This window comes from Hippopotamus amphibius, chromosome 4 (assembly GCF_030028045.1).
Source record: "Hippopotamus amphibius kiboko isolate mHipAmp2 chromosome 4, mHipAmp2.hap2, whole genome shotgun sequence".
NCBI classification, from domain to species: domain Eukaryota; kingdom Metazoa; phylum Chordata; class Mammalia; order Artiodactyla; family Hippopotamidae; genus Hippopotamus; species Hippopotamus amphibius.
Window position 1 is genome coordinate 175,596,505 of NC_080189.1, and position 72,089 is coordinate 175,668,593.

The window sequence follows — 72,089 nt, forward strand, 5'->3', positions numbered from 1 at the left end:
GTCTTCTTTATATGAAAACTCTCAAGAACAATTTTGCTTTTACTTCAGAACTGGGAGTAGCTATGTTATCCCTGAAAAAAACAAAACTGGTTTTTATCTTATGGACTTAGGGAATTGAGTAACTGGTCATGAATCCTTTGATACCAAAATGATCCAAAATTTTTTTCCTACCCTTAGAAAGAGCTGACTCTTACAGCACTGTCAGGCATGGTTCTTAACACTTTTCATAATCACCAATTCATGTAATCCTCACATTACTATACATGTATTAACTAATACAATGTCCCCAATGCAGTAAGAATATTTTTTTTCAGATGAGGAAATCTAGGGACAATCAACTTGCCTAAGGTCACAGATGCAGTAAGTGGCAGAACTGGGATTAATACCCAGGCAGTCTGGCTCCTTGGTTCAAGCTCTTTATTTGTGCTCTACTGTCTCTTACAGTAAGTACAAAGGTCAACGTTTATATTAACTTTACTTTTGGCTTTATCTCATTTTCCCTAGTAAGGGCATAACTTGGAGATATGAGGAGTTTGGTTCCAGACCACCACAATAAAGCAAATATAGAGCTAAAACGAGTCACAAGAATTTTTGGGTTTCCCACTACACATAAGTGTTAGGTTTAGGGACTTCCCTGGTGTCGCAGTGGTTAAGAAGCTGCCTGCCAATGCAGAGTACACGGGTTTGAGCCCTGGTCCGGTAAGATCCCACATGCCACGGAACAACTAAGCCCATGTGCCACAACTACTGAAGCCCGCGTGCCTAGAGCCCGTGCTCCACAACAAGAGAAGCCCGCGCCCCGCAACAAAGAGTAGCCCCCGCTCACCGCAACTAGAGAAAGCCTGGGTACAACAAGGAAGACCCAACGCAGACCCCAAAAAATAATAATACATTTATTTTAAAAATTAGGTTTACACTATACTATAGTCTATTTGCAATGTGCAATAACATTGCGTCTAAAAACACCATGTACATACCTTAATTGAAAAACACTTAAAAAAATGCTAAGCAACATCTGACAATGCAGGGTTGCCACACACCTTCAGTTTGTAAAAAAAAATGCATTATCTGTGAAGCACGACAAAATGAGATATGCCTATATTACCTTTTCTTCAACCCAATGTTTTCTGCTTAACTTCCAAAAAGAAAATTATATATGGTGTGTATTTTTGTAAGTCCCTCTGAATTCATGCTGGAAAAACATAGATTAGACATTAAAAAAAAATTCTACTTAGTTCCTACGGCAATTTATATGTATTGATCAAAAAGTGTCGACTTAACCTACAAAACCCAGTTCTGCATGGATGGAGAAACTGAACTCCCTGAGGTCTGAAACCTCATCTTAATGACATATACGCCCTACAAATCAAGCACAAATACTGCTTTTATTAAAAATTAAGTTCTTAAAAAGTGTGTATTTTGTGAAATGGTCGGCTCCAGAGGGTTTGAGACTTAGAAAAGAGCAAGGTTAGCTTCCAATCCTGAATAACGAGGAAGACAGAACTCTGAAACTTGGACGAATCGGAGATGCTCGCGGAGAAGCAGCCCCTTCCCTGCTGCAGCCTAGGAACCGTGAACCCGGCCAATTTCCCCTCCGGTCCGGCAACACCTAAAGATGTTTTCCAATTAAGACCCCCTCAGAGTACCCTTTCCCAAAGACACCAGGCGGGAACCGTGAGCGCAGCCGTCCACCTCCAAGCAACATCTATTTCCTTCCATTTCCCTGTCTCCTTCTCCCAGAAGCCTCGGGAAGCCCCGCCGCTCCAGGCCACCCCCAACCCCACGGACACACGGCCGCCGAGGGCTTTCCTGGAGGTGCACCCTCTCCACCTGCACAAAGACGACTCTCGCCGTCCTGACCGCCCTGGCACCCCCGACCCACCTGCGGCCTCGGAGGCAACAACGACCCCACGACCTAGGGCAGCAGCGAGCCCGGCCTCCGGCGCCGGCGGAAGCTGCGGCCTCGGGACCCACCATTCGTCGCGCCCGCTCGAAGAGAGGGGTGGATCCTAGGAATCATACCTCGTCTTCCTTTCCCTCCTTGACTCTTCTCATATTTTTATTTTAGCTTCAACACATTACAAATTCTTTAAAAATAAAACTTCGGCCCCAGGTGACGAGATTCGGCGTAAGCGCCGCCTCCTTCCTCCAGCTTTGTCCCCCCTCACCCCCGAAGATGGTATCACCCTGGGTCTCCCCGCCTCTGCGCGTCGCCTCCAGTTTCAAAATGGCGGCCGCCACTGAGGGGCTTCTGCTGGCTGATCGTCACCGGCGCCGCTGAGCCAGCGTCGGCTTTTCTCGCTCTTGAACCTGGATTCGACTAGGGGTTGGGAAGGGCAGTGGACGGCGTTGGGGGAGGACTGACGAGGCAAGTGGGGGCGGAAGAAAGCAGTGTGCCTTTGGATGGGGGAAGGGGCGTCTCGGCCCTCGGGGAGAGCCTGGCTCCAGCTCCGACTCCCACCCGATCTCCGCCGCAGACGTGCCTCCAGGGTTTCGGGTGCGACCGTCCTGGTCGTTCCTGGCGGAAGTGTTCAGCGAGGGAAAGAGAGTGACTGCTCCGTGGGTCTAAAGCTCCCGGTCTTTTGTGGCAGCTCCTACGATTCACTCCCATGCTCTCCTTCCCTCCTTTTTGCTGTTTCCCTCCGCCCTTTCGGTCTCTCGGCGCTGGAGGAGTTAACCCGACGCCAGCTTAGGCTCCTTAGCCTCGTGGCTACCTTGTTCTCAGCCTCCTTCTCGGGGTCTTCGTCGTCTCGGGCTGAGAGACCACGAGACTACCGGGCACAAAGTAGGCGTTCTTTTTTAGTGAATCGACTCCAGAGATCTTTAAGACGTTACCAAGCTTTATTAAAACAGCCTCGCCCCCCCCCCCCCCCCCCGGTCCCCTACCCCCACCCCTCGCATCACCTTTGAGCGTTTCCACCTTCATCACTCTATTTGCATGCTCTTGAGTAAACAGGAGGTCAGGATAATTTTAACTCCGGCAAGTCTGGCTTCCTGTGACTGGGCGAACCTGCGTTATCAATTGCTCGTGCCCTAATTTTTTTATTTTAAAACCCCTTTGATCCTGTTATGAAAGCAATGCTCTGCCCGAAACTGACAAGGAGGAGACTTTTCTCACTTGAGCTCCAGGGCTAACCCAGACTTTCGTTTTCCCTTAGACTTCGCATGGTTCCCCTTAGTTGTCATCAAACATGCACGATCGTTGTTGAGAGAGCAAGTAACTGATAGGTAATTAAGGTGAAATGGTATCGGTCAGAAATCACTGCCCGGAAGGAATTTGTGATATGGTGCGGGTTCATTCCTTTCAGTACACATTTATATTGCTTTGAGCGCTGTGCTTGGTATTGGAGGTAAAAAGATTCACTTTTACTCTTCCGTGCATTTAATACCCATTCGACATATATTCTTTGTGTCCAGTTGTGCTAGCTAAAAATAAATAACATTGCCTGGAGACACCAGAATAGCTTTATAAAGGAATAAGTTTTGAGCTGGGTCATGAAAGGTCAAAAGGAATGTACTAAGCTCAGGAGAAGGTCATCCCTGATGCAGTACAGGGATGCAGAGACTTGAGAAGTTTTGGCATGCTTAGGGAGAGTGGGAGAATGAATGCACTTCAGCATTGCAGTGTAAGGGTGGTTGGTGAAGAAAGAGGGAGACTGAAGTAAATTTGTGACGGACCTTGCTTTCCAAGGAAGATATTTAGATTTTATTCAGTATTTAGCCGGAAGTCAATGACTATTTGCACAAGGAAGGGGCTTGAGGATATTTGTTTTTTTAAGGTGGTCTCTCTGATAACTGTGTGGAAGATCAACTTGGAACAGGAAAACTACATGAGAGGAAATTGCAGTCATTCAGGTAAGGTAATGAATGCCTCCTTTGAGGCAGGATAGTAAAGGATGTCAGACATTTCTGAAATGTCAAATAGGATTCAGTTGGTGGCAGCCAGTTTGGTGGTATGAGGGTGACTTCACAGTTTTTAGTCTGGGAGACTAAGTGGTTGGTGATACCATTAAAATCAAGTCTAAGACATGTACATAAAAATCATATGGTGCCAACTTGCAGTTGAGGAGTGGCAAAGCCCAATTCTCTACAGTCCAAAGCATTGATTTTAGAGTCTAGATCTGTGCTGTTACAGTAGCCACTAGCTACATGTCACAGTCGCACACTTGAAATTGTGGTTAGTTTGAATTGAGATGTGCTGTAATTATAAAATATACACTATATTTTGAAGGCTTGGTACCAAAAATCAATTGTTTCTTTTTTAAAAATAATTAATTAATTTATTGGCTTCGTTGGGTCTTTGTTGCTGCACACAGGCTTTCTCTAGTTGCAGAAAGCGGGGGCTACTCTTCGTTGTGGTGTGTGGGTTTCTCACTGAGGTGGCTTCTCTTGTTGCTGAGCACGGGCTCTAGGTGCGCAGGCTTCAGTAGTTGTGGCTTGAGGGCTCTAGAGTGCAGGCTCAGTAGTTGTGCATGGGCTTAGTTGCTCCACAGCATATGGAATACTCCCGGACCAGGGGTCGAACCCGTGTCCCCTGCATTGACAGGTGCATTCTTAACCACTGCGCCACCAGGGACATCCCAATAATGTCTTAATAATAATTACATGTTGAGATGATATTTTGGATATATTGGGTTAAATAAAATAAAAGTAGTTTCACCTGTGAAACTTCAGTGTGGCTATGAAAAAAATTTTTAATTACATTTGTGGCTTGAATGATATTTTTGTTGGACAGAGCTGTTCTAGTCTAGACTAACCATAGAGGAATTAGTGAGGAGGTGGGATTTGAGCTGGGCCTTAAGATGATGAGAGTCGACAGTGCTGTCAGGGCAGCTTGCTGGCACCCTCCATTGCCAGTTAAGGCATTCAGGTTTTGTTTTTTCCAACAGTAGGAGGCCTTAAGAGATTTCTGAGCAAGGGATCCTATGTGCAGGGGTGTTTCGGGAGATTAATCTGGTAGTAAGGTTTAGGTTGAGTTGAAGGAAGGAAAGCCTGGAGGCAAAGAACCAGAAGCCCACGTGTAAGGTACAGGTTTATGTATTGGCCCTGTATTAAGGTACTTGCATTAGGTATGGAAAGAGAGTGATAAATGTACCAAGTATTCTAAGGGGGAAATAATCAGGAGTTGGTAACAGTCTGTTCAAGAAGTAAAGGAAGGAATCAAACATGTAGAGTTTCAAGCCTTGGTTACTTAGATAACAACCAATGAATTCATGTCATAGAGTTATAAGGTGCATTTGAGGCTAAAGAAATTTAGTCTCAAAAGAGAACCAGCAAAGTTGAAAGGAGGAAGTGTGCCGCTAAATACTCTCCTTTTGTATCTCACTGCTTTCTCTGTCTTTATCTAATCAATCATATACTCCAGCCAGTTTTTCTAAAATACATAACTACTTGTATCACATCATCTTAGTTGGTAAGTGACCTTAAAATGTCTCTCTGTTGCCTGTTCTCCTTTCAACAATTAGAACTAGGTCCAGAGTTTCCAGGGCCTTTCATTAGCTGGCCCTTTTCTGTTCCTTAGCGCTTTTCTTTCATTTTTTGCTTATATGATAGTGTGCCAGGCTAGTTTTGTCACTGATACTCTCTAAGTTTTTGTTTTGTGCCGTTGATCATCCCCTGTTTTGAATACCTTTTTTCTGTCTCTTTCTACCCTCGGCCTAACCAATCCTGAGCAAATAATTTACGATCCCACCTCTTTTCTGATTCTCAATAACATAAGCTAATGTCAGTTTTTTAAATCTTATTTCCTAAGCCACGTATTTCAGCGCCTGATTAGAACCAATTTGGTATATTATTTACTTTTGTCTTTTATTATCTTAGTCCTTTTTTTTTTAATGTAAGTTTCAGCTTCCTAAAATTATGAGAAGTTTATTTTTTTGAAAAAGGACCATATAGGGACTTCCTAGCAGCTCAGTGGTTACGACTCTGTACTTCCAATGAAGGGGGTGTGGGTTCGAGCCCTGGTCAGGGAACTAAGATCCAACGTGCTGCGTGGCACGGCCAAAAAGAAAAAGGACCATATATTCTACTTGCTGCTGGTCTTCACCTTAGGGCAAGGCATAGAAGTTAAATACCATAATTAAAAACCAAAATAAATCATGATACCACATTTCATGAGAATCTTATCTCTTTATTTTTTAGATTTATAAAGAACTATTCCTTTGAATTCATAGTGTTTCATCCTATATACGACTGAGATACCAGTAAGTAAAGACTGTCTAATAAAGATACAACTTTATTATATTACAAGCAATCGTAATAAAAATATCTTTTCATCTGTTGAAGTCTGGGTGTGTCTGCAAAAAAGTTTTACTGTGAACTCATTCAGTTCTATCTGCAAGATACTTCGTATTTTCACCTCCTAATCTAGAGAAAGTGGGGTGGGCGGGGATAAGGTAGATTTGAGTAGGAGAAGAGTTTCTTTTAGGCTGTTAATATGATTGTGGTACAGGGAGCTTTTTGGCAGGGAGATTCAACTCCTATCCAAAACTGTATTTACAAACATTTTTCATCAAATAGAAAATTAGTTTCTTTGTATTTCTCATGCCTTACAAATAGGAACACACTAAGTCAATATATTTTTAATTTTAACTTGTTTCAGTAACTATTTGTTAAACAGCCACTATGTGTAAGACGTGCTAATTAGTAAGGATACAAAAATAGATCAAACCTAGTCCTGCATTCAGAGAGCTCTCCCAAGCCAGAGGAAATGCATGTAAATAGGTAGCTTTTAATGGTGTAGTAACAGCGCTAAGCTCTCTTAATACTAGCCATCTTCATTTAAGAAACATTTATTGCCCACCACTATGTGTTAGGCACTGTGGGGTGTTGGAATATAATTATGATCAAAATAGACAAAGTCTCTATTTTGATGGAGTCCTTATTCTGGTGTGGGGATTAAGAGGAGAGAAGGGGATGGACAAAGTGAGTAAATAAACAGCAAACACAGGTGGGCACTAAGTGTTTTGAGGGAAAAAGAAGGAAAATACATGTTATAGGATGTAACTGAGGTGGGGGTGGCCTTTAGGGTGGTCAGAAAATGTCTCTGAGGGAATAAATTTGAGGCAGGGAAAATAATAACTCAAAGTAGTTAGAGATCTTGGTGACAGTGAAAATAGAAGGAAATGTTTGAGAAATTATTATACTTGAGAAATACAATGGAAGTGAAAAGGCAGAACTTACTGATGGAGTGGATGTGAGAAACAAGGAGGGAATCAAGGATGATGCCCTCAGAGGCCAGATGATCTTAAAGCTGTGGAATTGGGTAAGATTACCTAAAGAGAAAAAAGTCTTGCTGGAAAGCACTGCCTCATTTGGAGGTTGAGGGGAGGAAAAAGAATTAAGGAGAGTGATATAAGGAAAACCAGGAGAGGGCTGACAGGAGCAGAGAAAGGTGTTTCTGGGAGGATGGAGCAGTTAATTTTGTCGATTGCTGCTACGATTTCCAGTTGGGACCACAAAAATGTCTAGTGGCTTCAGTTGTAGAGGCTTGATGAAAGCGCTTCTAGAGATGGTAGAGAAAGATGTCAGATTCACTAGTGTGAATGGGAGATGAGAAAGTGGAGATGCATCTGTGGACAATTATTGAGAAATTTTGCTGTGAAAAGGGAGTGTAGGAATGATGAAGCAGTTGCAGGGGATTGTAGGATTACGAGAGGGTTCTTTTACGTTGGGAAATTCTAGAGTATCTTTGTATGCTAATAGGAATGGTACCTCAGTGATACGTTGATGATGCAGGAGAAGGAGGGGATGACTGAAGAAGTTATGTTCTTTAGAAGAGAAACGAGAGTGGGATTCAGAGCACACACGGGATTGGCCTTGGTTGAGAGCTGGGCTCTTTGTTTCATACTATAGGAGACACAACAGTATACATGCAGATAGGTTAATAGATAAGGTATTTGGAAAATGAGGAGTTACTCTCTGATTACTTTCATTTTCTAATTGAGGAGTGAGGGGAGATTATCAACAGAGAGTAGGGTGGAGGGAACAGTGTGTGATGCTTGAGAAGAGGAGATGTGAAATGATGGTCTCAGAGATGGAAAGTCAACCTACTAAGAAAAATCAGATTGATAGGTAGGACATAGTGCCTGTTTGAGATCTTTGGCCATGATTTTAAAGAGCAGATAGCATAGTTTTGTGATTGTTTTTCCCCCCTCTGGCAACATTGAGCTGGGATAGACAAAGTGAATGATTGGAATCAGTGAGGGTTGGGATTTTTTCAGGCTCATACAAAGGACTAGAGCAGCAAGATACTTTAGAGTGTTTGCAAAGTAATCATGATGGATCAGGGATCTTCGGTAAGACATGAGTGGAGACAGAAGGGGGTCCTGACAGTGAAAAAGTAGTCAGTGGATTAGAGATACCAGTGAGGCTAACGGATTTTTGCAGTGGGATTTCTAGAGTAAGGAAGGTGGGAGTAAGAGAGGGAGATAGATGAAGGTAAAATTTTCAAAGTGCTGCAGCTTATTGGTCATGATAAGGTCATGGTTGTGACTGTGGTGGTGGGTAGGTGGAGTGAGACAAAGATTATTGGAGTTGAGGAAGTCAAGGAACTAAGAGGGTCAGTATTGAAGCCACTCAGAGGAAGACTGAGTCAGGAACTAAAGTTCTCAATGAGTGAGGTCAGGTTAATTGATGCCAGCAGTGAGGAAGAAAAGGAAAAGCTCACAGCGAGCCGGCTGGGCAGCATGAACTTCAGTGGAACTGGAGTATTTTGAGGAGGAAGGAGAAGACGTGGGTTGGAAGCTGCAGTGAGGAGCAGGGAGCACATCCTGCTTTTGAGGTCAGGGAGTACAAGAGGAAAAAAACCTCTTGAGAAGGCTGCAGAAGAAACAAAGTCATTTGAGAAAAACTAGGTTTCTGTGAAGATTTGCAGGTGAGGAGAACGTTCAGAGAAGAGGTTGAAGTTCCAGGTGAGTGTAATGGTTCCAGAGGGCATGCTGAAAGGATTTGGGAGGGAGAAGAGGTAGCAGATTGGGTCCAACTAGATGTACACATCAGTGATGATGGATAAACTAGGAGTGTTGGAGCAGGGATTGAACCCGTGTCCCCTGCGTTGGCAGGCAGATTCTTAACCGCTGCACCACCAGGGAAGCCTGCTAATGAATGTTTTTAATAACCTGTGTTTAATAGCACACAATTCTAGGTCCTAAATTCTTATAGATGTGTTCATGTTGTATCTTCTTGAAATACATAGTAGGCATCCCAACTATATTCTATCAGATATGTGTTGAGCACCTACTATGTGTCAGGTTCTCTTTTAGTAATTGCAAACATAAGGTACTACCTCTCTCTTTCAGTTGCTCACATTCCAGTGTAAGAGTTCTTAACATTAAACTCCCTGAAAAATGTGTGAATTTCTACATGTGTACGCGCCTTTTTGTTTTTTTGAGGACTGAGGGGAGAAGGAAAGGTCCATAGCTCTTTATCAGATTCTCAAGGGGGTCCCTTTATTTAAGGACAGCTGGTCTAGTAGTAGAGAAAGACATGTAAACTAATAACTGTAGTGCATTGTGATCACTGCCATCACAGAGCAAAATAAAGGCGGAACAAATTCACCGTGAAGAAGTTCACTAATTTAATATACGTTTATTTATGGGGAAACTTGGTAGTCTCCATTCTAGGTAATGTACACATTAATTTGAAATCTTCCAACATCCTTTTTATGTATATATTAATACTCATGATTTATAGACTAGGATACATAAGTGAGGAAAAGTTAATTAACCTGCCCAGAACCATATAGGAGTAGATTCAAATACAGGTCTGTCCAATTCCAAAATCTACTGCTTTTCATTAAACCACACTGGAGAGCCACTGAAGACACTGAAGCAGGAGTATGTAAGATTATGTTTGTGGAAATAGGTCTTTAAAATGACTTTTATGTTTAACTGTTTTTCTTTTGAAAGAATCTTTTGGATTGTTGTTATTGGACCAAAAGAAATGACATCTATTATCAAATTAACTACCCTTTCTGGGGTCCAAGAAGAGTCTGCTCTTTGCTATCTTCTCCAAGTCGATGAGTTCAGATTTCTATTGGACTGTGGCTGGGATGAGCACTTTTCTATGGATATTATAGATTCCCTGAGGAAGTAAGTTACTGTTAATATTTCTACACTTTTAGTAAATCAACTTCTGTTTTCTACGCTGTAAATACCATCTTGATGTTGCATAATGTTTACTTTTTTGCTCTAATTTTGTTGATAGTAAAATGTTTAGTTTTAGTTATGCCGAAGAGCCAAATAATGACTTTTTAATTTGTGTAGTTTTGATTGACTCATAAGCCATGTTTATTGAAATTCAGCAAAATCTTAAATTGTTACATAGCTGACTGGATCTCAGTAGAAACTTTTGCACCCTAATTTTAGAAAAGAGCAAGATTAAGTTGATAAGAATTTCAAGAGAGGAAAAACCTTCCTTGTAGAAGTTCTGAAGTCAGATCGCATTAGCTTATTTTCTATTATCTTTTGATGCTAGACATTTGAGAATTGGTGCTTAGAATAAAGACCATGAGATACAAAAGAATACTAACCCATCAACGGAAAGTTGTCATTATATTAGCGGTATTGTACTAATTAGGGAAGGAACAAGGACTTAAACATTTAAAAGAAAACTTGGAACTTGTAGGAAAAATTTTTTAAATTTCTTTTGTTGATGAGAACATATTATTCATTGACTCACTGAAGTTTTACTATCATGAACATACTGTTAGTCACCATGCTAAAAAGCTGAGACAAAACCCCATAATATGTGGCCTTTTTCATATCCTTTCTTTAACAATTTCTTAAATTCTAAGCTGAGTTCTTGAACTTAATAGTGTACAAGATAGCCAGTTGAGATCAGCTTACGTGTGGTGGCTACTATTTCCCTTTCTTTTTCCTTTTTTAAAAAAATGTGTCTAGACATGATATATCTACATGCAACTTATACCATAATTTTGATCTCTGTGTAGGACGGGGATAGTAATAATTGAAATTCATAGGTAACATAATTGTAGCTCTTAGTTTTGCTCTTTTACCCCAGCATAGCTTCAGTTCAGAATACTGAGAGGAATCAGAACTGGCAAATTAAAAATTTTGAGTATCCTGCCTTTATCCTGGGGAACAAGACTGAGAGAGAGTCATTTTGATTGTGTTCTAGGCATGTTCACCAGATCGATGCGGTACTGTTGTCTCACCCCGATCCTCTCCATCTTGGTGCCCTCCCTTATGCTGTCGGAAAGTTGGGTCTGAACTGTGCTATCTATGCAACCATTCCTGTTTATAAAATGGGACAGATGTTCATGTATGACCTTTATCAGGTAATTCAAGCAATTAAAAATTTTTTAACACTCCTGCAGTGATCATTTTTTTTTTGTTTGTTTTTTTTTTTTTCTTCTTCTTTTTTTGCAGTGATCATTTTTAACCTTTTATTTGTGTTGTTCTTTTAGTCCCGACACAATACAGAAGATTTTACACTCTTTACACTAGATGATGTGGATGCAGCCTTTGATAAAATACAGCAGTTAAAATTCTCTCAGATTGTGAATTTGAAAGGTAAAACATGTTTCCAGTAGCAAATAATTGGACTCATGGGGTTAAAACTACTGAAAAGTACAAGGGGAATTTGTAGTAAAAATTATAGGCACTATTGTCTGAAGAATAAAAAATTAGCATTTTTTTCATAGGCAAGTGTGAACTTTCCTGAAGTCATTTGAATTTTAAAATATTGCAGACTAAATTCTAACAAAATGTAACAGTTCAGGCCTTTTCACATTTAATTTGCGAAAGACTTACTTAGTGTTTACTGTATATAGCACACAAAGGTGATGTGGCCAGCTTCTCTTCCTAAGAGCTCACAGTTAGGTTGAGGAGATAAAGTAGCTCCGATGACTAATTGTAGTGATTGAAGTAAATGAAGTGCTGTGGCAGCACAGATTAGAACAGGACTGAATTCTAGAATTGAACATTAAAAAAAAGTTTGTCATCTGATTAGGTCAGGAAGTCATATGTTAAGTATACATTATATTAAAACATTTTCATAAATATGAACCCATAAATGTGAAAAAAACGGCACAAAAATGGACTCTGAGGATTAGCCAGGAAGTAACAATGATCTCAGCAGTTTTGCTTGTACGTAAGTTTTCTATAAATACATTCTTTACCATAATGAGATTTGAATTGTCGATTTAGAGGTTAGTGAAGATGGAAACACCTGATAATTATGTACACAGAAATATTAAAATTTTTTAGTTCATACTGTTATTAAATAGTAATGGCAATCTCTAGCCTTCTATGTATCAGCACAAATATATCTGCAAGAATATATAATAAAATGACAAGAGTGCCTCCATGAAGGTATGGGGCAGCTGGGGGACAGTAGGGTGAGACTTGCATTGCACTGTATGCCTTTTTACTTTTGAATTTTGTATCATTGCATATTTTACTTACTTAAAAATAGCTAATAAAGAAATAGCCTTTCTTTAGGGTTGCAAAAAGAAATCTGAGTATTGTCATTATCTGTTGATATAGGTAAAGGACATGGCTTGTCTATCACACCTCTGCCCGCTGGTCATATGATAGGTGGAACAATATGGAAAATAGTCAAAGATGGAGAAGAAGAAATTGTTTATGCAGTTGACTTCAACCACAAGAGGGAGATGTAGGTATATCAAGACAAAAGCTAATGGAAATGCAATTGGTATTTCATTCTTTGGAGGGAAAATTAGACTCAAAGTTATTTTTTTAACTAGAAATCTAGAGCAATTTAAAAGCATCAAATAGTGAATGTTTTCAAAGTTACTTAAATTATTTGCATTGTAAGGGAAAAAGTTTGGTATGAGATAAAAGACATTGTTTTGAAATTTACATGCAAATATCCACTCTATAAAACAGATATCTCTCTGGAGATGTTGCAAAGGAGATTAATTTTTGTACATCAAATTATATTTTATATGTTCTTGACCTGCTATTTAGAGGAACTTTGTGGGTGCGGTTTTTTTGTTTTGTTTTGTTTTTGATAAAATCATTAATACCATCTAATATAACTATAAAGTCAGACTCCTTTTACAAGGGGACACAGTAGTCTAATTTTAAAACTTCATTTTGTACTCAAAGCATTTCTATAAAATTGTTTTGGCTTTTGAAATTTCTGTACATTAAGTACATAGCTATTTTGTATTAGATTACAGTATCCTCAAGATCTTTTGTATCTTATATTAAGAAATATTTAAGACTAATAAGTTGAATTTTAGGCCCTTGTAATCACAGGTTAATGAGGAAAGATGGGTATTTGAGTGAATGGTATTCAAACATTTGGGGAAAAAAACTCAGTTTGTGTCTTTTTTTTAACCACATGATAAAATAAATTTCATGTGGATTAGAATTAAATAGAAAATGAAACAATATTGGTGAGTCTGATCTCTTGATTTGGAAGAGACTTTGTAAGCAGAAAGGCAATGGACCAAGTTACAACAGAAGACTCTGTTAGATTTGATTACATATAGGTTTAAAATGTCTGAAACAATAAAATAAATTAAAAGACCTATAAACTAGGGAAAATATTTACTTCAAGTTGACCAAAGACTTATTTATAAGACCATCAATCAAAAAGATACCAGTTGCAAAATGGACAGAAGTTATAAAGAAAGAGAAAATTTAAATGATAATGATTTTTTTAAATTAAATACCATTAAAGTTGCTTTTAAATGGTAGTATTCTTCTGGGAAATATTTAGTGAGTTGGTCATTCTTTCTGGTTGAACCTTTCTGGAAAAGGGAGAGCGTTCTGAAAAAGGTTAAGCCTTTCTGGAAAGCCATTTAGCAATATTGTATATTCTAGTAAATACATTTCTAGGAATGTGTCCTGAAGAAAAATTAGAAATGCAGTTGAAGCTTTTTTGCAAAAGTTTTCTTTGAGAGATTATTTATAATGGCAAAAAAAAGTAACCTAAAAATCAGTAAAGGGAAATGACCAAATAAATATTGTACAATCACAATAGAAAGCTTTTATAATTGTTAAAAATTAGATTTAGAAAATGATTTTAATATCATGGGAGAAAACTAGGATATAGAACTGAGTATATAACCATATACCTGGGATATCACCTTTGTAAAACACATGCACATATATATGCATAGAAAAATTTATTTATGTACTTAGAAGGATATACACCAAAATATTATATCAATTATCTTTTGAGTGGTGGTACTCTGGAAAAGCTTGATTTTCCTTTTTGAATTTACCAGATTTTTTTTTATCAATCTACTTTTATAATTAGAAAAGGAAAAAAACCTTATAAAAGAAGTTAATTCTTAGGTAAGAAAATCTATTGTTTATTTGAAGTGATATGAAGTATCCTCTTCTTCACCTTCGTTATAGCCACTTAAATGGATGTTCCCTGGAAATGCTAAGCAGACCCTCCCTACTTATCACAGATTCATTTAATGCTACGTATGTGCAGCCCAGGAGAAAACAAAGAGACGAGCAACTTCTGAGTATGTATTGCGTACTGTCCTTTCTACAGAGCTGTGGAAGTGCAGGGTACTATGAATTACTGTTTGTTCTGTTCTGTTTGACATTTTTCTTGTCATCAGAGATTGGCTACCTCTAGTATTTTTGAAAAAATATTATGTGACCATATCAATATTTTTACAAAAAGATGCTTTAGTTGGCTTGAATTTAACATCTGTAGGATAGGTATAAAGATTGGTTTCTTCCTGCCATTCAGCACGTAGCTAGCTCTCCCTGGTGTCACTGGTGTATGTCTAGGGAACATTCAAATATATAAAGATCTCAGACAAGTCTACTAGAAAAATATTTACACTCTGAAGGAAAAATGAACAAAAGGAGGTAAATGAGGGTGCAAATAGTCTGCTGATTTTGGTGTTTGGGTGTTTTATGCTCTAATCTAGTAGTCTTGGATCTAGAGATGCATCTGGGCCATCTCTGGTTGCTTCTGCTTTGGCTTGAGCCCTATTACCTTATATTCTCTTTTTTGTAAGCTTCATGGGAGTTCATCAGGGAAAATTGGGTTCCATGTTCAACATGTTTGAAACCACTGCCTTCATTCATCTACTTAAAAAGTATGACATATAGTATGTTACTCTAACTTTAAGAAGGTTTTCAATTCTCGGCATTTTTTTATTGTTTGTTTTTGCTAGAGTTTGAGTTGACTAAATATTTCCAAGCAGACTTTCATCTAGAACGTCTTTTCTTGGAAGAGGGAATATTATTTATCTTTAGTTCTGTAGGCACACATACATATAAAACATGTATGTATTAATCTAAAGTATAAACGTGTGTACATAAATTTGGGAATTGTATTTAATAATGAAGTTCACTGAGGTAGGCAGGTGAGACCAGAGTGACCTGGAAACCCAAGGCTGATTGCGTTTGGCCTATTCACCCAGTTTTCTCAGTATACTCTACAAATGTCATTTTCTGTGTGTACTGTGGGTGAAACGGGTCGGAAACCACCGATTTATAATTTTTCAATGAAAAAAATTTAGAGTTAATGGCATTGTTATAAACTATAGTCTATAAGTAAACACATGGAGATAAAGTTATCTCTAATTTTATAGCAAAGTATTGTTATGTTCTATAAGGATTTTACTTTCTTGTCTCTAGCAAATGTCCTGGAAACACTTCGAGGTGATGGAAATGTATTAATAGCAGTGGACACTGCAGGCAGAGTTTTGGAACTTGCTCAACTCCTTGATCAGATTTGGAGAACTAAAGATGCAGGATTGGGTGTTTACTCGCTGGCACTCTTAAATAATGTCAGTTATAATGTGGTGGAGTTTTCTAAGTCCCAGGTTTGTTTTCATGTTATCATTTGTAATAAAGAAGTTTGCTACAGAGATTTGGCTTATGGAAAACAATGTCTTAATTGCCCTTTAGGTTTTCTTTTTGTGTTGAGGTTGATGATGATGATGTTGATGATAAAAACTGAAAATCAGCCACTTACTGTTCTGTACACTTTACATGTATTATTTCATTTAATCCTTATATAGCCTATGAAGTAGGTTCTATTTTTGTCCCCATTTTACAGATTCGGCAAGTTGCTTCTCTAATGCTTAGTATCACAATCTGTAAAATGAGGGCAAAAATAGAACCTACCTCATAGGACGTATTGAATAAATGTTAGAATCCATTTTCCTCTTCCTTTTGAATAAGCTCTTAAAGTAGCAGTCTCTGGGGTAAGGTATACATTCAGAACTTATATACAGCTTTCTAAATAAGATTTAAGGTGACATAACTGAAACATAATGCAAAATTAGATTTTTTAAAAATTTTATTTATTTATTATTTTTGGGGGGGTACACCAAGTTCAGTCATCTGTTTTTATACACATATCCCCATATTCCCTCCCTCCCTCGACTTCCCCCCACCCTCCCCATCCCAGTCCTCTAGGGCATCATCCATCGTCGAGTTGAACTCCCTTTGTTATACAGCAACTTCCCACTGGCTATCTATTTTACAGTTGGTAGCATATATATGTCTGTGCTACAGTTAAGGATGAACATTGGGCTGGGAAGCTCTGATGGGGGATAGAAGTAGACAATAAGCTGCTTGTCAACATGGTACAAATTTAAGCAACCATTGGTGGGAAAAAGACTTTAAAACAAGATAGAAATTGAACTCCTTGACTACTGTAGAATATATTGAAGTTAAAATATAGTATTTTCTAATTATTGTCACCTTTCCCCCTCATATTAGGTAGAATGGATGAGTGATAAATTGATGAGATGTTTTGAAGACAAAAGAAATAATCCATTTCAGTTTCGTCATCTCTCTCTCTGTCATGGTCTTTCTGACCTGGCTCGAGTACCTAGCCCTAAAGTGGTACTTGCCAGCCAGCCCGACCTGGAATGTGGATTTTCAAGGGATCTCTTTATTCAGTGGTGCCAGGACCCTAAAAACTCGATCATCCTAACTTACAGAACTACTCCTGGGACTTTAGCACGTTTCCTAATTGATAACCCTTCTGAAAAAGTTACAGAAATAGAGGTAAGTGCTCGTATGTGAACCTTATCCTAAAATTGTTTGGATATATACATGATATTTATAACAGTCAGTGACCAAAAATAAAACTTGAAGTTGTTTCAGGATTTTTATCAGACTAACAGTAGAGAGGCTTTAATAGCACACATTTCAGAGCTGCTTAATTGGAAATTCTCAATATTGAACCCTTCCATGATACCCTCTGGAACCGTATCTAGAGAGTGTGCATATATGCTCTATTCTCATTCGCTCTTTGAAAAGTTCCTTTCACATCCTTCCCATAATTGAAATCTGGCTATTTCCTAATGATTTCTTTTTCCTGTAGCCTTCTCTTTCATGTTTCGTATACTTTGAGTGCAGTAGGTATCCTTGTTCTGTGTTGCAGCTTTCAAGCCATTTCTTTTCCCTCTGTAGTTAATGCTGTCTTACTTGAAAATAAACTGACTCCTCCTTGTTTCAGACACTTACTGATCTCTTGGTCATTCTCTGTCATTCATAAGTGACTTTAGACCCTGGCGCACAGTCTTCCTGTCCACTCGTATGCCAGACTCCATTCTTGATGACTTTGGCCTCTATGTGTAGGATTTATCTAGTTCCTTTGCCCTCTCAGTTCTTTGACACCTTTTCTTTTCTTTTTCTTTTTTTTCTTTTCTCTCCTTTTCTCTTCTCTTCTCTTCTTTTTCAATATTTATTTATTTATTTGGCTGCGCTGAGTCTTAGTTGTGGCATGCGAGATATTTGTTGTGGCATGCATGTGGGATCTAGTTCCCTGACCAGGGATCGAACCCAGGCCCCCTGCATTGGGAGCACGGAGTCTTAACCAGTGGACTGCCAGGGAAGTCTTGACACCTTATTTCTTTTCTTTCTTTTTCTTTTTTTTTAACTCATTTATCTACTTTTAGACTGTGCTTTTACTTTTTTTTTTTTTAAGATTTATTTATTATTTTATTTATTTATTTATTTTTGGCTGCATTGGGTCTTCATTGCTGCGTGTGGGCTTTCTCTAGTTGTGGCGAGGTGGGGCTACTCTTCATTGCAGTGCCAGGGCTTCTCATTGTGGTAGCTTCTCTTGTTGTGGAGTGTGGGCTTTAGTAGTTGTGGCTTACAGGCTCTGTAGCGCAGGCTCAGTAGTTGTGGCACACGGGCTTAGTTGCTCCGAGGCATGTGGGATCTCCCTGGCCCAGGGATCAAACCCGTGTCCCCTGCATTGGCAGGTGGATTCTTAACCACTGCGTCACCAGGAAAGTCCCCCGACACCTGATTTCTTAATGATCTTTTCCTCCACTCCACCTCAGCTGTCCCTTCCCATGATCGTGCTGTCCACTCTCGTGATCATACCTTTAGCCTTGTTATGATTGCCAGATCTCTCCCTGAAGCATCCCGCTCTGGTCTCATAACTGACTTTCTCTAGTACTCTCATGCCAAGAATTCTTTGGTCCCATCGGGACTTTCAATTCATGAACCTTACCACTTCTACTAATCATCGTCGCTCCATCTTCTGGTCAATGGTCCAGCATTATTTTGCAGACACCTTTATCTTATTTATTTATATGAAGTGTAGTGTGATTTACGATGCAGGTATACAGCAAAGTGATTCAGTTATGCACATGTACATGTATATAGACTTTCTCAGATTCTTTTCCATTACAGGTTGTTACAAGATATTCAGATACCTATTACTCTTTCACTCTTCTTTCTGTTTATTGTACTTGCCTGGCAGAGCCCTGATTCTAGTTAAACCATTTGCTTAGTCCATGCCTATACCCAAGCAACCTGATGTTACTGCAGTTAAACACACGCTGTGTGGACAGGTTTCCCTTCACATTTTTGACGTCACATCTCAGAAGGGTACCCAACATCAGAACTCAGCAATCTGTGGGATATCCTTTTCCCATTCTTCAGTAAGACAATTCATACCTTCTTTCTCCTCAGATATCCTACAGCCCATCTCAGCCCTCACCTGTAGCACATAACCTTGTTTCAAACTTAACTAAGAAGTAGAAGCAGTCAGACAAGTTCTCTTACCTTCTCATCACTCAATAGCCTAACTTGTCCTGCATCTGCATTTACTGCTTTATCTCCTGTTACAGGAGCAACAGTAGCCAAATGACCATGATGCCAGAGGATCATTTTGCTTAATGACGAACCCATTAAATCTATCAATTTTTCAAAACTAATATTTGTAAAGTTTATAGCAATTGATACCGAATGGTTAATATTAATAGCTGCCAATGGTTAATATCACTTGTGCACAGTTTTAGATGACTACTTTTCATTTTGTCTTTTATAGCAGTGATTTTTTAAGATTTATTTTATGATTTATTTATTTATTTAATTTCGGCTGCACTAGGTCTTCATTGCTGCACGTGGGCTTTCTCTAGTTGTGGCGAGCGGGGGCTACTCTTCGTTGTGGTGTTCATGTTTCTCATTGCGGTGGCTTCTCTTGTTGCGGAGCACAGGCTCTTGGTGTGCGGGCTTCAGTAGTTGAAGCTCGTGGGCTCAGTAGTTGTGACTCACGGGCTTAGTTGCTCCTCGGTATGTGGGACCTTCCCAGCCCACGGATCAAACCCGTGTCCCCTGCATTGGCAGGAGGATTCTTAACCACTGTGCCACCAGGGAAGCCCTATAGCGGTGATTTTAAGGAATGTTTAATTTGTGAAAAGCTGCATGGTAAGCGTATTTTAGTCTTTAACTCTGCTTAAGAAAAGCATAAATAGTAACTAAAATCTGATATACATCCACTATAAAAACAGAATTGTTGAGGATGGATTCAGAGCACACGTACCAAAGTAAAATGCATGCTATCTTTGGGGCTATTAAAAGCTTAGAAATACAAAGTTAAAAGAAAATACGAAATTAAAACATTTGAAACAGTTTCATCAGATATGAAAGACTGAATTTGAAAATATTAATTACTAGAAATACAATGAAGGCTGGAATGTCACCTGAGGAATTAATAAAAGACTATTAAAAGTGGTTGAAGTTTGAAAAAAAATAGAAAATGACATTCAGAGCTGAAACTTGAAAATATTTTAGGTTTTTCATTTTTTAATAAGTAATACTTATGTCTAGGGTTCTTTGCGCTCTCATCTCATTAGGGATATTTCTTCTGTAGTCATTCTTTTCCTCTTCATTATCTATCCCCTTTTCCCTCTACTTGGTCACATCCAAAATAATTTTACTATTCCTCCTCCCCTATTCCCAAACTTGTTCTTATCTGTCTTCCTCATCTCATGGAATAGCAGCACTTTCCACATATTTACTCAAGCCCTAAATATAGAAACTTTAAAAATGTTCATTGAGGTATAATATATACTGAAAAGTTTACATATTGTAAGTGTACAGCGTGATGAATTTTCACAGCTTGAACACAGCTGTCTAGCTTATACCCAGATCAAGAAAGAGACTATTACCAGTACCCCAGACGCTCCCTTCCTTATCCTTCGTATCCTTCCAAGGTTAACCACTATCCAGACTTCTAATGCACAGATTATTAAAATTTATTTTCAATTCCTTACATTTCTCTCACTACCCATATCCAGTCCAGCCACAAGTCCTATTGACTTGACCTCCAGATATATCCTAAATCTGTCTACTTTTCTCCAGCCACACTCCCATCATCCTAGCCCATGCTAACTGGTCTTGCCTGGACTGTGTAATAGTTTCCTGATTGGTTGCACTATTTTTACTTTTATACTCCCTTAATCCTTTCTTCTTATAGCGGCCAAAGAAATATCTTTCCCTTTTCCTCTGTCTCTGTCTGTCTCTGTCTCTCTCTCACACATGTTATTGTGGTAAAACCACACAACGTTAAATTTATCATCTGAACCATTTTTAAGGGTCCAGCACAACAGCGTTAACTGTATCAACATTGGTGTACAACAGAGCTCTAGAACTTTTCATCTTGCAAAACTGAAGCTCTATACCCATTGAACAACTCCTGAAGGCATCTTTTAAGAATTCATCATTTCATGTCACTCCCTTGCTTAAACCCTCAGGTGGCTTCCTTCTACTCTTTGACTAAAATCTGGACTCCTTACCCGGGCTTTCGTGATCCCACTGATGTGATCTCCACCCACTTTTCTGACCATATCTCATTTCTATACTTTCTTTATGCTACACTGCTTCACTGCATCAGGGTCTCCTTCTGCGTCTGATGTTCCTTCCCAAGCTTTGCACTTGGTCACTCCTTGTCACTCAAGTCTCACTTTAAAGGTCACCTCCTCAAGTAGGCCTTCTCTGACTACCACTCTGCTACTCAGTGAGTTGCCATCCCATCACATGACTTTATTTTTCCTAGCTCTCATTACTATCTGGTATTTTCCTTGTTTGTCTTCCTTTTCCCACTACCAACTAGAATACAAGTTCCATGAGAAAGGGATCTTGTTTTTTAATATCTCTAGCACCCAAAACAGTGCTTGGTACGTTAAAGGTCCTCAGTAAATGTGTTGGTTGAATTCATGAATGACCAAATGAGTCAATATGCAATAAACCAGATTTCTGATCATGTTAGATAAGAGTTTTCTATGTATGGTATTTTTTCATCTGCATTTTTTGAGTCAAATCTTACTCATTTAAAAAAGAGTAAAAACAGTAAATGAATAAGGATTAATGAACTGGAATAGATTTGATTAGGAAAAAGGAATAACTTGGAGGTAATACAGTGATGGACTAGGAAGAAAAGTATCTTATGGTTGATTATTCTAGAAATCTGTTTTTGAATATAGCCATTAATTTTAGATATCTTAAATGAGAAATAAGATGGAGAGTAAAATTTATTATAGCAATAGACATAAACTAAATTATGGGGTAGATGTTCTGTCAAAGTTTATCTGTGGTTAAGACAGACATCTGTGTAAATTGCTGAGAGTGTGTACTACAGGAAAATAATGACACTTTTGTAAATTGAACTTATTTCCAAGTAAGCTGCCAGGCAAATGTGGGATGCCAGATGTAACATGTAAATCACTCTTTCAGCCTGTATAGTAGAATCATTTGATCTTGGTTTAATTCTTTTTTGTTACTTTTTATTTTAAAATAATTTCAAAGTTAACAGAAAAAGTTGTAAAAAGGGTATACCCAGGTTTCCCAATTGTCAATATTTTATTGCATTTGCCTTATGACTTTTTTTATATATTTAGACATAGCATTAGATATTTTTTTGAAAGTAAGCTGCAGGTATTCCATCATTACCTCTAAACACAGCTGTGTGTATTACCTAGAAACAAGGACACTCTCCTGCGAAACTATAGTATGTCCAATGAAATAAGGAAATAAATACTGATACCATACTGCCATTTCATCCACTGACCCCCCTCTTGACTTCTGCTGATTGCTCCAGCAGTGTCCTTTATAATTACCCTTTCCTTTTTTGTTCAGAATCCCATCCAGGATTACACATTACATTTAGTTGTCATGACTTGACATTTTTGAAGCATGTATGTTCTAGATTTTTTTCTTCTATTCACATACAAATATCTATATGATTTTTTAAAAAAAGAAATGGGGCCAAGTTATCCACATATTTTTGAACAATGAAACTATTCGTAGATACAGATTTACCTTATTCAATCCTTGGTATAATAAACGTTCAAATGTTTCTGAATAAGTGGATGAGTTCTTTTTTAGTAATTCTTTAATAATACATTATGTATGTGTGCTTTAATTATTTAATCCAGTGATTCCCAAAAGTATGGTGCAAGGACTCCTGGGGGCTACCTGAGACCCTTTCATGGATTCTACAAACTGTTTTTCATGATAATATTAAGATGCTATTTGTCCTTTACTGTGTCTATGTTTATATTGACGAGTGAAAGCAACGGTGGGTAAAGTGCTGCTGCCTTAGCATAAATCAGGGCAGTGGCTCTAAACTGTATTAATCACTGTATTTTTCATCACCACACACTTGTAGTTCAAAAAAAAAAAAGTCAGTTTCACTTAAGCATGTCCTTGATGAAGCAGTAAAAGTTATTAACTTTATTAAATCCTTTTAGTAAAAAGTTTTTTGTTTTTTTGTTTTTTTTAATTATTTTATTTTATTTTTTTGGGGGTACACCAGGTTCAATCAACTGTTTTTATACACATATCCCCATATTCCCTCCCTTCCTTGACGCCCCCCCCCCTCGAGTCCCCCCCACCCTCCCTGCCCCAGTCCTCTAAGGCATCTTCCCTCCTCGAGTTGGACTCCCTTTGTTATACAACAACTTCCCACTGACTATTTTACAGTTGGTAGTATATATATGTCTGTGCTACTCTCTCGCTTCTTCTCAGTTTCCCCTTCACCCCCCGCCCCCTCCCATACCTCAAGTTCTCCAGTCCATTCTCTGTATCTGCATCCTTGTTCTTGTCACTGAGTTCATCAGTACCATTTTTAGATTCCGTATATGTGAGTTAGCATACAATATTTGTCCTTCTCTTTCTGACTGACTTCACTCTGTATGACAGATTGTAGTTCTATCCAGCTCATTACATATAGCTCCATCTCATCCCTTTTTATAGCTGAGTAATATTCCATTGTATATATATGCCACATCTTCTGTATCCATTCATTTGTTGATGGGCATTTAGGTTGTTTCCATGTCCTGGCTATTGTAAAGAGTGCTGAAATAAACATTATGGTACATGTTTCTTTTGGGATTATGGTTTTCTTTGGGTATATGCCCAGGAGTGGGATGACTGGATCATATGGTAGTTCTATTTGTAGTTTTTTAAGGAACCTCCAAATTGTTTTCCATAGTGGCTGTACCAACTTACAGTCCCACCAACAGTGCAGGAGAGTTCCCTTTTCTCCACACCCTCTCCAACATTTGTTGTTTCCAGACTTTGTGATGATGGCCATTCTGATTGGTGTGAGGTGATACCTCATTGTGGCTTTGACTTGCATTTCTCTGATGATGAGTGATGTTGAGCATCTTTTCATGTGTGTGTTGGCCATCTGTATGTCTTCTTTGGAGAAATGTCTATTTAGGTCTTCTGCCCATTTGTGGATTGGGTTATTTGCTTTTTTGGTATGAAGCTGCCTGAGCTGCTTGTATATTTTGGAGGTTAATCCTTTGTCCGTTGTTTCATAGGCAATTATTTTTTCCCATTCTGAGGGTTGCCTTTTAGTCTTGTTTATGGTTTCTTTTGCTGTGCAAAAGCTTTTAAGTTTCATGAGGTCCCATTCATTTATTCTTGATTTTATTTCCATGATTCTAGGAGGTGGGTCAAAAAGGATGTTGCTTTGATGTATGTCAAAGAGTGTTCTGCCTATGTTTTCCTCTAGGAGTTTTATAGTGTCTGGCCTTACATGTAGGTCTTTAATCCATTTGGAGTTTATTTTTGTGTATGGTGTTAGGAAGTGTTCTAATTTCATTCTTTTACATGTTGCTGTCCAATTTTCCCAGCACCACTTATTGAAGAGGCTGTCTTTTTTCCACTGTATACTCGTGCCTCCTTTGTCAAAGATAAGGTGCCCATATGTGTTTGGGCAAAAGTTTTTTTTTTTTTTTTTTTTTTTTGATAATCTGGGTGCCAAGATGGGAAGTATACGCAAGCACCTGTGTTACATACTAAAGTACGATGTTTATCTTGAAGAAAATAACTTGTGTAATTGTTTGAGTTGTTGAATTAAACTAGCTACTTTTTTTCCTGGAACACCGTTTTTACTTGAAGTAATGACATGATTATTCAGATTTGGATATTTGGCAAATATTTTCCCAGAAATGAATAATTGAGCTTGTGACTCTAAGGAGAACAACTGACAGCATTTCTTGCCTCAGTCTGATAAAATTGAAACTTTCAAATGAAAATTAGAATTTTGGAAAACTTATGCCCTGTCACTGTGAGATTGACAACTTAAAAGACTTTTCTGATGAGATTGGTGGTGATATATGCAAGTGTGATTTTTAAAAATATTGTCAATATTTGTAAGATCTGTGTAACTTAGTGAACTAGTATTTTCCAAATAACTAATGCATAAAGTTGCAAAATAATGTACAAGTAAAAAATCCAGTCAAATTGTAAGATAAATCAGTAAATTTTAATGTAACAGAGTACAGAAGTTATTGATATGCTTACAGATTCCACATTACAGCTAACCTTTAAGAAACTACCACTTTTTGAGTTTAATGTAGTATCAGAGAAGAATATTCATGAAAAGGCTATATAAAATTTTTTTCCAACTGTTCATCTGTGTGAGGCTGAATTTTCCTCATATACTTCAAACAAAGCAATATATTGCAAGAGATTGAATGCAGAAGCAGATATGAGAATCCAGCTGTCTTCTATTGAGCTAGATTATTAGACTTGCAAAAATGTAAAAGAATGCCATACTTCTTAGTAATTTTTTTTTTTTTGCTTTGGAAATTGATTATCTTTTGTAAAAAAAAATGATGTTAATGTTAACATATAATGAATGGTTTTATTACTTTTTAATGATGAGATAAATATTTTTAAAATCTCTCAGTTTTAATTTCTGATGTGATAAATATTAATAAATATAACCTACAAAACCCAGAAATTCTTTGGGGTTCTTACTAATTTTTAATAGTCTAGGGACTTCCCTGGTGGCCCAGTGGTTAAGAATCTGCCTGCCAATGCAGGGGACACGGGTTCAATCCCTGGTCCAGGAAGATCCTACATGCACCACAACGAAGAGTAGCCCCTGCTCGCCACAACTGGAGAAAGCCCGCTCACAGTAACGAAGACCCAGTGCAGCCAAAATAAATAAATAAATAAATTAATTAATTAAACAAAGAGTCTAAAAGAGATCAAAAAGTTTGAGAACTACTGATTTAATCTTTTCCATGTTGATGGATTTTAAGGTTGTGTCCAGTTTTTTACTATTACAAACATTGCTGCCATGGCTTTTTTTTTCCTTCATGTTTGTGTGATCATTTCAGTAGGATAAATTCCTAGAAGTAGAAATGCTGTGTTAAATGAGAAGCACATTTTAGGTTTTGAATGTTGACAGATTGCCGTCTAACATAGTTGTGCTTATTTTCCCATAGTGGATGAAAGTACCCTTTCCCCGTTAGTAATTAGCATTGGCAACTTTATGAATTAAAAGATGGTATTACATTTAAAAATTTTTGCATTTTTCAAAAATCATTAGTAAAATTAGATATCTTTAAAAAATATCTATTTATCTATTTATTTATTTATCTGTTTATTTATTTATTTATTTCTTGGCTGCATTGGGTCTTCATTGCTGCTCATGGGCTTTTCTCTAGCTGTGGCAAGGGCAGGCTACACTTCGTTGCAGTGCCTGGGCTTCTCACTTCAGTGACCTCTTTTGTAATGGAGCACGGGCTCTAGATGCACAGGCTTCAGTAGTTGTGGCTCTCTGGCTCTAGAGCACAGGTGCAGTAGTTGTGGTGCATGGGCTTAGTTGCTCCAAGGCATGTGGGATCTTCCTGGACCAGGGATTGAACCCATGTCCCCTGCACTGGCAAGCAGATTCCCATGGTTATTAGTTGTTTTCCTTATTTTATAAATTGCTTGTATATCATTTTGTCCTTTTTTGATGTGTTGATTATCTTTTTCTTAACTGATTTGGAAGAGCTCTTAGGAAAAAGTAGCTTCTGATAGTCAAATAGTGCTGCAAATAATTTTCTCAGTTTCTTGTAATTTCATGAGATTTAAAATGTCAGAGTTTTTTTTGGTTTTTTTTTTCCTGTCACCGTTTTTATTCACCTTTTCTTTTGGGTTTTATGTCATGGGTAGGCCTCATCTACTTCAAATTATAAAACTACCTTTTTGTATTTTCTTTTCCTGATTGGTGATTTTTAACCAGTTTGATTTAAATTAAACCCCTCCTACAGCTCAATTTTAGTACTAATCTAAATAGGATCTGTAATTGCACATAATGGAAACGTGAATAATTTCAGAGGAAAATTTAGTTTAAAGAAGATGAATCAATTTAGAGATTTGATGTATCTCACACCCCACTGCCCTAACCGCCTGATATTGATATTTCCTTTCATCTGCTATTTTTCTGTAGTTGAGGAAACGTGTGAAACTTGAAGGGAAAGAACTTGAAGAATACTTGGAAAAAGAGAAACTAAAGAAAGAAGCTGCTAAAAAACTTGAGCAGTCAAAAGAGTGAGTTGTTTTCAGACAGATTAGGAGTTTATATAAGTAATTTGAGAACTTATTTCTAGACAAAAACATTTAATTGAAAATATTTAAATTCTCTTTTGACTCTGTTACTTCTGTTACATCTTTCCAGTGGTGCCTAGAACACTAAATTCTTTCAGTGCTAATCTTAATACATGTTTATTAAGTGGCAGTTAATGTTATATTTCACAAAATATAAATCCAGTAATATCATTATCATTGAATTAATAGTGAATGTTAATTTAATAATAATTTCTAAATATTAATTAAAAATCTCTTGAGGACTTTGTGACCTGTATCTTTTCCCAAACCCCCTTAGAGCAGACATAGATTCCAGTGATGAGAGTGACGTTGAGGAAGACATTGACCAGCCATCAGCTCATAAGACTAAGCATGACCTGATGATGAAAGGTGAAGGTAGTCGTAAAGGAAGTTTCTTCAAACAGGCGAAAAAGTCTTATCCTATGTTTCCTGCCCCAGAAGAAAGAATTAAATGGGATGAATATGGAGAAATTATCAAGTATGTGAGCAAAACAAGCTTTCCTTTCTTACAGGTTGCAGGTAGTAACCGTGTTACCATTTGAGCTCAATGAATTTGGTCTTTCTGGTCATCAGGTACTTAGTTCCTGAGTCTCTCAGCTTGTAGTTTGAAATGTAAAAATAGAAAGGTTGAGGAACATCTAGAGAGTGAATATTAAAGGAAAATGGTGTTTCACATACTTAGGTATGTAAAATGTTTAAAAAGATGATCAGAACTCTTTCCCTCCTCCCCGTGTGAAAAGAGGGTAAGGGACGTGCACTGGAGAAAGACAGGATAGGAAGAACTTTTGATGGCTAGGGTTGTGTTAAGTTTGGGAAATGGGTTATGTCTCAAGCAGTGTTGCACACATATTTTAGTTACAGGAAGAATAGGAGATAGCATGAGTGGAACTGTGGAAAATCTACAAAATCTATACCACTATTAGAAATACAACTGAAATCTCACGTATACAACTGAAATCTCACGTTCTAATCACAGATTTGAAAATGCTGCTATCCTGAATAAAGATCAGTAAATTTCAAATGCCTTAGCACAATGCACAACGTCTTTCACAATTTGGTTTCTCCCTACTTTTCTATTATATTTCTCTCTGTTTCTGTTACGTTAGTGTGTGTTCTCCACTCTGGTGGTACCAGCCTTCTCTAGTTTGCTCCTGCTCAGCTTTTTCGTGTCATGCCTTTACACATGTTTTTCCTTCAGCCTTGTTCTACCTTCCCATCCCAGGCTTTCAGGCTGCTGAATCTGGGCTCACAAACTACTGGAAAACTTTCCTTTTTCTCCCCTGCCACCCCAACACAGTTAGTTCCCTCTCTTTTACTTTCTTTGCTCTCCAGTAATGCTGCCTTGAGCATATGGTCTTATGTCATCCTTGGATTTAATTAGGAAAATTCTCCTGTTTACTTGGCCCTCTAAAATAGTAGGGAGAAAAACTAACAGTCTGAACAGTATTGGTGAGTTTGCTTTTACCATCCCACTTCATTAGTGATCAGTCTGTTAAGCATATGGACAGTGCTCTTTAGCTTCAGTTTGCTTATCTGAAAAGTAGGGGTAAGAATAAAATGAGGTTGTGCTTTTAAGTCACTTGGCATAGAACCGAACTCATAGTAAATACACTTTAAGTGGTTGCTGCTACAGTTGTTCTGTGGATTACAGTTGGAGATACTGGACTCCTGCAGCAATCTAGGTGTTAGGTGACAGGGGCCTGGATTCTCAGAGAGGAATCTGAGGGGATTTGCGGGTAGGGCATGATATATATAGAGATTAGAGAGAATGTTAAAAAAAAGAGTTTGCTTTTTAATTTTAACTTAGAACTCTCTTCTGATTTTGGAAAATAGATGTGCTAGTAGTTTGTTGAAATAACGATGAATGCTTTTGAGGGAGCTAATGATTTTGTATCTCGGTCTTCTCTGTAATGTGTAAAAATGGAGAGTCATCTGCTCAGGCAGGGAAGGAATAATGGGAACCAAGGAAACCAAAGGAGATCTGCGATTTATAAGGATTTGAAATTGACAAGAGACACCACAGAAATTGAGAAAAAGAATTACTGAAACAAGTGCAGGGCCAGGTTGCAATAGTACTTATGATAGCCACTAAGGTCTTCTAATGGCCTGTCTAGGTAGGGCCTTTTCACCCACTCACATGGTGTAATATAAGTGTACTCTTTAATGGTCATGAAGAAAATAATATATGCACTCATCTGATAATTGATATTGTAAAGTTGCATTGGCTTTGGATCAAATGTATATTTGAATCTTGAGATATGTGAGGAGGCTAAAAATTCTGCCATCTACTAATTAGTTGTATATGTTAAGTAATATTAGCTTGTTTGTTACTACTTCTAATTAGAGACTTATTATTTAGACCAGAGGATTTCTTAGTGCCAGAACTTCAAGCTACTGAAGAAGAAAAAAGCAAATTAGAGTCTGGCCTGACAAATGGAGATGAACCCATGGATCAGGATTTATCTGATGTTCCTACTAAGTGTATTTCTACAACAGAATCTATTGAAATAAAGTAAGTGCTTTTGTTGCATTTTGAAAATAGATTATGAGGTAAAATTTCAAGCTCTTGAATTACATAATTTACATTGTTTCAAAAGTGAGATTTCCGAATATCCTGTGGTTTGTGCTTTTAAATTTTAATTTTTTTTCTTGTGAAGTATGGTTATTTTTTCCCTTCATTAATAATATTTGAATGAATAAGTGAACTGGTAGTGAGGGAGGGTTAAAACTTTTTATTTTTTTTTTTAAAGATTTATTTATTTATTTATTCTGGCTGCACTGGATCTTTGTTGCTGCATGAGGGCTTTCTCTAATTGTGGCGAGTGGGGGCTACTCTTCACTGTGGTGCGCAGGCTTCTCATTGTGTTGGCCTCTCCTGCTGCGTAGCATGGGCTCCAGGCATGTGGGCTTCAGCGGCTGCAGCACGTGGGCTCAGGAGCTGTGGCACGTGGGCTCCCGAGCACAAGCTCAGCAGTTGTGGCACATGGGATCCTCCAGGCTCAGGGATTGAACCCGTGTCCCCTGCATTGGCAGGCGGACTCCCAACCACTGCGCCACCAGGAAAGTCCCACACTGTGTCTTAAAAATACCATTGTGAACCTTTTTTTCCCCTTTCTGTTTAGTGCAGTTAACACCAGCAAATGATCATTTTGGAATATATATTTTTTTAAGTTATCAGAGAACAAAGTGGCTTATTTGTCTAGTGGTATCATTTAGTACACATTCTTGGGTATAGCTAAGAGCTCAGTAATCATTAACAATATAACACGTGTATATTTCTCAAATCCTTATTCTACATATTGATGCGTTTCTTTCCTGATGGTAAAAGCCATTAAAAACCTAATTTTAGAATTAACTTACCAGAAAAGTAAGCTTGAATGATCATCTAATTACAGAGCCAGAGTTACTTACATAGACTATGAAGGACGCTCCGATGGGGATTCCATTAAAAAAATCATCAATCAGATGAAACCACGACAGTTGATCATTGTCCATGGACCACCAGAGGCCAGTCAGGATCTTGCAGAGTGCTGCCGTGCATTTGGTGGGAAAGATATTAAAGTGTACATGCCAAAGCTGCATGAAACAGTCGATGCCACTAGTGAAACTCATATCTACCAGGTAAGTATGCCGGCATTTGAGCCACATAGAAGTAAGTACCTTTTGTTGCAGATTAAGACAGATTAGGAATATAGTGGTGAGTGAAACAAATGTGGTCCCTTGTCCTAGCAGATTTTATGGTCTGTGGGGCTTATTACAAGGAAACAGCATATATCACACTGTCATACCTCTGATAGAGGAAGTACAGGATGCTATGAGAATATAAAGAGGTGAGACGCCAACCCAAATTTGGGAGGTTTAGAAACAGTTTCCCAGAGGTAGTGGTAACTAGGCTGAATCCTAACGGATTTTATTTAGATGGGTTGTCAAGGTGGTATGTAGAGTGGTAAAGAGAGAGAGAAAAAGTATTCCAGGCAGAGGGAACCACATTTGTGAAAGTATAGAGGTGAGGGGAATGGTAAGTGTTCAGGAATTCAGAAGGTTTCTAAAAATTCACAAATGTTAAGGTTTATTCCTAATTGAAAAAAAAAATGGAGACAGGTACAGAAAACAGGAATGGCACAGAGGAGAGCTTGATTAACTCATGTCTGGTAGTGGGAAATGGTGTCAGTTAAGGCAGGAATGATGTTTGTATTTGTATTCCACAAATGGATTGGAATTCACCAGGCAGAAACGTCATTCTGGGCAGAACCAGAGGAAGCAGCTTTCCAAGAACATGGAGGTGTGAAACTACGTGATATAGTGTGGAAACCCTAAGCCATTCAGTGCTCTTGAAGTAGCATCGAATCCTAGGGGAATGAGACTTATCAGTGGTTCTCAGCCTCGGTTACACATCTGGAGAGCTGTGAGGGAGTCAAGGGGGCTCAATGTTCCGGCCTTAGTCTCACCAGTTATATTAGAATCACTGGAGGTGGGTCCCTGGCATTAATATTAAAAAAGCAAAACAAAAACAAAAACGTTGCCGTGTGGTCCCAATGTTCAGTCAAGGTTAAGAACCTTTACTTAGGAAAGTAGACAGGAGCCCTAATAATGTTACAGGCCATTAGGTCATTACTGGTTATGGTAAAGATCAGATGAGTGAAAGATCTGCAGATTTTATTACACAGTACTAGAGTTAGAAAATGATAATAATAGGTCATATTTAATTGTTAAGTTACACTCTGTGGGTTTTATTTCTCTCCCTCCCCTTTGCATCATATCTAGGTGAGATTAAAAGATTCACTTGTTAGTTCCCTTCAGTTTTGTAAGGCAAAAGATGCTGAATTAGCTTGGATAGATGGTGTCTTAGACATGAGAGTTTCCAAAGTGGACACTGGAGTTATTTTAGAAGAAGGAGAACTAAAGGATGATGGAGAAGACTCAGAAATGCAAGTGGATGCTCCTTCAGATTCTAGCTCAATAGCACAGCAGAAGGCCATGAAAAGTCTGTTTGGAGACGATGAGAAAGAAACAGGTGAAGAAAGTGAAATCATTCCTACTTTGGAACCCTTACCACCTCATGAGGTAAAAAGCATGTGCTGCTTCTCTCCCTCCCTTAATTTGTCGTCCTTTGAATTTTTTTTATAACGTTTTTAACCATTTAAAATATGTCATATATAGGCTCATTTTGGAGTTTTAAGAAAACTACTCAAGCTATATATCTGTGTGCGTGCGTTTGTGTCCTATATGGCTAGAGAATGAAAACGATAGTAAGGAAACCTTTAGTAAATCTTCACATAAGATACATACATGTTTCGTGTTCTGTTTTTCCAATATGGGTTTTTAAATATTAAGTTTGATGATGGTGAGGGTCACCTACCTGCCTGCCGTCAGGATATTTATAATTCTCTAAGAACATACTCCCGTGCTCCATTTTTATATGTTGTCGATTCAATTTAACCACTTTTAGTTTTGATATAGTTAGAAATCTTTTATTTAGTATAGGTATAGTTTTAGTCTAATATTTTATTTTCATGTTCTCAAGAGATATCTAGTTGACTGGCAGAACTTTCAGGTAATTAATTTACAACAATATTAAAACTATATTATGAGAGTCTTACACGACTCTCAAATGGTGTCTTTAGCCCTTCTGTGCAATGAAGAACAAAGAGATGGCCTCTGTCATTGGATTCCCTTCTAGTACAACTCTTGAAATTGTGGGGAGGAATTAGGAACTTTCTTCTCTCTGTGCTAAAGCTGGCATTCTTCAAAGCAACTTCAAAGTGGCAGCATCAGGTTGAACCGCTTGCCTTTCTGATTCGAAAACCCACGAGGGAGGAAGGAAAGTGGAAGTGGGGTCAGGGAGAATTATCCTCTGAACTGTATACAAAGGACTGGGATCTGGAAAATGAATTTTTGGTTCAGTTTTGCCTACTGGCACTCTGGTTGACCCCTTTAGGCAAGTGGGTGAGTGAAGAGCATAACATTATCAAACGTCTTTCTGTTATTATGAGGCATGACTAATGAAATGATTGTGAAACATTCAGAAAATGTGAAGGGCTTTGTAATGTTAAATAATGAGGTAAAATTCAGAATAACAACTTGGAATGTGATTTAGTCTTGAAATGATCTGTCAAAGGAATTCAGGGGATAATAGAAAATATGTTAGAGATGATGTGTTATTTCACTTTATTCAGTACAACTAGGTGTCTGGTGTTTTATTTGAAGTTCTTCTTTCCCCTTTAACCTTATGTAAGGTTCCTGGACATCAGTCAGTTTTTATGAACGAGCCAAGACTGTCGGACTTCAAACAAGTTCTTTTACGGGAAGGGATCCAAGCTGAATTTGTAGGAGGTGTACTTGTTTGCAACAATCAAGTAGCAGTCCGTAGAGTAAGTGCGTTTTCACTAAGGGCTGAATTGAACAAATGCTTCTGATGTTTTGTTATTTTGAATTCTGTAATTTTTGATTGAAGTAATTTTACAAACTGGAGATCAGTACTGTATATTCATAATGGTGACCTTGAAGGCTTTTAAAAGTGACTCTCAAAAATGCGATATGTAATTTTATTGTAAATTTTTGTTATTTGAATCCTTTGACATTTGTATCTATGTAAAATTCATGACTTGAAAATTAAATCCATATTCTGTGAATCAGAGCAATCCATTTCCTAATCAATCATAAAGTAATCTAGTTAATATATTTTGGTTATTATGTCTGCCTATTAGTGGATAGAAAATGTACTAACAAACTTATTATTATTATTTTTTTACTTGGTTTCTAGACGGAAACTGGACGCATTGGATTAGAAGGCTGCCTTTGTCAAGATTTTTATAGGATAAGAGACCTTTTATATGAACAGTATGCCATTGTGTAAAGGACATGATGTCAAGAAGTATCTGTTTGACCTTTCTAAGAAAAAAGGATTCTTATTCTAAGCTTTTGCTTTTTCATTTTGTAACATTCAAAAAGAATCTGCCAGAGAAACTTAACATGCATTAGATTTTTAAGAATGTAAATAGAAACCATATTGCTAATGCTCAAGTGAGCATGCTACCTTTTGGCTTTCAGAGTGATAGAGATCCTTACAAATGTGCAGGCCCTGGAGTTGAAGGTGATTGGCTTCCTTTACAGACCCCTTATTCTAGAAGGGCTTTTTACTTGAATAAAACAATGCAACTTAGCAAACCAGTTCATGGCCTTAGAGAAACATGTTTGCATGAATTCTTGCAAACTGTTTCTTACATTTTCTGGAATGAAAAGTGAGAATTTATTTTAAAAAGATGCTGTAAAAAAAACCTGATAAAACAGTTTTTTGAGGCCTATGTATTTAAAAAACAGAGAGTGTGTGTTGTAACTCCTGAGTTCCTATATGCAGTTTTCTTCACATGGAGCTTAACTGCTCCATGCCTACGTTTCCTAGTGATTCACTCTGCCGTGAGATGGTACACATTTGGTTCAGAAACCAGTTTTTATTTCTCCCATTTCTCGTTTTATCAAGATTTTGTTGTTGTTGTTCAGTTTGAATCATAACAGCATCATTTGAATATACAGAATTCAGAAAATCTCCTTGATATGTTCCAGTCTTAAAGGTCCTGCATACATTTTAAATACATGTTAACCATCAGCTAGGTTACTGTACTGGAGACTGTTTAGTGCTTTGCTTTTAGGGAAACAAATGTTGACCCTCACATTTTTATAAGGTAACAGTATAGTTAAAAGGTGTAAATGTTTTCATCTCTTAGGCTTGCTTTCTCCTAAGGCTGCCCAGGCAGTGGTTGGATTTTATATACATTACTACAGAAATAATACTGAAGTTGGATAAGGCCATTCTTTCTATGTTCATGTCTTTCTTGGGTGTAGCAGCCCTGATATGGTATAAACCACTTGTGATAAGAGTAAAAACAGTATATGCAATTTTCATTGAACTTAAAAATGAAAATCATGTCACCCTCTTGTAATCTGTTGGTGCTTTTTTAGAATGTGGCTTAATCATGACAGACCTTGATGTTTATTTCTTATCTATTTAAGCCCTCCTCTTTACACTTAAGCATTTTTAGAAGGATCAGACTTCTTATTTAACTTATATGGAACAACCCAGTGATATCAGATAAGAATTAATATTTCACTCTATTTCAGATGCTTACAAAGCTTTTACTGTGAGTTAGATTGTTAATGCAAAGCTTACAGCCTTCTGGTACTGAAAACCAGGTACACAAAACAATGTTACAGAAGATGAAGATAAAGAGTATGTTTTCTTTGTAGAGCTTTGAAAAAAAATCACTTAAATTCTTACTACTGAATGGAGTAAGCCTAAAATCCTATTTATATTCCAGGGAAAAGAAAGTCTGCGTTTGTTTCATGGCTTAAAGGATCTGGTTATACATATCACATTGCAATACTGATATTGAAAAATTGTCTTTTGCCTAGCATTTTTATTTTCCTATGAACAGGAATTCAATTTTAAAGTACTACTTGAAGATGGCTGTGCTAACTAACATCAGTACAGGGGCAGTATTTTTACGTGTTTCTAGATGACAATATTACTAACATTTCTAAAATGAAGGTGTTTGTTTAGTCTCAGTTACTTAAGAAAAATATAAATTTTAAAAAGGACTCTGAGATAAATCATGAACTCAGAGGAACTTTCAAATCGTCATTGTCTGTCAGAAGCAGAATAAATACAATGGACCATCAGCTGGTATCTATAAATAATTTGGTTGAAAAGAAATGCTATTGTAGTATTTGTTGCAGTGAGATTATAAATGTCAAGTATCACTGCAAACTTTCCATATTTTCATGAATCGGTAGGTGGCCTGAAGCAGAAGTGAGGGAAGCAGTTTTCTAAGGAGGGCCTTTTCCTTTTCAAAAAAATTTGAGATACGAGTCACATACCTTTAAAATTTCCTCTCCTGAAGTTGCATTTTTTTTTTTTTAGTATATTTACAGAGCTGTGCAACCATTACCACCATCTAATTCCAGAACACTTCATCACCCCAAAAAGAAACTCCATACCCATTAGCAGTCACTCCCCATTCTCGCTTCACAGCCCCGGGCAACCAGTAACCTATTTTTTGTCTCTGTGAATTTACCTATTCTGGATTGTTCATAAAAATGGAATCATACAGTGTGGCCTTTTGTGTCTGACTTCTTTCATTTAGCATAACTTTTAAGATTCATCGATGTTGTGGCATGTATCAGTGTTCTTTTTGTGGCTGAATAATACTTCATGTGGATACACCACATTTTGTTTATGTACTCATCAGTTGAGAGACATTTGGTTTGTTTCCACTTTTTGGCTATTACGAGTAATGCTGCTATGAACATTTGTGTACAGGTTTTTTTGTGTGGGCATATGTTTTCAATTTGGGGAGGCATATATGTAAAAGTAGAATTGCTGGATCATATGGTAACTCTGTGTAACCTTTTGAGAAATTGCCAGACTGTTTTCCAAAGTGATTGCACCATTTTACATTCCTACCAACAGCGTATGAGGATTCCAGTTTCTGCATGTCCTCAGCAACACTGGTTGCTCACCATCTCTTTTATTTTAGGTGGTGTGTATGAAGAGGTATCTCACTGTGGTTTTGATTTGCATTTCTCTAGTGACCAGTGATTTTGAGCTTCTATTCTGTACTTATTGGCCGTTTGTATATCTTCTTTGGACAAATGTCTGTTCAGATCCTTTGCCTATTTTTAAATTGGGTTACTTATCTTTTTTATTGTTAAGTTAAAGAGTTTTTTATACACTCTGGATACTAAACCCTTCTCAGATATATGATTTGCAAATATTTTTCCCATTCTGTTTGTTTTTTCACTATCTTGATAGTGTCCTTTGAAACACAAAAGTTTTAATTTTGATGCAATCTGATTTATCTGTTTTATTCTTTGGTCCCTTGTGTTATTAGTGTTGTATCTTAGAAACCCATTACTGCATCCAGTGTCACAAAGATTTATACTGTTTTTTCCCCAAGAGTTTTATGGTTAAATATATTTCTTACATTTAAGTCTTTGATCCATTTTGAGTTAACTTTCATATATGATGTGAGGTTGGGGTCTGATTTCATTCTTTTGCACGTGGATATACAGTAGCCCCAGCATCATTTGTTAAAAAGACTATTTCCTCATCAAAATTTCTTGCCACCATTGTTGAAAATCAGGTGCCCATGAACGTATGACTTTGTTCTTCGATTCTCAATTCTATTTCACTGGTGTATACATCTATCCATATGCCAGTACCACATTGTTTTGAATATTGTAACTATGTATTAAGTTTTGAAATCGGCAAGTGTACATCCTCCAACTTTTTTCTCTTTCAAGATTGGTTAGGCTGTTCTGGTTCCCTAGCATTTTCATATGAATTTTAGCATCAGTTTATCAATTTCTGCAAAAAAGCCCACTCACTTTTAATAGGAAAAAAAACAGTTGAAATTTAGAGCTCAAAATCTTAGAATGTTGTGGCTGGGAAGGACTGTAGAGTTCATCTAGTTCAACACACTTATTTTAGTATTGAGTGAATGGGCCTATGGAAAGGAAGGGATTTGCTTGAGTCAGATAGCTGGTCAGTGATGGAGTTGGAATTGGAACCTAGCCTTCATAGAGTCCATTCATTCGATACTAAATGAACAAATCTAGAATCCTTATAGAATCCATTGATTCAGTACTAAAATAAGTGTATTGAGCTAGATGGGTTCTGCAGTCCCTCTCAGGTATAACATTCTGAGATATTAAGCTGTAAAGTTCAACTGCTTTTTTCCCTGCACTGCTGTGCTGCTTTGCTCCCTTAGTTTTACGCACTTTGCTCAGGGGGAGTATGTTCAGCTTCTCTGCTGTAAGAATGGCATCTGACAGCTGTTACTTACGACAACAGCCTGCTGAGAGAGACTGCTTCCATTCTGTGTGATGGCCAGTGAAGGTGGGGAGGGTGGGGAGAGAAAAGATAAGTGTCACCTGTACTTTTCTTTGGTTTTAAGGTTCTAGAGTTTTATCACAAGTTATTGTCCTTTAAGTATTGATGAACTCATTACTACTGAAGTCAAAGGGTGTAAATAGTGGTTATTAATTCAGTGATTGAGAGGCCGATTGTTTGCTTGTTTGTTTGGGTGGTGGTTGTTCCCTGCTACCCCGACCCCTTTTTTATTCAGCCACTTGATAACTGCAGAGTGGATGGATAAGTGGGTGGATAAGTGACGATGCAGTGGGCACTGGGGAAGGAACCTTCAGATCTGCCTGCCTGGGCAGGGATCAAGGAAAGGGTTTTTTTGCTGCTGCTTTTGCTTTTCTCTCACTCTAACCGCCTCAGTTGTGTTTATGAGGAAATACCTAAAATTGTCACAATAAAAACCCAGGACTTTGCTGGAAGTAAGGATATCTTTGCTTCTCTCTCCTATCATCCCCCTTCTCCCCCCCTCCCCACCCCAAGCCCACACAGCTCTATTTTTTTTGGTGCTTCTCCGTTCTTTACTCAAGCCCATTTCATTTTAGTTCTTGAAGTCAAAATGTGATTTCGAGGAGCAAAATAGTTGGGAGAGTTTTCAGTCTCTCCTCGTTGTAGCTGAAGAGAACCGGAAGTGTATGTGCCTCGTCTATGAAACTGTTCATGGGTTCTGTGAGTCCTACTCAGGCTTGATACTGAGTGAGAACTTAAAGTGGAGAACACACAGAGGGTTCATAGGGACGCACTGCATCACTTCTGAAGTTATTTGTATTTTAATGTTCAATATCCAATTTATCGTATGTATTTCCTTTTTATTCCTTGACACAATTGTTTTTTTTTTTAAAGGCACCATTAATTGTACATTCAAAACTAGTGAAGTCCTTCAAACAAATCACAAAGGGAAGCCGTTTTTATTCTAAGGGTGCTGCTGCTGTCCTTATTTTAAATATTTTTGGAGCTCTCATTTCTCTTGATTCATTTACCAAGCTTATGAGAAATGTAGTTTATGTTAGAAACACATTGTGGTCTTGGCCCAACATATGCCATTACCATTTGACTCTAAATGACAACCCCCCCTTCCCACCCAGATATTTAAAAGCTCTCCTTTGTGGACAAACATTTGCTATCATAAGAGATTTTTTATATTTAGAAGTTATCTATTAAATACAAAACTATAATGAAAATAAAAATAGTGGAATATGCCAGAAGTCAAAGATGCTCTGATTCCCAGCATCACCAATAGGTCATGTTTGGGTTAAATTTCATACTTAAGTATCAAAGGATGCATGTCTCTAATGAGATTATGGAAATCCTCCATCAGTTATTAGAAAAACAGATTACTTACCTAAATGTATAGAATTCAAATTCTCAAGGTTTTTCAATATCTCCCATATGTAATTTTTTTCAAGGAGACAGACTATTGTAGGGAGTAAAGTATGTTTAATGAGAAAGATTCAGAACATTGTGCATTTTTAACTATTAAGCAGAATCTTATATCTACATTATTGCCCATTAAGGAAAGCTTCTTTCACATTCAACTATTCTTTTGAATAGTTTTACCTGAGATAATGAAACCATTAAGCAGAGATTTTTCTAGTATAAAAACCAGTGTAATAAATTCCTAATAGCTAAAAGACCAGTTGTGTGTGTCTTATTTTTTAACTTACTTTGAAATAATTTTAAACTGGCAGGAAAGTTACAATAATAGTTTAAAAGACCCTGTATATCCTACCCCTAGATTCCCCTGTTGTTCACATTTTGCCATATTCGTTTATCATTCTATCCATATGTACATATTTTTTGAACTGTTTGATACTATGTAGCTGTTATGATGTCCCATTAGCCATAAACACTACAGTGTGTGTTTGTTAAAAACAAGACTCTCCTGTGTACTGTAGTACTTCCATCAAAGTCAGGAAACCAATATTGATAAAATCCTACCATTTAATCCACAAACCCTATTCACATGTTACCAGTTAGTCCAAAATGTCCTTATAATAATCCTTTCCTTGTTGGTCTAGGATCCAGTCCAGAATGATGCATGTGTTTAGTTATGTTTTCCTTTCAGTTTTCCTCAATCTTGAAGACTTCCTCAGTTTTTCCTTTTTTTAAATTTATTTTTATTTATTTATTTTTTTACCACCTTGGCATTTTTGAAGAGTGCCTATCAGTTACTCTGTAAATGGCCCTTCCTTTGAGTTTGTCTGATGTTTCCTCATGATGAGATTCAGGTTATGGGCTTTTGACAGGAATACCAGAGAAGTAAATGATGCTGTGTTCTCTGCATTATATCAGGAAGCACATAGTGTCAATTTTCCCCATTACTGGTGATGTTAATTTTTCACGGTTATGTTTCCAAGGTTTCTCCACTGTCAAGTTAGTATTTCATGGGGAGCTACTTTGAGACTATGTCAATATCCTGTTCTTTATAAATATTTATCCTCTAGTTTTAGCATCTACTGATGATTCTTATCTGAATCACTTCTTGCCAAAAGGTGATTTTCTAATTACACTGTGGCGTCTACGTTTATTGGGCATTCCAGTGTAAGCACTTTCTCTTTTCCCCCATTTGTTTATTCATTATTTATATCGGTGTGGAACGTGGATTTTGTTTTATAATCTACAACTGGTGATTCATTTTGATGCTACAGTTGTCCTAGATTTGGCTAGTGGGAGCATTTTCAAGCTGGCTTCTGTGCTCTTTTGAAATGGTTACAGGTTTTTGTTTTTTTTTTTTAATTGTGGTAAAAAACATAACATTAAATTTACCACCTTAACCTTTTTTAACTGTACAAGTTCAGTAGTGTTAAATATATTCATTTTGTTGTGCAACAGATCTCGAACTTTTTTATCTTGCAATACTGAAATTCTATACCTGCTAAACACTAATGTCCTCACCTGCCTCCCCCAGCCTTGGTAATCACCTTCCTCCTTTCTGTTTCTGTGGTTTTGATTGCTTTAGATACTTACTGAGTGGAACAATATAGTATTTGTCCTTTTGTGAGTGGCGTATTTGACCCAGCATACTGTCCTCAGGGTACATCCATGTTGTGTCATGTGACAGGATTTCCTTCCTTTTAAAGGCTGCATAACATTCCATTGTATGGCTGTACCACACATTCTTTATCCGTTCATCTGTTGATGGACGTTTGGGTTGTTTCCACCGTTTGGCTCTTGTGAATCATGCTGCAGTGAACGTGGGTGTGCAAGTATCTCTTTGAGATCCTGCTTTCAAGTCTTTTGAATGTGTATCCAATGAGGTTGCTGGGTCATATGGTAATTCTGTTTTTAATTTTTTGAGGAGTTTCCATACTGATTTCCATAATGGCTGCACATCCCCATGGTTCTTTGAGCAATTCCTTACTTTCAGTCACCACAAGATGTTCCAGGCTCCATCTTGTATTTTCACTATGCCAGTGCTGGGATCAGCCATCTCTCCAGAATCCTGGTTCACTTTAGTGGAGAATGTCATTAGAACCAAGATCTGAGTGCTCGGTTGCGCTCATTGCCACAGTGCTGTCCTTGCTACCAGCTCCTCTCGGTGTACAGTTAGGAAATACACACATCTGTGCTTGTTTCCTCATCATCCATCTCTCTGTGTTAAAAACCACAAGTTCACACCAATCTCCAGTTCCACTTCCACTCCACAAGATTTATTCTAGCCTTCCTTCTCTTTGTATTTGTACCTCCGTTACTCTATAGTAAAAACGGGGGCTCCCATAATCTTCAGGATAGTCACCTATTTGTTCACTCCCCTATGATTAATCAACTTTTGACCATGGGGCTGGCTGCTTTGCTTGAAGCCCCCCTGCACACGGCTGCCACAAGGATGGGGCTTCCTCCCATTCCTGGCTCCGTGGCAGCACCTGCCCATTGAATCCCATAGTAGGTATTTTAAAGAAGGCACCTTTGGCTCAGATGGCAGTGCCTCAACAGATGTTCTGTTCCAATTTACATGATGGTCTGGCAATGGTGAAATAAGCATAGATTCCGAAGGTTTCTACTTTGAATGGGACTTAATAGTCTTTGGGTATTTGTCTTGGTTATTTTGCTACAATACTTTCCTCATTATTTTCTACTCTGGAGTTAAGCCAAAGTAATGATCACTGTGTGTATGAAAAGGAAGGAGGTGGAAACCCCGTCTCAGGGGAGTGGCGGGTCTGGAGGGAGGACACCACACGTGGCAATCGCAATCCAAAATGCTGTCTAACAAAAACCATATGATATCACTTAGATATGCAACCTAAAATACAACACAAGTGAACCTATCTACAAATCAGAAACAGACTCACAGACAGAGCAGGCTCGTGGTTACCAAGGGGAGAGGGGAGGGATGGACTGGAAGTTTGGGATTAGCAGATGCAAACTATGATATATAGAATGGATAAACAACAAAGTCCTACTGTATAGCACAGGGAACTATATTCAATATCCTGTGATAAATCATAATGGGAAAGAATATAAAAAAGTATATTTATATATATATTTATATTTTTGGCACAGTATCTGGTACATAGAAAATACTCAGTGTCAGCTACTATGCGAGGGGCTCAGTTATTTTTTTAGTTAAAAAAGCACTCAAAAAATATGAAAAAGTATATTTTTGTATATGTATATAACTGAGTCACTTGCCTGTGCAGCAGAAATTAACACGTAACTCAACTATACTTCAAATTTTTTTAAAAATAGAAAATTAAAAAAATTGCCCTCCCCCAAATGCTGTCTAAGCAAAACGCGTTAACAGTTAAAGCTCGTGAGATCTGTGTTAATATTATTTTATAACTGTCCATACAAAAAACTGCTGTCAGTTCATCATTTGGATCATCCACCCCCTTAACTCTTAAGCTTTAGGAGTGTCATGACCAAGTTCACTATCCTGAGTGCTGAGGTGTTCTTTTATTAAACAGTCAGTTATTCTTCAGGCTGAATAATTTGGAGTGGGAGGAATAATATCATGTCCCTGGACAAATGATTTCTTAGTAAGCTTAAGATGGAGTCCTGTTATATAACAAAAGTGGGAACCTGTATAATAATTACTAGAACTTAATCCTACTTATGGGAAAATGGAATCTATAGCCATAATTATTTCCATTTTAGAGATGAGGTTCACCTAAGGGGAATAATTGCTCAAGTGCTTTTTTTTTTTAACTAAAAAAATAACTGAGCCCCTAGCATAGTAGCTGACACTGAGCATTTTCTATGTACCAAATACCGTGCCAAGTACTTTATATGCATTGTCTCACTTAATCATAATGATCATGGGCAGAATGGACACTGTTATTACCCCATTTTACAGATGTGGAAACTTCAGTTTATGGTCTATTATTAGTCTCCCAATTCTGACACCTAATAGGCATCACATTGTGTACTGGTTTTCATTTATCATTAGAGTTCTTTAGTTTTGAGTACCACTTTGCGTGGATTGGGCCAGTTACTTTAAATCTTAGCACTTCAAATATGTGGGGATGGTAACGGTACCGTTGCCTCGGGTTGCATGAGGATTAAATAATACGAGCCATGCAGAGCACGTGGAGTGTCTGGCACATGGCAAGCACCTCAATACATGTTAGTAATTACTTAGTGCCACTTTCACATCCATCGCCTCATTCAATCTTTATTACAATCCTAAAGGCTAGGTATCATCTCATTTTTAGGAAAAAAGAAACTGGCTCTGGGGGTGTAAGTGGCTTATTCAAAGTCACATAGCTGATCAATAGTGAATTGGGTGCTTTTACCACTTGACCTACAAAAAGTGCTCTAATATTTATCCTTTTAGCTTCTAGACAAGGATCCTTTAAAGTAACTTCTAATGTATTACTCACAGTTTACCTTAAATAACAGTGGAATTTACACCACATGACCTAATGTAGACCAAAGACGTTTTTATCTTTAGACATTTTCTAAGACAATTTAAACGCAGCAGACTTGCTGATTTGGTGAAAGTGGTAGTGCATTAATCTAAAGATACTGAATCTTATCTTTGCTGCTGATTTTATGCTATTCCCCATAGAATTACAGAAAACAGACTTCCCTTGGTGAAATGAGAAAACCCACAGGCTATGTGAGAATCTTGGAACATATTTACCCAGGAATGCTTACATATTGATTCCAAAAAGCCATCTAACACTTTCCCATAAAATCTTTATGGATAAGAGGGAGAGATGGGGGTTGGGTGAGATTTAGTCAAGTTGGTTTTCTAACCCTTCTAAAGCCATTTCTAAAAGCTGCTCATTGATGGACACATGCTAGTCTGAATTAGCAGGCTCTGTCCTCATCTTACATGCCATTTTTATACATTTTCTGGTTGAGGATTTTGGTGGTAGGTTAAGACAGTGTGCAAATGACCTGCCACTAGAAGAAATAGCTCTTATATGATAAGACAACATTGGTACCTAAAGGGATCCTGGCAAGTTTGGACAGTGAGTGAAATCTGAGAAAATGAAATTTCAACTGCCTTTCTAAACCAATGGCACAAATATATAATGGAGAGAAAAAGCCTAGCCTAGGATTCAAGGTTTATAAAAAAGCATTTCCGGGACTTTCCTGGTGGTCCGGTGGTTAAGACTCTGCAGTCACAACATAGGGACATGGGTGTGATCCCTGGTTGGGGGACTAAGATCCCGCATGCTGCATGGCATGGCCAGAAAAAAAAAAAAGGCATTTTACTGGACTATAAGCCGAGTATAAAGATAGCTGTCAAAAACGGTAATGACAGAGGGCCATATTACTAATAGACTCGTGGACTTTGTAGTTACTAACACACCATTTAAAATAAAGATGGTGATGGGGGACTTCCTAGGTAGCACAGTGGTTAAGAATCCACCTGCCAACGTAGGGGACACGAATTCAATCCCTGCTCCAGGAAGATCCCACATACTGTGGAGCAGCGAAGCCTGTGCGCCACAACTATTGAGCCTGTGCTCTAGAGCCCATGAGCCACAACTATTGAGCCCATGTGCCGCCACTACTGAAGCCCACACGCCTAGAGCCCATGCTCCACAACAAGAGAAGCCACCAGAATGAGAAGCCCAGCACCACAACTAGAGAAAGCCTGTGTGCAGCAACAAAGACCTAAGACGGTCACTTAATTAATTAAAAAAAAAAGATTGTAGCTAAAGAGTTAAAGAAAAAAAAAAAAGATGGAGATGGGCCTGCTACTTCATTCTACTGGTAAGACCCTGCTTAGTTCAGTAAACATTTTCCTCCCTCCCCCACCCCCTTTTTTTTACTCTCTCTTCTAATAATTAAGAAATGCACATTATAGGAAATTTGGAGGGCATAGAAAAGCATAAAGAAACAGGAAAAAGCCCTATACTAAATGTAGTACTTTTATCATTTTGGCCTATTTCCATCCTTTTCAATAACATGTTTATGTAATGTGTATACAATTTTGCATTTGTCTTTGGAGAAAAATTTCCCGTGTTTATAAACATCTTTTAATGGCTGCAAATATTCCATCATGTGGCTGTATCATTATTTACTTAGCTCTTCTCAGTTTTTGGATGGTTTCCAGTTTTTCTCTGTAATGTGAAATGTGGACAGATTTATTCATAAAGTCATGCTTCATAGCGATGATGTTAGTACTAGCACGTAATTGCAAACAGCCTGAGTACCACTTTTTAAGGACATCAATATCTGAATTACATCCAGAGGAGAGTAAACAGCTTGTTGAATGGCCAGGAAACCATAGCAAATAGAAACTGAGGACATGGGTTGGAGTATGTAATAGGGCTCATTTTTTTGGAAAAGAGGGTACCTTACAAAGAAATGAGCTAAAGATCTTACTAAACGCATCCAAGAAGCTGACTATCAGGTAAGTTGCAGTGTTCTTCAGGTTCCCAATAGTGACCTGGCTTTATGTACTCAACGTGCAGTCAACGTCTTTTCTTTAGAGAAGAAAAGTAAAGTCTTCAACAGTCAATAACTAAATGAGAGCATCAGTAGTATACCCACCACCAACCCCCAAACATAACTGTTCCAGAATTTGCTTCCAGTGCCAGCATCTTCTATTTGAATTGTCTGTTTTTCCTTCTCTTTCCCCTCTACCAAGGTTTCTCTCTCAAAACTTATGACATCACATTTGACCCTGACCATCCTAACTTTTTTAAAAGATTTGTTAGAACTGTCACTCTCTTCATTAGCTTATTGCTAGTAATTATTAAAAATATGTTTCATAGTGGAAAAAAGCAGAGCACATGAGCAACTGTACAAAACTTACCCACAGACATCAGCCTCCAGCAGCCACTCCTAGAAGCAGCAATGTTTTAGTCTTGGGTGAATTCTTCATTCCATGACTTTGGTTTCCTGAAAAATGAGGTCAGTATAAGCATATTTTGCTCCCAATTGCTCAAAAAGGATTAATTTCTTTGGGCAATCCTATGGAAATTGATGAAGGACAACAGAAATAAATTATAAGCTGTAACAAGAGTATATTATACACTAACACACGAGGGAGAGAAGGGATCTGTGTTTCTATTGATCCAGAAAGAAGAGGACTATAATGAACACTTACTATGCATCACACACTTGCTCTGCATTCTTTTAGTTAACCCTTGCAGCAGCCAGATTTAACAAGTTATCCCCACTTTGCAGATGAGGAAGTGAAGACTCACGCTAAGAATTTCCCAGGTGTCAATCACTAGTAAATAACAACTGTAGCCAGGCTATGAATCCAGATTTTCTGAGGATTCTGAAGTCTACACTCTTATCATAGATTAAAGACTTCAAAATTGACTACATTTGTAGGCCTATTCCAATGTGGCAACAAATAGATACTGAAGAAAGAGGAAGGATACAGTTGTATGGATTGAAAGACCGTGAAGATATAAAAGAAGACAAGCGTATTTCCTATCTTTCAGAGAAGGAAAACTCCATGTTTCTCTGTCCGTTGGGCTGAAACTTCAGGATCTGTTTATTCCCAAGACTTCAACTTGCTTTCCTCACCACTATTTCAAAATAGAAACAGTGGTCATCTTAAAGCTGATGTTTAACCTGGAATCATGTGATATTTTCCCTGTTCTATATGTTTCCCCAGCATGCTGCTGTCCCACTTTTGGAGCATTTTTCTGCTGCTGCTGGAGCTGCTCCAGACAGATTTAACATTTTGAGATGTCCTCCTTTGATATAAAGTAGGGAAAGGACTAGCGTCAAATGCAAATTCAGAAAGTAAGAAAAACCTACGAACTCAGGAAGCAAAGATGTACAAAATGATTAGTGGGACTCTGGAGTTGTTAACTTTGACTCCAGTTCTAATTCTGTTTTTGGTTGTGAGGGCACCAATAGCTAAGGAACACAGAGAGCCTGATATTTAGTGTGTCTATACCTCAGACACTGGCCTAAGCACTTTATTACTGATTTTTTTTCTTTCTTTCTTTCTTTTTTTTTTTTGCAATAGCAAACCTGATTAACACTAAACATCCATGAAAAGCAAGAGGTTGAGTTGATTTTGGCGTATCCACACTGTGGAATATTTAGCACCCATTTAAAAGAATAATTTTGATTGATAGATTGATATTACACACTGACCTGGAAAGATGACCAGGTCCTCTGTGATCCTCAGTTTATTTATCTGTACTATGGACCTGGGGTGGGATTAGCCTGTGTAATTGATAAGGCCTAGCCTACATTATGATCCTATCACCCAAGTCAAACATATTGTGGTGCTTAGGGCACGACAATTTTTTTTTTTTTTTATATCCAGGGAATGTGGGGACTAGGTAATAAAAGCCAGACCTGGCAATTGAAGCCTTTCTGGGTCCCCTCAGCTCTCATACTCCACAAGGCCCTCCCTGTCCTCATTACCATTATAACCCAGTGGGTAGAAAACAAATATCACATTAATTCAGCCCACTGCTCTCAGCAAAGGGGAAAACTGCTCACGTAATTTTAATACTTTCAACCAACATTCCTTTGTTGGAAGGCTTTACTATAGATCTCCTCAAACCTGAACTGCAGAAAACCTTTCTTGTACAAATGGCTGTCCCCTGGAGGTATCTTCATATTGAAACCACATTTTGTTCATAATAAATTGGTTTTATTAGTAGTTTTCAATGGTGGGAGACCTAAAGGCTTCTACCTAACATCTAATCTTAAAAAGGGTAATTAGTTGGAGTTATTAAAAACTCATCATCCAACAGATTTTTGAAAACACGTGCAGAGCCTCAGAAAATATTAATTCCCCTTTCTTTTGCAGAATAACCTAAGCAAATGAGATAGTCCTTAGAAATAAGAGAAGTCCTATGAAGAACGATGGAGGTGATAAATCTTTAATGCTCTGGATATTCTAACTCCCTATTCTCAGCCTGAACTAGGGAATAGAATCTAAAGAAGACACATTAAAATTTGAGGGAAATGAAATATATTTAATTCATCTATATCTATCTACAGAAAAAAATGAGTATCTCAAAGAATGGAAAGAGAAATGTAAAAGAGGGACTTTTTTATTGTGAGAATCCAGGCTAAGAAAGACATGATTTGGAGAAATTATTTTCTAAAAAATAACGCTGTAAAGCAACTGAAGGATGCTTTGATTAGAAAAATAACCCTAAGACCAATTCATACTCCCTGTAATGCTTATGGAATTGTTCCCATCTATTCTGGAGCAATCTGTGGCTACTAGAAAAATCTGTGATCAGAAAATTTAGGAAAAGAAATGAGTAATACCTATCTTTATGCTTTCTCTTAATCTATTGAATGTTAACTGTCAAGATACCCCCAAAGCGGGGCTAGTGCAAGTCAGAATCATTTATGAAAAGCTGACCACATGCAGGGTGCGGGACAAGTCATTCTGGGGAGAAAAGAAATAAGGTGCCATCCCTGGCATTAAATATATGTTTAAGAACACAGAAGTGGCAGTCCCTCAGATAGAGCAGAACTGTATTGATTGGATAGACACCCAAGAGCAGAGTGATGGAGAGAAAGAAGTAAGTCGGGGAACACTACTGAGCTCCTCCTCCTGGCCGGGGAGCAGGGGTGGGGCGGAGCCAACCTCAGGAAGAAATGGAGGCTGGGGCCTGGCTGGCTTTCCTGTTGCTTCCCAGCAGATCTAAGGGAAGAGCATGAAGAGGCTTGACCCTTGACTTAGTCCAGACCTGAGAATATATTCTCTTTAAGTGGTAGGCTGCTTTACCAGGCTGGTGGGGGTGGGGGGCGGTGGTGAGCTAACAATGTGAGGCACAGTAGGGTGGATATAAGCTCGTATTTCTGGCAATGCGCATGAGTTTGGAGCCAAGCAGCAGATGGACCAAATTCTGGTATCAGTTCAGCCACTTTAAGGCACGTCAATGGATTTGTCTCCACCAATGTGCAAAGAGGCCATGGGCTCTAGGGTCTGAGATCTGGCTGTAAGACCCAGGACAATGCCCCGGTACTTCAGTTTTCTCAATCGAATAATGAAAATGGTGAATGGAACAGACTTCTGTAGTTTTTGTCCACCCAGCAACCATTCCCCCTTCTGCTAGTAACAACACCAGGTTTGCCTTTGAGAGACTCATCCTCTCCTGGGTCTCCTGTTGTTGGAAGGGGAGTGAGCACACCCCCAGGAGCAATTGACACAAGGCAGAGCCACAGTGGTTGGTTCAGGGTTGGGAATGTGACTCAGGCCAGGACGGAGAGGCCCAGACTTTTATTGAAACAGTAGGGGGAAAGGACCTTGCTTTCCACTGGACTGCTAAACTGGTAACGTCTAATCCTGGGGGTGGTCATCTCTGCTTCTTGGGGGACAGCCTGCCTGAGAATGAAGGCAACACAGAAGAAAGCTAAATTTGGAAACAGAAGGGGTGAGGGGGACAAGAGAGAGAGAGTAACCAAAAGTGAGAGGTCCCACTGCTTGCTGCTCTAAAGCCAATAAAGAGGCAAGGCTGCTGGAAAGGAAAGTTTGCTTTATTTCAGAGGCTGGCCACCTGGAGGGGGGCACAGAGGGCTGACTCCTGTCCAAAGGCTGCCTCCCCCCCGCCCCGCCCACAATCAATGGGCAAGAGCCTTTACAAACGGCGGGGTGGGGGTGGGGGGTTACATGCAGAAACAGCACCGTCAGCTCTGACAGTCATCTTGAAATTAGTCATGTGGTGCCCTGATCAGCGTCATCTTGATCGTTTTAAGTACAGTTAGTCTTTAGTTCTAGGTTGGTTTGGTTTGTTCCTATGTCTTATTTATTTATTTACTTACTTTTGGCTGTGTTGGGTCTTCATTGTTCCCTGTGGGCTTCTTCTAGTCGCTGTGAGCAGGGGCTACTCTTTGTTGTAGTGCGCAGGCTTCTCTTGTTGTGGAGCATGGGCTCTAGGCGCGTGGGCTTCAGTAGTTGTAGCACGTGTGATCAGTAGTTGTGGCTTGCGGGCTCTGAGGGTGGGCTCAGTAGTTGTGGCACACGGGCTTAGTTGCCCTGTGGCATGTGGGATCAGGGATTGAACCCGTGTCCGTTGCATTAGCAGGCGGATTCTTAACCACTGCGCCACAAGGAAAGTCCCATGTTCCCATTTCTTTGAGGCCAGTGCTTGGAACTGTTTCAACTTATGTCATGGCTACAGTCTGGTCATCGTGTAGTTAATTTCTTCCTTGACTTTGCTTAATAAGTAAACCAATATTATTTGGTCTCATTTGACTGTTTTCTTTTGTTTCTGCATTTTCTCACTTCTCTGATTAAACCTATCATTTGGCTAAAGTTTTTCCACAGACAAAAGGCAGGCAGAGGACATGGGGAGCCTGGGCCACAAGGTCCTGCTCCGTTTCAAGGGGAGGAAGAGGGAGAGAGGGGAGAGAGCTGAATTCCTCTGAATTCACCCCTTGAACTTCTTATATGAACCAATGAATTCCCTTTTTTGGTTTGTTCATTTGTTTAAGCTGGTTTGAGCTGGTTTTTCTGAAACTTGCACTAGAAGAGTTCTGACTAAAGAGTGCCCACCCCATAGGACCAAACAATTGTGAGAGCCACACAAATATTTGTTAGTTTTAATTTTTCTCTAAACCTAAATCTTCTCTGATCTCCAAACTGGAGATAATACTTGCCCTGCTTACCTCGAAGGGTTGCTTGGGGGATCAAATAGGATAGATCGACAAGCCCTTTGAAAATCAAAACACTACACAACAGTGCCACTAAACAATTTTTAGTCACCTCTTTTCTTGAATCAAGATTCTTTAGGGAAATCTGAGTAGAAATGTTGCTAAACCAGAGATTTCCCCTTTTTTTTTTTTTTTCAAAATAGGACATCAAAATCCTTTTAAAATTTTTTTCTTTTTTGTTTCTTGTCATCAAGAGAAGCACTAATCAGGCGGTGTGGAGGGGAAAACAAGTTGGGTTCAGAATTCTAAAAGTTCCTTAATGATAGGGAAAATGATGAATTATTGGAAAGAGGGTATAGCTTGGATTAGAATTTGCTAATGTTTGACCTGGAAAATTCTTTTTTTGTCTGTTTTTTTGGCTTTTTGGTTTTGTTTTGTTTTGGTTTTGGCCACTCTGAGTGGCTTGCAGGATCTTAGTTCCTTGATCAGAGATTGAACTGGCCCCCCTGCAGTGGAAGCATGGAGTCCTAACCCCTAGACAGCCAGGGAATTCCCTGGAAAATTCTTTACACATTGAACCCCAAGAGATAGGTTGTCATTGGTTACGTCTTTGAAGGCAGGGAATAGGCACGGCGTGGGGAGGCAGCTCAGGCCCACTGGGGGGCCATTACTCTCCCCCTCTTCCTGCACCATCCCACTCTGCTCTTCTCTGAAGGACCCGGGGGAAGCCAGGGCTTTTATGCCACAGCTAGGACATTTTCTCTTTAGAATTAATCTCTGACGATAAAAGGACAACACTAGTTGAATTTTCCTCTCTTTCCCCCTCCAATTAGGTCTTCTGTAGATCTTGCAAAGAGAAGGAATTCCCAACCTCATGCTTCCAAAATGACAGTGGTAAGGGGCTCACCTGGCCCTTGTGTGTCTCAGATGTTTCAACAACTGCTCTTCAAGTCACAACCCAGGAGACAAATATGTATCCATCCAAATATGGAGCCATCATCCTGAAATTGCAGGTTTCAGTTCCCTTCAGACTAAAATCTAAACTCTAGGCTCATTAATTCTGTTCCTATTGTGCCCATATATGCCCAGTTCTTATATGCAATTCTAAATATAAAGCAATTTCCCATTTTCCCAATGAAAACATTTAAAACATCCTCACATGAACCAGCCAACTGAGCAACCAACAAAACAAACAAAAGCCCATGTTTTTGGCTAACTTGAATATACAAACTTTCAGAGAAAGTCAAGTATTTATGATTCAATTTTCTGAGGTACCCTTCATATCTAAAAGTCACACATTATATAAAACATTAATTTAGAAATTGGCTTTTTTCCACTCTCATATCTCATGGAGAAATTTCATCCAAGCTCTGCTAGAGGTTTGTTGACATCTGTGTCTCTGTCCTCCCTCGTTTGAGGAGAGTCCTCTGACAGTTTACCACCTTGGCCCACGTCTGTAGAGATGCAGTCTCTTTTGAAACTGCATGATGCTATCATTGGAAACTCAGGGAATAATTCCTCCTGTGGCCACATATTCATAACCTCTACGTTATAAATACTAAGTGCATAGCTTTTGTCCCCCTGAAAATGGCAAATTTATGATCTTAGCATTCTGGAGGTCAGAAAGCTGACAGGGTCTCACTCTCAAGGTGCTGGCTGGGCTGCATTCCTTCTAGAGGCTTGAGGAGGGAGATCTATTTCCTTGCCTCTTCCAGCTTCTAGAGGCTGCTGCATTGCTGGGCCCGTGGTCCGTAGCTACACTGCCTCACACCAACCTCTGCTTTTGCTGTCACATCTTCTCTGACCTCCTGCCTCTCTCTTATTGGGCCCACCTGTATAACCTCCCATCTCAGGATCCTTTATCACAGGTGCAATGTCCCTTTTGCCACGTCAGGTACCATATTCATAGATGCCGGGGATTAGGATGTGGACATCTCGGGCCCACTGTTCTGCCCCTGCCACAGAGAAGGGGGTGTAGGGGCTGCAAGGCCTCAGCGGAGGCTCACCCCCCAGTGCAATGTTGAGTTGGGTGTGAAAGCCCAAGAGAGGTGGAGCCAGGCATCCAGGATGCCTGAGATTGAGGGGGACCTGGCAGGTGCCCAGCCCTGCTAAATGCACTACTTTTTAGTGGTCTTTAAAAAGCTTTTTAAGCTTAAAAAAATTTTTTTTTAAAATTTATTTATTTGGCTGTGTTGGGTCTTCATTGCTGCTCGCGGGTTTTCTCTAGTTGCCGGGAGCAGGGGCTACTCTTTGTTGTGGTGCACGGGCTTCTCGTTGCGGTGGCTTCTCTTGTTGTAGAGCACAGGCACTAGGAGTGCGGGCTTCAGTAGTTGTGGCACATGGGCTCAATAGTTGTGGCTCGCAGGCTTATTGCTCCACGGCATGTGGGATCTCCCTGGGCCAGGGCTTGAACCCATGTCTTCTGCATTGGCAGGCGGATTCTTAACAATTGCACCACCAGAGAAGTCCTAAAAAGCTTTTTTTTAAAAAAAAAAAAAACAAAAACAACATTTCACGTAACTGTAAGGCTTTTCCCCTTACGAATCTGTGTTAAGTGTCTGTCTCCTTTTTTATTGTTTCTATCAGGTGATTATCAGGATCTTTCGAAGCATCCCTGATTAGCGCTGTTTTTTTTTCTTTTCAGACCAACGTGTCTTCTCAAAACAGTATTTTAATGTTTTAAATAAGAGAGCTTCCTGTAACATGCTAGATTTTGTAAGGACCTAAGGCAACTCCTTTTTCTGAAGGATAATTTTGGGGGGGAATTTTGACATATATTTGTGCATATATACTAACGGCTTAGTCACCTGGAGAACTTATACTTTGCATTATATTTACCTGTTGCCAACATGAATCCAACACCTGCTATTGTGATAGGTGAAGAGGTCATTGATGGTTATGTATATGCCAGAAAAAAAGTATTATCATGCTCCCCATACTCCCACCCACAAGAGAACCAGTCCTTTGCCATGTGGGCAGCTTCCAGGCCTGGGGTTGGGGGTGGGATGCGTGTGCTAATGATGATGGGGGATAGAGCTGCAGAATTTTTAAGGGCAAAGAAAATGTAGATTGAGTTATTCCAAAGGGACAGAGATCCGCATACACGAGGAAAGGGGTAAATACTGAAATGGGAGAAACTGAGAGAAAAGAGAAAGGTTACTATGAGCCAGGCGCTCTCTCTGTCTCTGTCTGTCTCTCTCCTTCCCTCCCTCTCTCTCTCCCCCCTCCCCTCTCTCCTTTGTTTTGGGAGTTCTTGGGGAGAGAAAGGGGAAGGAGGAAGAGAGATTAAACTTGAAGCCTGAATGCAGTTTCAAGGCAGCTACTAGGCGATGCTGTAAGAGATACATCTTGTATCACACAGGACAAGCACGAGAGACGTTGACTCCCTTTTTGGAATCTTTCAAGAGACTAGCATACATAAAGATTTTAATTGCTTTCCAGTCCTTTTAGGGTTTTTTTCGAAGGTGATAGCATGCTGAGAGGGAACCGCACAGCAGTCTGGGTTTGTGTATTTTCACTTATAATATTAGGAAATTAAATATTAGTGCTTCACGGTTTTCAAAGTGCATTGTTGTTCAACATCCATCTCGCTGATGATCTGCCTCAGAAATGGTTTCCTCTTCTGTTAATGGGGTCAGGGCAGGGACCACCCAGGTGACGAGTAGGAGGATTGAGACCACCCTCCTTCTTCACTCCCCTCACTGGGGCTGGCCCCGCCCTTCCAGGGTCCCTTCCCTGCCCTGCCTGCTGCCCAGGGACAGGTCTTCCTGTGACCCTCTGCGCTCACTGCAGTTAGAGCATCCCGAAGCGGCACGAGACAAAGTTTGATCCCATGAACAATCCTTTGCTGATCAACGTGCGTCCCTCTCTGCAAGGCTGGCCCTCCTGCTTCCTTTTCCTCCACAGCCTCTCAGAGAGGTGGGTCACGTAATGGAAACAAGTAGGATTTGCTGTCAGAACAGGTCTTGAAAACCGCTCATCCTCATTTTCCATGTGACCTTGAATGCGTAACCTCCACCAGGGTCCTGGTTTTCTAACCCATCAAATGGGGATTATATCATATTTCATCGATTCCAAGAAGCACATTTTCCCACATTTTAACACCTCTGAAACTGGGATGAGTCTTAACATTATTTGCACGTCAAAATTTCACTAGCAGCATTTCCCCCTTTTTCTCAGCGGTTTATGAAATAATGGTGTGTCTTAGAACCGATGAAAAATGGTGTGTTTATCTCTGTGGGCTATTATGAGCCAGGCTCTCTCTCTGTCTCTTGTATGGGCTGGAAGGCACGTGCCTGTGACAGAAAGAATTCGTCTGATATTTCAGCCCTCTCCTGCCAACCAGTAGGGTGAGTCCTGGACGTGTGGCCAAGGCTTGCTCTGACTTAAGAGTCTTTCTGGTACTATGAGGCTGACCTGGGGAATGAGGAAAGGCCATGATCTGTTTGAGGTCAGTTTGCTTATTTATTTTTGATGTGGACCATTTTTAAAGTCTTTATTGAATTCGTTACAATATTGCTTCTATTTTATGTTTTTGGTTTTTGGTCCTGAGGCACATGGGATCTTAGCTCCCAGACCAGGGATCGCACCCATCCCTCCTGCATTGGAAGGTGAAGTCTTAACCATTGGACTGCCAGCAAAGGCCATCGAGGTCAGTTTTAAGTGGTGGAACCAGCCTGAGGACCCAAGCTTTCCACAAACTCTTCCCCAAGTTTCTAGGCCCCTGAGTTGTGCAGAATTTGGGGTCTGTCAATGCGATCATCCTGTAGGAAGCCTGGCACCCACCCCTGAGTCTTCATCTTGAGGAAATGTTCTGCTGAAGGTGGAGTAAGTGTCCTGGAGTGAGTCCAGGCCTGCGTGTGGCCAGGAAGGGTTGGGGAAGGCCCTCCTGCCCCACAGCCCTGGCTCTGCTGGTGACAGGGGGGAGCACTGTTGTCCTATATATCAATCACGTTTACTGTTTCATTCATTCATTCATTCATTACTTATTCATTCATTCAACACCGAATTGTAACTGCCTCCTTGTCAGTGTCAATTCAGCCTCTTTCTCTGCTGGTGTTGCCTTCAAACCCAGTAGGAATCCCCAACTGATCTTTCCTCTTCCACCTCCTCCCTTCTGATTTTTTTAAACTTATTTATTTGGTTGTGCTGGATCTTAGTTGAGCAGGTGGTCTCCTTAGTTGCGGCTTACAGGCACCTTAGTTGTGGCATGCAAACGCTTAGTTGCGGCATGCACGTGAGATCTAATTCCCTGACCAGGGATTGAACCCTGGCCCCCTGCATTGGGAGCATGGAGTCCTATCCACTGCACCACCAGGGAAGTCCCTCCCTTCAGATTTGAATAGTTACTCAAACATTAGAGGCAGGTAGATCTGATGGGTCATGGGTCCAGACTGTCATTTTGCAGGTGAGGAAGCAGAGGTCCTGAAAGGCAAGGTGGCTCTCCTGGGTCTCAAGGTGAGTGACAGGACAGGCATCCACTCAGGTGTCCTCATTCCCAGCCACCCCCATCTCTGCAGAACTGGTGCAGCTGGTCAGAGGGCCTGGGAGAGGGAGGTGGGAGCTGGGCAACACCCCCCAAGGCCTGAGGTGCCTCCTCAAGCAGCTTCTCTTGCTCATAAGAGAAACCCCCACCCCCGCCCACAGACCCATCAGTGCTCACTCTCAGCTAAAGGTGGCACCAGCCCTTTGCACATGGCAGCTACGGATGAGCCACTGATTGGAAGTGTGTCTTAATCCTGCTCGCTCCTGCTCTAATTCCCTGCAAATAATCTTCCCAGGCTGGCCTTAGCCTACTTACTGGGGCTGGAAAGCACACAAGGTAAGCCACTCGGCTTAACCACAGAGAGTGGCCAGGCTCGGAAGCCACAGCACCCAGAAGGTGGAGGGGAGGGAGGTGCTGGTACCCTGAGGGTAACCCCTCAGCCCGGGAAGCTGAGGCCTGCGAGGCTAAGGGCTCATCCCAGGCTGCACAGCCATGGGGCATGTGTTCTGGGCTGCACCGTGAAGCTTGGCTGTGGGAGGACTAAGCCCACACCCGGAGGTCTTCCCGGGGCTGAGCTAACAAGTGAGCGAGCAGCTCCTGAGGGGAACGTCTGTGTGGGTGTCCTGCACGGACAGGTGCAGCAGAGCTGCTCATCACCTCCACTTAAGGCCTGTTTGTGAACAGGCACCGTGGAGCCCCTTCAGCTGTGGGTGGGTGGGCGGCTAGACCATCTGCAGTGGAAGAGAGGACTCAGTCAGAGGCCTGAGGGGATGTCCATTCATTCAACACACACTAGTAAAGCACCTGTTATGTGCCACCTTTACGAGAGGCTCCCAAGGGTTAGCTCTCACAGCAACCCTAGGAAGCAGCCCTAGGTTCCTCAGTTTACAGATGGGGAAACTGAGGCATGGGGAAATTCAGTTACTTGTTGAGGCCACACAGCAAGAAGGCTGGCAGTGGTCGGATTTGAACCCACACTGTCCGACTCCAAATCCCCCACGTTCTTAACCACCTCGCTGTACAGTCGCTGTTGAGTGTCACGCCACATGCAGCCTGCAGAGATGGCTAAGATGGAAACAGCTGATCCCCCCAAAGATACCAACTGTAATGGTAACATCTGAAGCCCAAGGCATAGAGGCAAGTGTGCCCAAAGCAAAGGACCAATAGAGCTCCCAGGACTTTAGAGAAACAGGGTATCACTTAATACGTTGACTTAATTGTTTAAATATTTTTGTTTAGTTTTATTTATTTGCTGGCTTGTCTAGTCTGTGTCCCCACACTAGAAAGCTCCAGAAGAGCCGGAACTTTGTCTCATCACCTCTGCATGCCCAGCACTGACGGAAGCACCTGGCATGTAGTAGGTGCTCAATATATATTTATTGTTTAATAAATGTGGCAAATGAAAGATGGCCATAAAAAGTAATGAAATTGAGTTATTTGTAGTGAGGTGGATGGACCTAGAGTCTGTCATACAGAGTGAAGTAAGCCAGAAAGAGAAAAACAAATACCGTAGGCCAACTCATATATATGGAATCTAAAAGAATGGTACAGATGAAACCAGTGACAGGGCAAGAATAAAGATGCAGACGTAGAGAACAGACTTGAAGACATGGGGCGGTGAGGTGGGGGTGGGGAGGTGAAGGGGAATCCGGGACGAAGTGAGAGAATAGCATTGACATATACACACTACCAAATGTAAAATAGATAGCTAGTGGGAAGCTGCTGCATAACACAGGGAGATCAACTTGAAGATGGGTGATGATTCAGAGGGTTGGGGTAGGGAAGGTGGGAAGGAGTCACGGGAGGGAGTGGATATGGGGATATATGTATAAATACAGCTGATTCACTTTGTTGTACAGCAAAAACTGGCACAACAGTGTAAAGCAATTATATTGCAATAAAGAGCTTAAAAAAATAAAGACGGCCACAAATTCCTTGCTAATTATCCCATGGAAACGGGTTGGAAGGGTCTATTTCTCCTCACTTTGAACCCAAGCTGGCCTTAATGACTTGCTCGAGCAATGGCATAGGCAGAGTGGTGCCCTGGGACTTCTGTAGCTCAGCCATAAGAAGCTCGACACGTTCTAGCTGGGGTTTTGGAACTCCTGCTTCTGGAATGCGCCTTCTCAGAGCCTGTTCTTCTTGCTTCAAGAAGCACCACATGTAGGTGCCCCCCGTCAGCAGCCCCAGCTGAGCTCTCGGCTGACAGGCAGCATCAACCACAGGCCATAGTAGTGAGCCAGCGTGGACATCCAGCCCAGACGAGCATTCAGATGACCACAGCTCCAGCCAAGGAATGTGTGATTGCAACTAGATGAGATGCCCTGTGTGAGAACCATCCAGCTGAGCCCAGTCAATCCAAGAACCATGAGGATGAGAGGGGGTTGTGGATTCTAATGTGGGATGAGAGGAGAGGTCGCAGCATGGCCATGCCCATGATGAAAACAGCATGCATGTTCTGGTCTCATTTATGAACATCACGTATGTATCTACAAGGATGCCTAAAGAGGGGCCTGAAAGATAGTTATCAGATTAATAGTGGTTTTCTCAGAACAGGGACATCCACGTGACCTTGACTCTTTATATTTTAATAAATTGTTCAGGTTCTTTACAACGCGTATATGTTATTTCATTGCATATAATAAGCAAGGCTATTGAGGGTGGAGTGGTAGAAAAATAATAAATTAACCTCAAGGTTTTTCTATAACACAGCAGATAGCCTTGAAGAATATCATGGCTATTTTCTTTAGGACTTGAGTTTTCATCAGTAGGATTTTATTCAGATCCTGGCTCAGGTGAGTTTAAGGAACTTACCCAATGCTGCAAGGCTAGTATATCAGTCAGGGCTCCTATTTGCAACAGAAACCAATGCTAGATGATTTAAGCAGAAAAGAAATTTATTAAAAGGTCATTGTGCACCTATTCATGATAAAAACTTTCAGCGAACTAGGAATAAATGGGACCTTTCTCACCTTAACCAAGAGCATCTACAAAAGCTACAGCTAACATTATATTTAATAGTGAGAGCCTGGACACTTCCCCCCAAAGTCTGGGGAAAAGTCAAGGATGTCTGCTCTCATCACTCCTAGTCAACATCCTAGTCAGCACAATAAGGCCAGGAAAAGAAATAAAAAACATAAGGATAAGGAAGAAATAAAACTGTAGGCAGTATAGTCCACAAAGACACTGTTAGATCTCGCAAGTGGGTCTGGCAAGAAAGCAGGCTACAAGGGCAATATATTGTATTGCAAGTTATTTATTTAGTTGAATCTTTGTGTGCTAGCAATGCACAAATGGAAATGAAAATTAATTTTTTAAAAAGGACCACTTATGGTAGCACCAAAACCATGAAATACTTAGGGATAAGTAACATGTAAGATTCTAAACTGAAAACTATAAAATATTGATGAGAGAAGTCAAAGAAAACTTAGATAAATGAGATATACCGTGTTCCTAGATCGAAAGACTCAATATTGTCAAGATGCCAGTTCTCCCTAAATTGATCTCCGGATTCAATGCAATCCAAATCAAAACCCCAGCAGGCTTCTCTGAGAAATTGACAAGCTGATTCTAATGTTTATATGGAAAAGCAAAGGACTTAAACAGGCCAAGACAATTTTGACAAGGAACAATATTGTAGGACTCATACTACCTGATTTCAAGACTTACTATAGTAATCAATACAGTATGCTATTGGTGAAAGGATGATGGATGGATGGATGGATAGATAGACAGATAGATAGATAGATAGATAGATAGATAGATGAAGAGAACAGAAAACAGAACCTGGATATAGGCCCATACATAAATCAATTGATTTTTGACACAGGTGCCATAGCAATTCATTGGAGAAAGGACAGTCTTTCAACAATTGGGGCTATTGGGCACCTATATACAAAACCAAAACAACCCCCCCCCAAACCCTCAATCCATACCATACACAAAAAGTTATTTGAAATGGGTTACAGACCTAAATGTAAGAGCTAATATAAAAAGACTTCTAGAAGAAAACAGAAGAAAGTCTTTGATAGTTTGGGTTAGGGAAATATTTTGTAGGACACAAAAGTGTGAATCATAAAGGAAAAAAAATAAAATTAAGTTAAAAACTTCTGCTCTTTGAAAGACACTTATGAAAATAAAAAGAAAAGCCACAGGCTGGAAGCAAATATTTGCTGAACACAAATCTGATAAAGGACTAGTAACCAGGCTGTATTTAAAAAACTCTCAAGATGCAATAATAGGAAAATGACCCAATTAAACAAATTAGCAAAATATTTGAACAGAACACTTCACCAAAGAATATATATGAATGACAAATATTCACCTGAAAAGACGCTCAACAGCACTTATAATTAGGCAAATGGAAATTCAAACCATGACCAGATACCACTATACACCTATTGAAATGGCTCAAATTTTAAAAAGCTGGCAATATCAAATGCTGATGAGGATGTGGAGCAACTGAAACTCTTACACATTGCTGGTGGAAACTGGTGGACATAACAACTGGTACTGAAATGGAGCAGGACCCTATGGTCTTTGCCACCCATGTTCTCTGCCTGCCTTTTCTCTGTGGAAAAACTTTAGCCAAACAATAAGTTTAATCAGAGAAGTGAAAAAATGCAGAAACAAAGGAAAACAGTCAAATATGACCAAATAATATTTTAGTCATTAAGCAAAGTCAAGGACCTTTAGTTCCTTCTCAAGGGCTATGGATAATATTCTGAGCCATATCCTATGAGCTATCTTGTAGATACTGAAAACCCCACCAGGTGGAAGAAGTTAACTACATGATATGGTGACCAGACTGCAGCCCTGACATAAGCTGACACAATTCCGAGAATCAGCCTCAAAGAAATGAGAACACACCGAACCTGGAACTAAAGATGAACTGTACTTAAAACAATCAAGATGACAGTGGTCAGACGACTGATGACCAATTTCAGGACGGCTGTCAGAGCTGACTGTGCTGTTTCTATTTCGGTTACCACATAATGGGTTTATTTCTTCTTTTTAAAGTGAATTAATAAATAAATATTCCAAACATAGCTTAGACTTTTAAATATGGCATATACTATTAGACATAGTCCATATCAGCAAAAGACCTTTGGGCGGCTAATACTTTAAGAGTGTAAAGAGGTCCCGAAGCTGAAATGTTTGAGAGCCTCTGATTTATGTGAATGAATAAACTACACAGTCTTCTTAACGTTAACGTGTTCTTCACTCAAATACTCCTGAAACGTAGCAGGACCCTGTGGTCCTTCCCCTCCATGTCCTCTGCCTGCATTTCATCCATGGAAAAATGTTAGCCAAAGAACAAGTTTAATCAGAGGAATGAGAAAATATAGAAACAAAGGAAAACAGCCACAGGAGACCAAATAATAATAGTTTAGTCATTAAGCAACGTCAAGGACATTTAGTTCGTTCTCAGGGCTATAGATAATATTCTGAGCCACATCCTGGGAGCTGTCTTATCGATACTGAAACCCCTGCCGGGTGGAAGACGTTAACTACATGATGGCCAGGCTGTAGCCATGGCAAAAGCTGGCAGAATTCTGAGAACTGGACTCAAAGAAATGGGAACAAAACGACTCTGGAACGGAAGACTAACTGTACTTAAAACAATCAAGATGACGCTGATCAGACCATCGCATGACTAATTTCAAGATGACCGTCAGAGCTGACTGTGCTGTTTCTGCACGTAGCCCCCTCCTTCTGTCTATAAAAGCTCTTGCCCCCGATTGTTGGCAGTGGGGTGGGAAGGATGTGTGTGGGGAGTCGGCCTTTGGACAGGCAACTCTCCCACCCCCATTCCCCGCCAGTTGCCAACACCCAAAATGAAGACAAATTTCCTTTCCACCAACCTTGACTCTTTATTGGCTTTTGAGTGGTGAGGAGCCGGACCCCACTTCTGGTTACAGTACTGCCACTTCACAAAATAGTTTGGCAGTCTTTTATAAAATTATGCAAATATGTACCACATGACTCAGCAATTCAGCTCCTTCGTATTTATTCAAAGGAAATGAAGACATGTCCACACAGAAACCTATTTGTGAAAGTTTATAGCAGATTTACTCCTAATCACCCCAAACAGGGAACAACCCAGATGTCCATCAGCTGGTGAATCAATTAACAAATTCTGATGCAATCCTAAAATAGAATGCAACTCAGCAGTAAAAAGGAACAAACTACTTTTACATGCAGCAACATGGAGGATCCACACTCAGTGAAAGAAGTCTGGTTCAAAAGGCAGCATATTGTATGAGCCATTTATATGACATTCGGGAAAAGGCCAAACAACAGGGAAAAAAATCTTGTTAGTCATTGACAGGGTCTGAAGGTGGGGGAGGGGACTGGCCACAAAGGGGTACGTGCGAACTTTGGGGCATAAAGGGAATATTCTATACCTTGATTGTGGTAGTGGTTATGCAACTGCATACTTTTGCCAAAATTCATAGAACTATACACTTAAAAAAGTGGATATTACTGCATATGAAATATACCCCAATACAAATGACCAACAAGCATGTGAAAAGGTGCCACTCATTAGGAAAATGCAAATCAAAACCACAATGAGATATCACCTCACACCTGTTAGAATGGCTGTTTTCAAAAAGATGAGAGACAGCAAATGCTGGCAAGGATGTGGAGAAAAGGGAACCCTTGTGCATGGTTGGTGGGAATGTAAATTGGTGCAACCACTATGGAAAACAATATGGAGGTTTCTCAAAAAAATTAAAAAATAGAACTACTGTGTGATCCAGCAATCCTACTTCTGGGTATATATTTGAAGGAAACAAAATCACTATCTCCAAGAGATGTCTGCACCCCTTGTCCATAGCAGCATTTTTCACAATAACCAAGACATGGAAACAACCTAAGTGTCCACAGATGACTGACTAGATAAAGAAGACACATACACACACACACACACACACACACACGCACACACACGTGTATTATTCAGCCATAAAAAGAAGGAAATTCTCCCATTTGCAACAACATGGATGGAACTTGACAGCACTTTGCCCAGTGAAACAAGTCAGAGAAAGACAAATACTGTATGACTTCATTTATTTGTGGAATTTGAAAACATCAACCCACACAAACAGAGAGTAGAATCCTGGTTCCCAGGGGCTGAGGGGTGGGGAAAATGAGATGTTGGTCAAAGGTACAAACTTCCAGGTATAAGATGGATCAATTCTGGGGATCTAAAGTTCAGCATGGTGATTCTGTTAACAATGCTGTACTGTGTACTTCAAGAGTAAAGCTTTAATGTTTGCAGCAACAACAAAATGGTAATTATGTGAGGTGAAGGATTAACTAACCTTAATGTGGTAAACATTTTGCAATATATATAATGTATCAAATCATCACATTGTATACTTGAAACTTACACAGTGATAGATGTCAATTATATCTCAATAAAGCTGCAAAAAACATACCCCAATGAATCTGAGAGGGGGGGGTCTTTGAGAGGGCCAGAGAACCTAGTTCTGAGAATATATGCCATGAAAAATGTCCAGTCATACTGGACTCTAGACTTAGCCTCAGTGAATGTCCAGTCAGGAAAACAGAAAGCACCTCAGGTTTTCAAGCAGAATAAGGTTTAAGCCATAGGATGAATGAATGGAATACGTGGGGCCCAGGTCACGTGCCTGTACCTTAGCAGCAAGGGAGGTGGGGACTGGGGATATCTGGTATTTTGAACTTTTCAGGTTCAGGATTCACCATAAAATAAGGGAGCCCAGATGCTAGAGGCCAAAAGGAATGACAAATGTTCACTATAGCCAGTAAATATGGAAGTTGGGTTTCGAGCCCTTATTAACCAGTTCAAAAGTCTTCACCAGGACATTGCAGCTCTTGAGCTGGTGCCTAGACGCTGCTCCCGGGATCCAGAACCAGTCAGCCTGGAATGGGTTAATGACAGTCGCCCCACAACTGCACTCTCTCCACTGTGAGAGTGGTGAGCTCTGGGCTTCCCTTGGCTTCAGGTGCTCCCCCCAGCCCTGCCCACACTGAGATCCCATATAGGCCCTTGGGCACCACGTGTGACTTCAGCCAGGAATGTCTTTTTTGGCTTAGGTGCAGCCAGGTCCTCAAAGAGCAGGAGGAGGGGCAGGAGGGACACCCCCTCCCTGGGCACACAGATGGGGAAGCTGGAGCTTTGAGAAGCATCAGTGTCCGGACACAACAGGAAGGAGGAGAGGGAGGTTAGGGTGGGTTAAGGAAGAAGAGTAGAGGTCAAGTTGAGGTTTTGAGATACAAGCCCTTTCCTTCCCTCTGTCCACCTGCCCTGTTCCCAGAGAAGGTCTGGGGGCTTCAGGCAGCCCAGGCTCTCACATACCTCTGGTCTCAGCCTCTGTTGACCCTCCCAGGCTTCTCAGTCTTCTTCCCCCTTCCAGTGGTATCTGGATCTCTTTCTACTTACTTCTTACTAACCCTCAGCACATCCTTATCTCAGCCTCGAAACACCCACGCATCTAAAAATACCACCTGCAGGCCATTCTTTTCAAACAGGGAATAACACAGCTGAGAGAAAGGTGTGGACTCCCTAATTCGAAACCAATCAAGCCTGGGAGGGCACCTTGGGAAAAGGAAACACCTGCAGAGCAGAGAGGAAAGGGAAGGTGCAGGGAACCTCTTGGATGCACACCCACCCACCAACCATTCTCCACCCCTTCTTCCTCTCCTCCCACAAAGAGGCCGAAATGGCCAGACATGCACCATCCCATCCTCCTGTGCCACAAAACTAGGGCATGTGCTCCAATCCTGGCAGGACCAATAAGAGGAGTTTGTTGGTGTCTTCTGAGTAAGGTATTTTTTCCTAATGAAAGGAGATATATGGATGGGAACGCCCTTCTTCTCTAGCCAGACGTTGTCACATCTACACATGATGTTGGAACTGTGGCAGCCATCTTGTGACCATAAGGACAAGCCTAGGACCAAGTTATTATGCTGAGGAAGGCTGAGCAGAAAGATGAAAAAGGGTGTGGGTCCATGATGACATTGCTGAGAAACAATCCTGGACCTTCCCTCATGTAGGTGAATTACAGACACAAAAATAAACCAGCATTTACCAAATTCCGCAGTGCGTAAGACTGTTAGGAGTGTGGGTTTTTTTTTTTTTGGTGGGGAAGTGGGGGTGGGATCTTATTTCCCCGACCAGGGATTGAACCTGGGCCCTGGCAGTGAAAGCACCAGGTCCTAACCACTGCACCACCAGGGCATTTCCTCTTAGGAGCGTTTTAAAAGTCATTACTACATTATACCCACTGTATTTTTGGAGAAATTGAGGTTTAGAGTGGTTAAGTAACCTGCACAAAGTCACATACTGAGTCCCAGAGGCAGAACTCTAAGCTATTGTGACATAAAAAAATTTACTGAGTGCTTACTAGGTGTTAAGCACCCTCCAGGGGCTGGAGAGACAGTGCAAAGGAGACAGACAAATCTGGGCTTTCATGGAAGTTCCATTCCAGTAGAGGAGGCTGGCCTTAAACAAGTAAACAAGGGAATTCCCTGGTGGTCCAGTGGTTAGCATCCGTGCTTTCACTGCTGAGGACCCGCATTCAATCCTTGGTTAGGGAACTAAGATCTCACAAGGCAGCAGCACGGCCAAAACAAAACAAAAATAAACAAAAAAACCCCCAAAAAAACAAGTAAGCAAATAAACAAGATCATTAGTGATGATTGCTAAAAAGGTCATAAACAGGGTGGTATGGCGGAAAGAAATTGGGTTTCTCATGTGTGTTGGAGGGAAAAGGAACATTTGAGATAGGGTGATTTGGGAGGGCTTTGTAGAGGAGTCACATTTGAACTAAGTCTTGACAGACAGGAAGGAATTGCCATCACCATGTGAGGACCCAGGGAAGGGCCTTCCAGGCAGAGGGAGCAACATGTGCAAAGGCTCCGAGGTAGCAAAGAACTGGGGACATTTGAGGAGGTGAAAGGAGACCATTGTGACTTGAGCTCAGTTAAGTTTGGAGAGAGGCAGGAGTCAGCTCCTGTAGGGCCTTGTAAAGAGTCTGGCTATTATTCTAATTGAGATGAGGAGTCACTGAAAGGTTTTAAGCAAGGGATGGCATAATCTGATTTGCAATTCTGATAGGTCTCTCTGGATGCTGTGGGGGAATTGGATAGTAAGGGGTAAGAGTAGAGGCAGCAAGACTAGTTGGGAGGCCACTGGTGTGGCCCTAGAGAGAGGTAAAGGTGGCTTAGAATTGGGGGGTGGCTCGGAGAACAGATTTCAACCAGGTTCCCAAGGCACAAGCAACAGGACTTACCAAGGAACTGTGCAGGGTGTGGAAACGGGATGAATCAAGGTTGACCTGAGGGCCGGGGCTTGGGCAACTGGGTGGGTGGTGATGTCTCAGGGGAGAGGAAGAGGTTTGGGCAAAAATCAAGAGTTTCATTCTGGAGTCCAGAGCTGGTGTTCTTTCCATCCTACTCCATCGCCTCCCTAAAGTTAGTAAAATACAAACCTTACGCAAGGAGTTATTACTGCCCTGTGGGCACATCCGAGTGATGAGTGATGTGAGGGAAGCAGGAAAGGACTCCAGGACATAGCAAAAGCTCTAAGACAGCATTTTCTTATCACCTCTAAAGTGCTTCTAAAGCACATTTGTTTACTGGTACCATTAAATTAGCACAGTGTCTTCTAAGGCTCCCTCAGAAGCAGATCCTGAGACAAGGATGTGAGTTCATGTAGTTTAATTGGGAGGTGATCTCAGGAAGCATTGGAAGGCGAATGGGGATGTGGGAGAAGGAGGGGAAGGTGCCAAGATGGGGTTTGTTATGAGCAGGTTACCACCATGGGCAATCGAAGTGTAGTCTGGCTGGGGACCTCTGAAAGAGAGCACAGAGCATGCATCAGAATTGTCCCACCCAAGGGACAAAAAGCTGGGTTCTTTATCCTCCAAACTCCATTCACTGACCAAGAGTTGCTCCCAGGGGCATCAGAGAAAGCCCCCAGGTGTAACATCACAGGTGCCGGAAGGAGGGAACCATCAACGTGCACTAGAATGGCCAATGCCGAGGGGGGAGGGGGCACCAACAGCTCCGCCACCGCTAAACCAGCAAAATTTTTTCACTGCTACTAACCGTTTAGAATGGGTCTCAAAACTCCTAGGCAGTAGTATTCAAAGTGCAGTCAATGTGCAAAGTGCAGTGTCACAAAGCATTACCATTCACAATAAAGAATTTGTAAATCAATACATTGCTTCCTTCATTGAGAAAGTCTTACTATAAAGAAGTCATCCTGGGACTTCCCTGGTGGTCCAGTGGTTAAGACTCCATGCTTCCAAAAGCAGGGGATGTGGGTTCAAAAAAGAAAAAAGTCAGCTCATCTAGGCAGTGTGCCTAATGATGAAAATTGATTTACATTCTGGTACAAGCTCCTTGTCTTCCTGCAGACCAGTAGGAATTTGCAGACCAGCATCTTCTTCAGCACTATGCTAGACTGTGAGATCCTTGAGGACAGATGTTGTGACATGTTTATCTCTGTATCCCTAGGGCCTGGCACAGCGTCCAGGGCAGAGGAGGCACTTGGGGGATCTGTACTGTGCCATTTTACAGATGAGAAAACAAGAATGCAGGGAGGCTGCCTTCCAGTTCTGCTGCTTGAACACTTTAAACCTCAGCGCTGCCTCCTGACCTGACAGATCCATTGGGATGACTTCTCTCCTAGGAGAGGGACACCAACTGGAATCAAGCCCACTGCCATGACCCCCCTTTAAGACATGTATTGGGCTGTGTCTACCCCTAGGGACCAAACATGCTGCCAAAGCTCTTTCCCATCCATGCTTCTGCCTGGACCAGGCTGCTTTCTGTTCCTAGGACCACGAGTAATTAGGGGGCCACCACTGAATGCTGTCTTGATGAGACTGATGATGACTGTATGATGCCTCAGTGAAACAGGAAGCCTCAGGCATGGGGAGCTGCCTTTTGGTGGTTCTTCTTTTAACCACATAAGGCTGGCAAAGGGCTCCGAAATTCTTGGAAGCTGCTGATGAGGGAAAACTCTGATCACTGTCACAGTGACTCGTGCACAGAATAAGAGGGTCCACTGGGTGGGCTAGGTTAGGTTATGCTGTGGTAACAACCCCCAAATCTGAGTGGTTTAACACAGCTAGAGTTTATTTCCTGGCCATACTACATGTCCAAGGATGTGTCAGCAGGGGGTTCTGCTCATGCGTCCACTCGAGGACTCAGGCTGGTGGAGCCTCTATCTTGACATGTGCTGGTAGGACCATTGCGGCAGTAAAGGCAAGAAAGCGAGTGAACAGCTCACTGGCTCTTTTATATATATATAAATAAATAAATAATTTATTTAATTTTTGGCTGTGTTGGGTCTTCGTTGCTGCGCACGGGCTTTCTCTCGTTGCAGCGAGCAGAGGCTACTCTTTGTTGCGGTGTGCAGGTTTCTCACCACGGTGGCTTCTCTTGTTGCAGAGCACGGGCTCTAGGTGGGCGAGCTTCAGTAGTTGTGGCACATGGGCTCCGTAGCTGTGGCTCACACACAGGCTTCGTCGTTCCGCAGCATGTGGGATCTTCCCGGATCAGGGCTCGAACCCGTGTCCCCCACGTTGGCAGGCGGATTCTTAGCCACTGCGCCACCAGGGAAGTCCCAGCTCACTGCTTCTTAAAGCTTCCTCCTGGAAAGGCACATGCCCTGTGGGTTTCATTGGCCTGAGCAACTCACATGACTCTCCTGACTTCAGAGGAGGTAGGGACGTGAAATTCTACCAAGTGCCTGGAAAACAGAGTCAGCACTAATGAGGAACAGCACTAATGATAACCACAGATAACCCTCTGCTGTTGGCATGATCCCTCTCTCCCTATCCTCTTAAATTTACAGTAGCGGGTGTTCTAGAAGGCATTTACATTTGATGACCTTTGAGCAGGAGAACCTGAAGTATTCCATGCCCAACTCACTGAAACTCACCACGTAACTCAATCTCAACCCTGAGGTATGATCACCAGACTCTTGTTCCTTGTAACTTGCCCACTACAGCCCCTATCCATCTGCTGGGTTGCTGGCTCTTCCCTGGATTCCCCCTTGACATCACACTGATCCCTAGGCCCTCTCTTTACCTGGACCTCTGTCCATTGCTAATCACTGTTCCCATCAAGTAGCACCATCTTTGCTGAGTACAGGAGAGCTCTTTATCTGGCACCCACTACTGATTCCTTCCCCTGGCCTAGCCCCAGCCTCTATTCCTCACCACCCCAGCCCACCCCACCACGGGCAGGTCTAGAATCAACCCCGTTCCCTCCCAGTTCATTCATCCAGTTAAACTGGACCACGAACCTCTCTCCTGAGGTGTTTGCACTCTAGATTACATTAAAGCTACACCCAGATAAACCAACACCCACCCATTTTTTTCCCTCATACTCTTCAGCCCCAGGGGGTGTAGCTAAGATTTATATAACACCTGCCCCAGTCTTCCCCTTCCGCTCGAGCCCAGGTTGTTCAGTTTAAGGTCATTTTCTGTTCGTACTTGTGCCCAGCCTGAGCACCACCCACAGCAGGTGAAGGGTGGAGGTGGGGGACATTTCTGGAATAAGAGGGTGTCAGGACCAGGTTGAGTTGGGAGGAGCATCTGCCGAAACCAGCATATCCACTGAGTGGTGGGTGTAAGCCAGAAAATTGTCAAGGGGAATTCAAGGTCAAAGCCGGAAAGGCAGTGCCAAGTACAAGAGACAAAAAGGTTGGGAACACAGGCACATATCACAGGGCTTTAGCCAAGAGGATCAAGAGTAGGACACCGTGGGGATGCAGGGTGGGCAGGACACAGCCCAAGGCCATAAACAGCCGGAAGCCTCCGGGTTGCCTTCCTTGCCCCTCTGCTCCCCATACCTTGCAAGCACTTCTAACCCAGTGTCAGAAACACTGGCTTAAGAGACCAAGAGACAAACAGAAGCTGAAAAATCTGTGTGCCTGTGGCTGTGATTTAGCTGCCTCTCAGCTAGTGCAGCGAACCAGCAGGCAGAACCAAGAATGACTCATAGGAAGCTTTGGGGCTGGAGGAGTCCAGCACAGGCTCCTGAGAGGCAGAGGACACCGAGCTGGAGTCTCTCACGTACTCCTTGGCCTGGTCGGGTGTGGCTGAGAACCGGAGGGGCAAGCAGGGCGGAACGGCACCAGCGCTGTGCCGTGAGCCTAGGCGAGAGGCAGCACCTGCCGCCTGCTGGTGGATCCCGGCGGGGCTCTGCTCCACGAGGATGCTCTGTACTCCCTCCCACTGGCAGTCTGGGAGCACTGTGGGGCCGCACCCCCCGCGCACCCATCCACACCCTCCCCCAGTGTGCCGACCCCAGAAGGACCTGGGAGTGGAAGAACCCCAGAACGAGCCTCTGCTGAGCGGAAGGGTGTAATGCGGAGGGTGGGTGGGGGTGGGTGGCGGGGAGGTCCCTCCCGTGGGCTGTGTTCTGATTGGCTGAGGAAATCTCAGATGCTTTTAGTCTCAAACTTTGCCTGCGGCTGACTCCTGACAGGCAAACCTCAGCCTCTCAAAGGTCTTTCCGCATCATTTTTATGGTCTTTGGGGTTGGTGTGGGGGACGTTGGAGACATTTCTGTCTAAAATGATCCAAATAGTTGCATTGCACCCAACGTTGAGGGCCGCACTCCCAGATCTCGGGCATTTCAGCAGTTCCCCTGGGCTCTGTCTCCTGCTCGCTGAGGTCCCTTGCGGGATACATCATTGACCCGGGCTGCCTCAGGCTGCCTGTACTTTGAGGGCAGTGGGCAGCGCACCACAGCCCCCTGGCTTTAGAGGAGGAGTGGGTGAAGACCTTCCCTCAGTTCTCTCCAGACACATCTTTCCTTTTCTTTTGTCTTCTTACCTCAACTAAGGAGAACACAAAAATTCCATGTGCTAATCGAAGCAACAGCTTTCATCAGGAGACCCAGTGGAGACTCCCAGAATACTCTGTGCCATCCTTCTTGCCTCTGTGTCTTGGAACCAGAGAAGAGTGAGGATATCATATCTTGGGTGTCTTGTCCCACCCCTGGATGGCATCAGAGACAACCACCACCCACCATATTTTTAACACCTGTGCTGTACTGACCCACCGAGTTTCCAGCTCACTTCAATAAAGCTTGAGATAGGCCCCAGAACCCAGTATCTCAACCCTCTTTGGGAGCATTTCCTGCCTTCAGGGCTTTAGCAAACACAAGCCCCCGTTTCCATCAGCAGCCCCTCTGCTTTTACGAAGTGACAGATACAACCTGCCTGCTAAAACCAGGTTATTTTGCATGCAGAGATTTTTTTTTTCTTTTTGTCTTACGTCTAGCTACATTTCCAGAGCCCTGAGGGAAAGGTGCAAGAGAATCTCTGGTCAACTCCATCATCATTATGCCTGAGAGATGATGCAGAGAGACTCCTGCACACTTCTGCAGACACAGTCTTGTCACATTCTGATGAAGTGTGTTTCCAAGCTGAGATTCAGCTAAGTTGGCGCTGAACCAAAAGAGGTTGACTCAGAAGTCAATTTATCAGAGAGCCTGAAGGAAGCCGGCCTGAGCGGTTGCCAAGGGCCCCGTGCAGAAGTGCTGAGTGTGTAAACCG

The 72,089-nt window shown here is 40.6% G+C and overlaps 1 protein-coding gene across 2 annotated transcripts; it reads left to right on the forward strand.

Moving 5' to 3' along the window:
• The first annotated feature begins 1,768 nt into the window (after window positions 1-1,768).
• Window positions 1,769-36,226, forward strand: CPSF2 (cleavage and polyadenylation specific factor 2). Of its 2 annotated transcripts, none has more exons than XM_057731914.1 (16): window positions 1,769-2,368; window positions 6,142-6,203; window positions 9,909-10,091; window positions 11,140-11,299; window positions 11,429-11,534; window positions 12,510-12,639; window positions 14,358-14,473; window positions 15,606-15,793; window positions 16,698-16,988; window positions 26,965-27,065; window positions 27,400-27,600; window positions 29,482-29,634; window positions 30,518-30,743; window positions 31,887-32,186; window positions 33,359-33,493; window positions 33,886-36,226. In XM_057731914.1, exons 3-16 carry the CDS (start codon window positions 9,943-9,945, stop codon window positions 33,976-33,978), a joined length of 2,349 nt encoding a protein of 782 aa, XP_057587897.1. In that variant the 5' UTR covers window positions 1,769-2,368; window positions 6,142-6,203; window positions 9,909-9,942; the 3' UTR covers window positions 33,979-36,226. The 2 variants fall into 2 exon arrangements, with proteins under 2 accessions (XP_057587897.1, XP_057587898.1); XM_057731915.1 differs by lacking the exon at window positions 1,769-2,368 and adding an exon at window positions 2,376-3,855.
• Window positions 36,227-72,089: the final 35,863 nt, after the last annotated feature.

Bases quoted from the DNA above. Each gene is read 5' to 3' on its own strand.
- CPSF2 (XM_057731914.1), top strand. From the start codon at position 9,943: ATGACATCTATTATCAAATTAACTACCCTTTCTGGGGTCCAAGAAGAG. The intron at 14,474-15,605 runs GTATGTATTGCG...TCTTGTCTCTAG, and splicing joins AAGAGACGAGCAACTTCTGA to CAAATGTCCTGGAAACACTT. The intron at 27,601-29,481 runs GTATGTGAGCAA...CTTATTATTTAG, and splicing joins GAATATGGAGAAATTATCAA to ACCAGAGGATTTCTTAGTGC.